The sequence below is a fragment of the Lepidochelys olivacea genome (genome assembly GCF_965140295.1).
Source record: "Lepidochelys olivacea isolate rLepOli2 genome assembly, chromosome: 3".
Lineage (NCBI taxonomy): Eukaryota > Metazoa > Chordata > Testudines > Cheloniidae > Lepidochelys > Lepidochelys olivacea.
This window is the reverse complement of record NC_140413.1, coordinates 131,036,017-131,108,105: the sequence shown is the minus strand read 5'-3', so window position 1 is coordinate 131,108,105 and position 72,089 is coordinate 131,036,017. Positions and strand designations below refer to the sequence as shown.

The 72,089-nt window shown below is 41.5% G+C and overlaps 2 protein-coding genes across 3 annotated transcripts in view; one reads left to right on the top strand and one right to left on the bottom strand.

Annotated features, from left to right (window-relative positions):
- Positions 1-12,157: 12,157 nt before the first annotated feature.
- Positions 12,158-54,489, top strand: COG2 (component of oligomeric golgi complex 2). Its single transcript, XM_084623269.1, has 18 exons — positions 12,158-12,352; positions 18,609-18,770; positions 19,664-19,729; positions 21,969-22,049; positions 24,061-24,164; positions 25,558-25,666; positions 27,564-27,743; positions 32,779-32,903; positions 35,009-35,135; positions 38,899-39,038; positions 40,844-40,905; positions 42,295-42,446; positions 43,295-43,492; positions 44,361-44,433; positions 44,968-45,110; positions 48,707-48,846; positions 49,519-49,699; positions 54,080-54,489. The coding sequence occupies exons 1-18, from the start codon at positions 12,185-12,187 to the stop codon at positions 54,179-54,181; spliced, it is 2,313 nt and encodes a 770-aa protein (XP_084479395.1). The 5' UTR covers positions 12,158-12,184; the 3' UTR covers positions 54,182-54,489.
- Positions 54,490-64,357: 9,868 nt separating this feature from the next.
- Positions 64,358-72,089, bottom strand: part of AGT (angiotensinogen) — a 17,724-nt gene continuing 9,992 nt past the window's right edge. For both annotated transcript variants that reach the window (XM_084623008.1, XM_084623007.1), the window contains exons 3-5: positions 67,596-67,863; positions 66,686-66,830; positions 64,358-64,949 (exon numbers count right to left, since the gene is read on the bottom strand). In XM_084623008.1, coding sequence (XP_084479134.1) covers positions 64,761-64,949; positions 66,686-66,830; positions 67,596-67,863 — 602 coding nt within the window. In that variant the 3' untranslated portion in view covers positions 64,358-64,760. The remainder of the gene's footprint in view (positions 64,950-66,685; positions 66,831-67,595; positions 67,864-72,089) is intronic.

The window sequence follows — 72,089 nt, the reverse complement described above, 5'->3', positions numbered from 1 at the left end:
GGAATAGTTTGATGAGTACATTGCCCTTTTATGCTACAACCCTTGTTAAAAGCCCAAAGTGTGCACTTCTCCTTTGAACCAGTTTAGACAATGATGGCACATTTGAGTCATTTCCATAACTTCCTTATGTGCTGGTGGTATGGATATAAATTTATGTGATGTATATATTATGCATACAACTCAACTAGTGGTTATTGTTATCAAACACATTCATTTATTCACACCCTACACACTATTGTAATAATCTTTGTACAAAATATGTTTTGTGAGGTATCATTGGATAACTAATCACTCATTGATCAATATCACGATACCGTGTGTGTAGCAACATTATCTGTAAAGTTATGAACATAAGCTGAAATCATGACTGAAGTGTGTTTGCAAGATAAGTATGGGGAATGGGTCAACCTGTTTCTCAAAGACAAATCACAAGCTGACATCTTTAGCCAAGTGTCATCAAAGTTGATGGGCAATCACCTATTAAGAGGCCATTTTTGGCAAAGAGGGAGGCAGGAACAAAAAGATTGACATCTTAGCAAACAATAGCATGAAACCTCTTTCACCATGAAACTGCATGACTCCTTCCTCACAGAGAGGATCAACTTTATCCAGGGGTAACCCTCAGGAAAAGGCATTTCAAAGGGGGACTGGACTATAAAGTGAGGGGCAAAACCACCCCAAGCTCTCTCTCCCTATCCATCTCTCTCTTTCACCTAAGAAGACTGAAGAAACAGCCCTTGGACTTTGGGAACAGATCCCGGCCTCAGAGTTTGGTCAACAATATTACTGAAAACATGTGATAAGGGACTTCACCTTGAACCAAGTCTAGTTTGTTAAGTTTTAGTACTAGGAAGTGTGTTATCTTTATTTAATTTCTGACTTTAATGCCTCATTACTTCTATTCACTTAAAACGTATCTCCTTGTAGTTAAATACATTTGTTTTATTCTTTAGCCAAAACTAACCCAGTGTTGTGAACTGTGTGGGTATCTCCATTTAGGGTAGCAAGCTGTTGATCCCCTTACGGGGGGACAATGGACCTATTATATCTGGGCTGTCTAGGAGAAGGCTGGACTTTGCAGAACTCATGTTTTGAGGGGAAATCTGGGGCTTGGCATGTGTTGGGGACACCCTGAAAATGGTAACCAAAGGTTGGTGAAAACCAGAGTGTGACTGATGTGTGGCTGGCATGCTGCAGCTATACACAGACACTCTGGGTGTTACCTGCTTGCTGGCAGGCTGTTTGTGAACGTCCCAGGTGGGATCTACAGCAGCAATACATTGTGAGGCACCCAAGGTTGCAGGCCAGGGGTGGCACAACCCCTCACTGGTCTGGATTGCACTCTGGAATGGGATAGTTATTGAATCCCATAAGAAGTTTATCTTTCAGCTTGGTTATGTACATGCCTTGTGACCTTCTGAAATTCCACAAGGGATAATTGCAGGCTTAGCACTAGGAAGAGCCCCCCTGACCTGTTTAATGGAGTACCTGTTCTCCTCTCCTCGTGTATCAGAATTCAATACAAGTCATTGGTCCCAATTTGATCCATGTTTACATTGCTTTAACCTGCTCCTCTTGGAGTCATACTAAACACATAACTACTTCTCTTTTAGACTTCTTGTTCTTGAGTCACATTATTTACAGCCACAAAAATGAGCATGCTTCTCTGTTTCTGTGAAGCATCGGTGACATCCAGTGGCTAGTTATGCAGATGTAAATATTTGTGTATTCACTTCCAGTATGTTTACTAGAAGATATATTTACTCCTTCCTTCTGTTTTCTAAAGATGGAAGCCAGCAATCTTTTGGGTAGCCTTGTTCCTGTACTACACAGTATATTAAAGCACACAGGGCTAGTTTCTCAGCCACGGTTCTGTCCACTTTGTGCTGTCTGAGGATATAGTTTGGACAAAATTGGCCAGCTAAGTTGTTCCCCAACAGAGGGGAATTCTCAACTGGCATAAAGCTAGCAGAGGTAGTTCTTATGCACACCTCTCCCACTCTGTCATCGGGAGCAGCTCCTTGTCTGCTCTGATTTCTGTCAGGGATAGGACTAGGGTAGCTTGAGAATCAATGTGCTACAACCTGACGCCCCCCCTCTTCACTCCTGCCTGCACTGTTTCTGGCACTGAAGAGAATCTCGCACATGAATTACCCTTGATGAAAAGAAGCCCAATTTTGCAACATTTTAATGTGTTTTACACATAAAACATGTTTTAAAAGTTGCAAAACTTTTACATAAATCAAATATGTAATAAATTATTTAAAAAAAAAACAAAACAAAAAACCCACCACCACCAAAACCACCCCCAAAACAACAGACCAAACCAATGTCAGTGCAATTCTATGGTCCAGATTTAAATTGCACATCAGTTGGGGAATTCAGCAACCTTAATTCTTCATCTGGCTCATATGGGCCCTGATTCATCAAGATGCTAAAGCACATATTAACTTTAAGCATGAGTGGAATCTCACTGGCCCCAGTGGAACTACTCATGTGTCTAAAGTTAGGTACGGATGCTTAAGATCTTGCTGAACCAGGGTCTTGGGCCTTATCCTGCTGTGACTGAAGTAAGTGGAAAAATCCCCATTGATCTCAATGTGCAGGCTTGGACCCACAGAACTAACTCCTGCTCACTTTACTCACATGAGTAGTCCCACTGCCATGTGCTTTGCAGTCAACAGAAAACAATGGATGCAAGTGACATATTAGTCAGAAACATCTTCCTTTGCTTTGAACTTAAGTTTCTTAATTAGAGTTCAGTCTGAAACATCTACAGGAAGTAGCCAAAATAGAATTTGCCTTTAACAATGTGGGCAGACAGCCAAGCATTGCAGTGGCAGAAATGCCCTTGTATTAAGGGAATGCACTCAAAGCAATGCATCAGCACCAAGTACATCATTTTGTTTAATGTTATCTACATTTCCTGGAGGTTCTTGGTAGCCTGCGCATCTCCCATGAATTAATTTTAGTATCTCTATCTCTGCATGCAGCATGCTCTTGTACTTCTACCCTTTATCCTAAATTGTATGCTATGTCTCTGGCAAGCAGTGCTTTTTAATAAAAATAACACCCAAAGAAACCTTAAGACTGAGACAGGAGGTTACATGGTTTCTTTACTTCCTCATTTAACTAATGTACACTAGAATGGAACCATTTCCAAGATAGTAGATTAGTCATTGGCAGCCCTCAGGAAAGTGATGATTCAATTATACTAAACATTATTTATAATATCAATGTGCATCCCTTTAAGTGTCCTCTGCTCAGGGATGTGAAGTGACACTGGGATCTTTAAAAGCTATTAGCCTCCATGCAGTCTGTAAATACCTCTTCCCCCCCCCCCCCAATCTTCCTACTTTGGCAACTGTGTTACCTGCACAAAATTCTCTGTTACTCTCACACTCTAGAGGCATTCCTAGGGCTCAGGCATAACCCTACAGGTTTGCAGGACCTTTTACCAGTGAAAGTGCCTTACACAGTAATATCCTTATCCTCTATTTATTAACAATTACCAAAAACAGAGTGCACACATTACACATACAGTGCTTACCACTCCCAATAAAACAGACTAACTTTTCCCTGCTGGCCAGTCAGGATCAGGTCCACCTGGGGGACTCCAGTTTCTACATGGTGTCATTGACAGATTGTTGAGGTCTGGCAGCTCTGATCTTTGGGGCTGTGTCCTGGAATTGGTTCCCAAAGAACTTCCTTTTGGACTCCAGTTTATATAGTGAAATTTGAGTCCTTTTTAGCTCTATCTTAACCAATCATTATACTAAAATTTTACTAACCAATCCTAACACATTGTAACAAAATTCTCTAACCAATCCTATCCCACCACCTTAATTTGCACCTTGCAAAATTAATTATGTAACAGATGGAAACAATTAAAGAACCAGAGACCATACAGATAAACAATAGGGAAGTGGGGACCATAATGACAAAACAATAAAGAAATGAGGATTTCACAACTACAACTATTGATAAGTGATTTCTTGACAGAATGCTATTAAATTAAGTTTTCTTTAACCATATTAAGATCTTTTTCTTTATCTGGTGGTAGAGTGGGTGCCATTAGGACAGGGTCTCCTTCTAAACAGCCTGATATTACATTGTTTTAATGTTACTTAAATGGAATGTGAAGATGTGACTTCCTGCTTCTCAGCTAATGGCGACTGTTCAGCTGCTCTTTTAATCTGGCTGCAGAAGAAGGCCTTAGGCTTTACAATATGGCTGCAGACAAAGGGCTTATCGTTGCAACTGTGCTGATTCTGAAGTGTTATTTAAATGACTTTCAGATGCCTCATCTTCAGTCTCTCCAAGGCTCCCGTGAAAGAGAGGCATATGTTAATCCTTTGTCACCGAGGCCTGCAGATTAAACACAGTTGGAAGGTTTCCACAAGAGTTTATTAAAAGCACCATTTCCCTACTATTTGGAATGGATGGTGTGAAATGGCATTTTAAAAAAAGCCCAGCATACCTGCAGACGATTGAAAATCAAAGAATGAGAACAGCAACATGAGTAAAGCCAAGGTAAAAGGAAGAGAGATGGACCAGAGGCTTATAACAGAAATGTACTGTAGTCATGGTAAAAAAGTACTGGCAGAAAAGATACCTTCAGACAACTCATTGTAATGTCTGATTCATCCACCTCTATGGTAAGACTGTCTATCCTCACCATTCTTCTACATTTTTGTAATATCTCCACTCCATCGCACCACTCCCATTGACTAGCACCACTTTGGGTGTCTATTGTCTAGTTTAGTGGACTAGGGCAGAATCAATATCAGTACTTATGAGTTCTGAAATCAGCTCACTAAGCCCTGGTCTACACTAGGACTTTAGGTCGAATTTAGCAGCGTTAAATCGATGTAAACCTGCACCCGTCCACACAATGAAGCCCTTTATTTCGACTTAAAGGGCTCTTAAAATCGATTTCCTTACTCCACCCCTGACAAGTGGATTAGCGCTTAAATCGACATTGCCGGCTCGAATTTGGGGTACTGTGGACACAATTCGATGGTATTGGCCTCCGGGAGCTATCCCAGAGCGCTCCATTATGACCGCTCTGGACAGCACTCTCAACTCAGATGCACTGGCCAGGTAGACAGGAAAAGAACCGCACACTTTTGAATCTCATTTCCTGTTTGGCCAGCGTGGCAAGCTGCAGGTGACCATGCAGAGCTCATCAGCACAGGTGACCATGATGGAGTCCCAGAATCGCAAAAGAGCTCCAGCATGGACCGAACGGGAGGTACGGGATCTGATCGCTGTTTGGGGAGAGGAATCCGTGCTATCAGAACTCCGTTCCAGTTTTCGAAATGCCAAAACCTTTGTCAAAATCTCCCAGGGCATGAAGGACAGAGGCCATAACAGGGACCCGAAGCAGTGCCGCGTGAAACCGAAGGAGCTGAGGCAAGCCTACCAGAAAACCAGAGAGGCGAACAGCCGCTCTGGGTCAGAGCCCCAAACACGCCGCTTCTATGATGAGCTGCATGCCATTTTAGGGGATTCAGCCACCACTACCCCAGCCGTGTTGTTTGACTCCTTCAATGGAGATGGAGGAAATACGGAAGCAGGTTTTGGGGACGAAGAAGATGATGGTGATGAGGAGGTTGTAGATAGCTCACAGCAAGCAAGCGGAGAAACCGGTTTTCCCGACAGCCAGGAACTGTTTCTCACCCTAGACCTGGAGCCAGTACCCCCCGAACCCACCCAAGGCTGCCTCCTGGACCCAGCAGGCGGAGAAGGGACCTCTGGTGAGTGTACCTTTTAAAATACTATACATGGTTTAAAAGCAAGCATGTGAAAGGATTACTTTGCCCTGGCATTTGCGGTTCTCCTAGATGTAGTCCTAAAGCCTTTGCAAAAGGTTTCTGGGGAGGGCAGCCTTATTGCGTCCTTCATGGTAGGACACTTTACCACTCCAGGCCAGTAACACGTACTCGGGAATCATTGTAGAACAAAGCATTGCAGTGTATGTTTGCTGGCATTCAAACAACATCCGTTCTTTATCTCTCTGTGTTATCCTCAGGAGAGTGAGATATAATTCATGGTCACCTGGTTGAAATAGAGTGCTTTTCTTCAGGGGACACTCAGAGGAGCCCATTCCTGCTGGGCTGTTTGCCTGTGGCTAAACAGAAATGTTCCCCGCTGTTAGCCACAGGGAGGGGGGAAGGTTGAGGGGGTAGTCACGCGGTGGGGGGAGGCAAAATGCGACCTTGTAACGAAAGCACATGTGCTATGTATGTAATGTTAACAGCAAGGTTTACCCTGAAAGAGTGTAGCCACTGTTTTATAAAATGTGTCTTTTTAAATACCGCTGTCCCTTTTTTTTTCTCCACCAGCTGCATGTGTTTCAATGATCACAGGATCTTCTCCTTCCCAGAGGCTAGTGAAGCTTAGAAAGAAAAAAAAACGCACTCGCGATGAAATGTTCTCCAAGCTCATGCTGTCCACCCACACTGACAGAGCACAGACGAATGCGTGGAGGCAAATAATGTCAGAGTGCAGGAAAGCACAAAATGACCGGGAGGAGAGGTGGCGGGCTGAAGAGAGTAAGTGGCGGGCTGAAGAGAGTAAGTGGCGGGCTGAAGACAGGGCTGAAGCTCAAATGTGGCGGCAGCGTGATGAGAGGAGGCAGGATTCAATGCTGAGGCTGCTGCAGGACCAAACCAGTATGCTCCAGTGTATGGCTGAGCTGCAGCAAAGGCAGCTGGAGCACAGACTGCCACTGCAGCCCCTCTGTAACCAACCGCCCTCCTCCCCAAGTTCCATAGCCTCCACACCCAGACGCCCAAGAACGCGGTGGGGGGGCCTCCGGCCAACCAGCCACTCCACCACAGAGGATTGCCCAAAAAAAAGAAGGCTGTCATTCAATAAATTTTAAAGTTGTAAACTTTTAAAGTGCTGTGCTTAAAGTGCTGTGTGGCATTTTCCTTCCCTCCTCCACCACCCCTCCTGGGCTACCTTGGTAGTCATCCCCCTATTTGTGTGATGAATGAATAAAGAATGCATGAATGTGAAGCAACAATGACTTTATTGCCTCTGCAAGCGGTGATTGAAGGGAGGAGGGGCGGGTGGTTAGCTTACAGGGAAGTAGAGTGAACCAAGGGGTGGGGGGTTTCATCAAGGAGAAACAAACAGAACTTTCACACCGTAGCCTGGCCAGTCATGAAACTGGTTTTCAAAGCTTCTCTGATGCGTACCGCACCCTCCTGTGCTCTTCTAACCGCCCTGGTGTCTGGCTGCGCGTAACCAGCAGCCAGGCGATTTGCCTCAACCTCCCACCCCGCCATAAACGTCTCCCCCTTACTCTCACAGATATTGTGGAGCACACAGCAAGCAGTAATAACAGTGGGAATATTGGTTTCGCTGAGGTCTAAGCGAGTCAGTAAACTGCGCCAGCGCGCCTTTAAACATCCAAATGCACATTCTACCACCATTCTGCACTTGCTCATCCTGTAGTTGAACAGCTCCTGACTACTGTCCAGGCTGCTTGTGTACGGCTTCATGAGCCATGGCATTAAGGGGTAGGCTGGGTCCCCAAGGATACATATAGGCATTTCAACATCCCCAACAGTTATTTTCTGGTCTGGGAATAAAGTCCCTTCCTGCAGCTTTTGAAACAGACCAGAGTTCCTGAAGATGCGAGCATCATGCACCTTTCCCGGCCATCCCACGTTGATGTTGGTGAAACGTCCCTTGTGATCCACCAGAGCTTGCAGCACTATCGAAAAGTACCCCTTGCGGTTTATGTACTCGGCGGCTTGGTGCTCCGGTGCCAAGATAGGGATATGGGTTCCGTCTATAGCCCCACCACAGTTAGGGAATCCCATTGCAGCAAAGCCATCCACTATGACCTGCACATTTCCCAGGGTCACTACCCTTGATATCAGCAGATCTTTGATTGCGTGAGCTACTTGCATCACAGCAGCCCCCACAGTAGATTTGCCCACTCCAAATTGATTCCCAACTGACCGGTAGCTGTCTGGCATTGCAAGCTTCCACAGGGAAGTCGTACGATACACTGTATCAAGTGGAGTGCCCCAAGGGTCGGTCCTGGGGCCAGTTTTGTTCAATGTCTTCATAAATGATCTGGAGGATGGTGTGGATTGCACTCTCAGCAAATTTGCGGATGATACTAAACTGGGAGGAGTGGTAGATACGCTGGAGGGGAGGGATAGGATACAGAAGGACCTAGACAAATTGGAGGATTGGGCCAAAAGAAATCTGATGAGGTTCAATAAGGATAAGTGCAGGGTCCTGCACTTAGGACGGAAGAACCCAATGCACAGCTACAGACTAGGGACCGAATGGCTAGGCAGCAGTTCTGCAGAAAAGGACCTAGGGGTGACAGTGGACGAGAAGCTGGATATGAGTCAGCAGTGTGCCCTTGTTGCCAAGAAGGCCAATGGCATTTTGGGATGTATAAGTAGGGGCATAGCGAGCAGATCGAGGGACGTGATCGTTCCCCTCTATTCGACATTGGTGAGGCCTCATCTGGAGTACTGTGTCCAGTTTTGGACCCCACACTTCAAGAAGGATGTGGATAAATTGGAGAGAGTCCAGCGAAGGGCAACAAAAATGATTAGGGGACTGGAACACATGACTTATGAGGAGAGGCTGAGGGAGCTGGGATTGTTTAGCCTGCAGAAGAGAAGAATGAGGGGGGATTTGATAGCTGCTTTCAACTACCTGAAAGGGGGTTCCAAAGAGGATGGCTCTAGACTGTTCTCAATGGTAGCAGATGACAGAACGAGGAGTAATGGTCTCAAGTTGCAGTGGGGGAGGTTTAGATTGGATATTAGGAAAAACTTTTTCACTAAGAGGGTGGTGAAACACTGGAATGCGTTACCTAGGGAGGTGGTAGAATCTCCTTCCTTAGAGGTTTTTAAGGTCAGGCTTGACAAAGCCCTGGCTGGGATGATTTAACTGGGAATTGGTCCTGCTTTGAGCAGAGGGTTGGACTAGATGACCTTCTGGCGTCCCTTCCAACCCTGATATTCTATGATTCTATGATTCTAGGGCTATCGCCACTCACTTCTCAACTGTGAGGGCTGTTCTCATCTTGGTATTCATGCGCCTCAGGGCAGGGGAAAGCAAGTCACAAAGTTCCATGAAAGTGCCCTTACGCATGCGAAAGTTTCGCAGCCACTGGGAATCGTCCCAGACCTGCAACACTATGTGGTCCCACCAGTCTGTGCTTGTTTCCCGAGCCCAGAATTGGCGTTCCACAGCATGAACCTGCCCCATTAGCACCATGATGCATGCATTGGCAGGGCCCATGCTTTCAGAGAAATCTGTGTCCATGTCCTGATCACTCACGTGACCGCGCTGACGTCGCCTCCTCGCCCGGTATCGCTTTGCCAGGTTCTGGTGCTGCATATACTGCTGGATAATGCGTGTGGTGTTTAATGTGCTCCTAATTGCCAAAGTGAGCTGAGTGGCCTCCATGCTTGCCTTGGTATGGCGTCCGCACAGAAAAAAGGCGCGGAACGATTGTCTGTCGTTGCTCTGACGGAGGGAGGGGCGACTGACGACACGGCTTACAGGGTTGGCTTCAGGGAGCTAAAATCAACAAAGGGGGTGCCTGTACATCAAGGAGTATTTCAGGCAGGACTTCACAGAGGGTTCCAATAAGAAATGGTGCACCTAAGTTATCGTTCTTATTGGAACAAGGAGGTTAGCCTGGCCTCTGATTGATACATGGCTAGATTTACCTCGCTGCACCTTCTCTGTGAGTGACTGCAGTGTGACCTAGAGGAATGAGTCCCCTAGACAGGGGAGGAGGCAAATGAGTACAAAACAAATCTGGTCTATTTCTTGTTTTGACCCACTCCATCTATCTTTTACATCTTTGGCTGGCAGCAGACGGTGCAGAAAGACTGCATGCCATCCACATCTCATGGCTGCTCGGCAGAAGATGGTACAGTACGACTGCTAGCAGTCCGTATCGCCTGCCCGCTCACCATAAGACGGTTCAATAGGACTGACTGCAGGACTAAAGAGAATGACCTGGTCAAGTCACTCCAAATTTAGTCCCTGCGCCCATGTCTGCCCAGGCGCTCCCAGCCGACGTGGCCAGGAGCACCTCGGACATGACGATGACGGCTACCAGTCGTACTGTACCGTCTGCTTCCACAAGGCAAGGGGTTGCTGCTACTGTGTAGCAATGCCGTACGGCGTCTGCCAGCACCCAGGAGACATAGGGTGACGGTTACCTGAGCAGGCTCCATGTTTGCAGTGGTATGGCGTCTGCACAGGTAACTCAGGAAAAAAGACGCGAAATGATTGTCTGCCCTTGCTTTCACAGAGGGAGGGAGGGAACGGGGGCCTGACGATATGTACCCAGAACCACCCGCGACAATGTTTTAGCCCCATCAGGCATTGGGATCTCAACCCAGAATTCCAATGGGCAGCGGAGACTGCGGGAACTGTGGGATAGCTACCCACAGTGCAACGCTCCGGAAGTCGACTCTAGCCTCGGTACTGTGGAAGCGCTCCGCCGAGTTAATGCACTTAATGCACTTAGAGCATTTTCTGTGGGGACACACACACTCGAATATATAAAACCGATTTCTAAAAAACCGACTTCTATAAATTCAACCTTATTCCGTAGTGTAGACATACCCTATGACTCTCAACTATTTTACCTCAGTTCTCATTGGTAAATTGTGAGGTTCCCATGGAGTGTTTATTATTGTATATTTATATTATACTAGCACCCAGAGACCTCAGTCAGGACCAAGGCCCTCACCAATGTACAAACGCACACAAAAAAATACATTCCTTACCCACATAGCATTTTAATGACAAAGGGGGATGCAAATACAGAACACATCTTTTGATTTGGATTCCAATCTGGTAAAACCACTGTATAATTGGACTGTGCCTTGAGTATGTTACACAAGAGTCTGGAATTATACTCAATTTTTATGGGAGATAGGTACCCAGAGTCATATGTTAAAGGCTAAATAGATGGCTCCTATAATGAGGAGCAGGTTCTAGTGAACTTGGACTAATTATCTGCTGTCCAATTGGTCTTGAGGGAAGGCACCTGTGTTTTATAAAGGAACAAGCATCAGCCAACAACCAGCTGCAGTGGTCTCCCTCTTTATAAGGCTCAGGTGCCTTCCCTAAAGGCAGTTGGGCAGTGAACCTGCTCTCTCTTAAAGGGGCCAAACACCAACCTTAGAGCCCTTTATATAACAGAAATGCACATATACCTTTAATATATGACTCTAGATACCCATCTCCTATGAAAGTTGGGTCTAACTGGGATGCATGGAAACTTTATGCCTCTTAAAGGGGCCAGTCACCCTCTGACACTTAGAAAATCTTGTCACATTCAGAAGCTGAGGCAAAGCCTGTCTATCTTTGCCGTAGTAGAATATGGTCAAAATCACTGCCCTAAATTGTCTAGGACCAGAAACCTCATGTACGTTAGAGAACTGACCCCGAGTCAGGGCACCAGGCTAAATACCAGGGGTGGGCAGTGCTTAATTTGTGCCAGGGCTGAGCCCTGGCACCTCTAGGCTTGGCAGTCCATAGCCCTGGCACCTCTGGGCTTGCTGCATCAGTTATTAAAGTAAAAAAAAATTATTGAGCCCCAGTCACCTCTTTCATTAGCTCTTAAGCACGGAAGGGGAGTGGGGGAGAGGGGGAAGGGGGATGTTCACACCAGCCATGCTACTCTGAGTTCAGATCTGTTGCAGTTTCGCTCCCTCATGTCGGCACTAGCGCTGCCCTCACACCTCTCATTAGTATCTGCCCCGCCGCGCTCACTGCAGCTCCCTGAGGCAGTCGCTCCTGTGGGGAGCGTTTGAACGGCACAGCAGCCACCCCAGCACCGCCGCGGAGGAGACGGGTGCGGGGCAGGGCCGCAGGGTGGTTAATCCGCCGTGGGTGGAGGAAGCCTGGCTGCAACATCCCAGCTCGGGGGCTCCTCCTAGGGCCTCTTGACTCAGACCCGTCGCGTCCCGCGCCGATCTGGACTTTCAGGGAACGGTGCAGGGTCCTCCTCGGTTTCCTCAAGTTTCGCCGAATTCGGATTACGAACGTGTGGACGGGGCGGTGGGGGCGGTGCAGTGACGCCTGGCGCCGCTAGGGGCCGCGTTCGCCGGTGGCGGCTTCTCCCAGCTCGGAGGCGGCGACTCGTCCGTGTCGCGCCCGCCGCGTTGCCATGTTGGCGGAAGAGCCGCCGCGGCCGCCCGCAGCTCGGGGGGCCGGGAGCCGGGGCGGAGAGGAGGGGCCCGGGGCCGGCCCGCGCGCGGGGATGGAGGCGAGGGGGGGGATGTGCCTGCCCCGCGGGCCCGGAAACCTCTGCTTCGACAAGGACGAGTTCATGAAGGTGGGGGGAGCTGGACGGGGGGAGGGGTCACCGCGGGGCCAGTGGACGAGGCGGTGCCCGTGGGGCGGCGCGGGGGTGCCCGTCCCTGCGCTGGCTGCCGGGGAGCAGGGCTGGGCGGCGGCGGCGGCGGGGGGAGCGTGTTCCGGGCTTGAGCGGGGGCTGCCCGACTCCCCAGCGGAGCAGTGACGGGTCCCCTGCCGCTGGCCGGGCTGCGCAGGGCGATGTGTGGGGCGGGCTCATCTCGGCTGGGGCCCTTGGGGCGGTTGGCAGAGGGGGCAGGTCCACACTCCTTTCCTAGGGCTGAGCGGGGGACGCTTGTTATTCGTGAGCGGATTTCCGTCCCTTTGGGCTATGCACTAGTTCACCAGGCTCGGACTGTAGCCTGGCTTCGGTGTCATTGCCTTGGGTGCCCTTCTGTAACCCGCCATGGGGCAAGGCCTGCTTCAAACCCTAATCACCCTAGCAGCCCAAACTCCGTGGTGGCTTTGAGCGCCCACAACTGAGCGATAAGCTGGGTGTATGGTGATGGCTCAGTTAGGTAGACAGTGGAAGCCTGGAGCACTAGCCTCAAAAGCTGAAGTCTGAGTACTGAGATAGGCGTCAGCTGTCCTCCTCCTATTCTGATTAGGTTTTTGTACCATCACCTGAGTGCTTTTCATTAGTGCCTTGAGCAGCATGACTAATGTTTGTCACATGTTTGTTCTCTCATCCTCTCCCCTGGGGCGGAAATGTGTGTTCTGAAATTCATGTTTACATATATATACACACACCGACAACACCCATGTTGCTATATGTTTATATTAGAGAAGGCACGATAAAATAAGTACACTTTGCACATGAAGCAGAAGCTGGAAATGGGTGACAGGGGAGGGATCTTTTGATGATTACTTGTTCTGTTCAGTTTTCAGAGTAGCAGCCGTGTTAGTTTGTATTCACAAAAAGAAAAGGAGTACTTGTGGCACCTTAGAGACTAACCAATTTATTTGAGCATAAGCTTTCGTGAGCTACAGTTCACTTCATCGGATGCATAAAGTGGAAAATGTAGTGAGGATTTTTTAGACACACAGACCATGAAAAAATGGGTGTTTATCACTTCAAAAGGTTTTCTCTCCCCCACACCCCACTCTCCTGCTGGTAATAGTTTATCTAAAGTGATCACTCTCCTTACAATGTGTATGATAATCAAGGTGGGCCATTTCTAGCACAAATCCAGGGTTTAATAAGAAAGTCTGAGGAACGGGGGGGGGGGGGTAGGAAAAAACAAGGGGAAATAGGTTACCTTGCATAATGACTTAGCCACTCCCAGTCTCTATTCAAGCCTAAGTTAATTGTATCCAATTTGCAAATGAATTCCAATTCAGCAGTCTCTCCCTGGAGTCTGGTTTTGAAGTTTTTCTGTTGTAATATCGCAACTTTCATGTCTGTAATCGTGTGACCAGAGAGATTGAAGTGTTCTCTGACTGGTTTATGAATGTTATAATTCTTGACATCTGATTTGTGTCCATTTATTTTTTTACGTAGAGATGTCCAGTTTGACCAATGTACATGTACATTTAGATAAGCTATTACCAGCAGGAGAGTGGGGTGTGGGGAGAGAAAACCTTTTGAAGTGATAAACACCCATTTTTTCATGGCCTGTGTGTGTCTAAAAAATCCTCACTGCATTTTCCACTTTATGCATCTGATGAAGTGAGCTGTAGCTCATGAAAGCTTATGCTCAAATAAATTGGTTAGTCTCTAAGGTGCCACAAGTACTCCTTTTCTTTTTGTTCTTTTCATTCCCTCTGGGGCACCTGGCATTGGCCACTGTTCGAAGACAGGATACTGGGCTAGAGAGACCATTGGTATGACTCAGTACGGACATTTTTATGTTATGTTAAGGTGGTGAGATTTATGGTGATCCTTAGTTCCTGTGGGAGTTCATGCCACAGTCTTGGGCTGGCCCCTAGGAAAGCTTTTTCTCCCGGACACAAACTTCCCCTTTATCGTAGAAGGTTTCACTGTGCAGAGGAGCGAAATTGTTGACCACGATCTTGTTGATAGTGGACAAAGCCCATTGGGTGTTTTGAAGATAAAAATTGAGCCCTTGATTTTGTATTATGTGGGAGGTTAGAAACTATTGTTTTTCTCAATAGTTGCTGCTTGTTTTTCTTTGGGACAACTTATTCTTCACCTTTTCTGTGGCGATGTGGGGGGGGCAGTGTTGAGAGGTGATAGGCAGCAGAACTTTTGAAAATCTTGAAATTTGTTTTCAGGATAACTTGGATAACTGAGGTGCCCTCTTTGGGTTTTGCTCTCTGAATACAGGCCCCTGGAATCACCCATGAGGATAGCTGAAGCACTTTTTGTTGTGGGGGCTTGTTTGCTGTGTTGCCAATGTTTGCAATTGTATTTCCAGTCTTGCAGTGTTTGATGGTTTTTATAAAACTCCAGCTCTGGGGGGTACATGATTATGTGAGAATCTCAGCTTCCATTTTAAAAAATGAAAGGAAGTTTCTAGCCCTAATTTTTGCAGCGACAAACTTGAAAATGTGAACTTGGGTGTACCTTAATGACACAGAAGACAAATTAAAAGAACCAAAAATTTATAATTTATTTTCACATCTTATATTTTTAAGCCAATCAAATGATTTTTGAATCCTTGAGGTTAGCAGTACTGTTAAGCTTTAAAAAAAAGCTATCTGTATTAATTATAGTATAGATCACTGGTGATTCTCTGTTTCTGTGTAGACTAAAGGCTTTGGGTAGTCCAAAAATATTATGTTGAGAACCCAAGAAATGAATGGTCAATGAGGTCGGTGTGTGTAGGGCTCTTCTATGAAGTGGTGTGCAGAATGAAAAAGCTGGTAAACCACTAGAACAGGTAGATTTGAAATATATAAATTATTGACAATTTTTGTCTAACCTGTTTTAAAATGAGTGCGTCAAAGAAAGACTAAGCTGAATCTACTACTTTGTTTGGTAAGCTTTGACTATATTAGGGACTTTTACAACAAAACTTCAACCACCATTTCAGCTCTGTTTGTTTTAGAGTGACAGTAACAGGGAAGAGGGAGTTTTGGTTGGCTTTTCTATCAGATTTGGTGATGGAACTTTACTGCTATTGAAAAATTAATGAAAAGAGAGGAAATTGAGTTTCTAGGGGTTAAATGAAAGTGATTGTGATTGTTACAACGGATGGCTTAGTCTTGTCAAAAGAAGCAAAACATGAGTTTAACAGCCTACTGTCTCAGGTGATTGATTAATTATTTTATTGTAATAATTAGGAGAGAGTAAAGCACCAGTCTGCTTAGTGTATATTGACTTTTGTCCTGAAAGACACTTCTAGCATAGCTCTGTTCAGATCTGAAGTCTCTAGATTAGATGCAATTTTTTTTCCTTTGATTTCTATTTATGTATTGTTTTCTGTTTCCAATTGTGCCTATCAGTTGTCTAGGAGTGGCTGAAAGACTTTGCAGTAAAAACACAGGCACAGCACTTAATTGCTTAGGGTGGAAGGGAGGGAGGATTGTGCAGTATATGATTGTTGGAAAATATGCAAAAATTTAATAGGGCTAATCTCTGAGCAGATTTTTCAGTTTCTGTGACTGAGGTAGGCCTGTGTATTAGAGTCATGGCTCTTTACAGTTTCTTATATCCATCTCAGATGGGTATATCAGCCAGAGTATTTGCTGCTGTCAGAAAATCCTTTTACTGTGATGGTTTGGAATATGTGCACTACTCCGGACTACTTGCATTTGGTTATTCTTTGGATAAAGATATGTAAGGTATTAAAATCCTTCTTAGGATGACTGCAAAATGACACTTAGGAATATACTTCTAGGAGAAATACACGGGAAGCTGAGAAGAAATCACAGATTTTCAGGTAGATGTTAGATTTGGGGGTGTAACTGTAAATAAATAGTGTAGCATAAGAAATATAAACTAGGTTTTAAGAAAAAGCTTTAATTTTTCATCTGTAATAGGGGAAACTTGAAACATAAATCTGTTTTAATGATTTTCCTTTTCTTGTCCATCTGATTGTTGTCTGTTTTTGATGTTTGTGCTTGTAACTGCTTCCAAATGACATTCCTGCAGTGCTGCTTCTCAATTTCCTCATACATTATTCTTATCAACTTCAGTACCTCTCTTTCTTTCAGGGTGGATTGACTAAATAATTGATTTTAGTCATGTTTTGCATTTTTACTTTTTAGTGATTTTCCCAAAGAAAGATTGATTCTCATTGGTTGATAAACATTAAAACATGTTGATTCGCAGTTAAATATAGTTTTTACACTACATTTGGTGCTTCTTTTTGCTAACCAGGAGAATACGCTATCTCTGTACACATTTATTTAAGCAATTATATAGTTTAACTTTTTACTACATGATTAATTTTTTATTTGTGCCTTGGGCCAAGCTTTATCTGAATGGAAATCCAAATTCAATTAATGCACAAAAATAGCATTTTATTTTTTATTAAATAAGACTACCTTAAATGTGCTCAATATATAATCAAAAGGAGTTTATCAAAACGTCTTTTGTATTTAGAACTGATTGCTTTATTAAACCAAGGAAATAATATCGGTACTAATGAACTGACTTGATGATTTCTGGTCACCATTATTTCAGGATTTTAGAACTAAAAGATGTCAGTCTCTTGCGTGCAGTTTTTATTCATAGATTGGAAGAAGAAAACAAGTTCTCCTGTTCTTGCAACTCCCAGTTGGTTTCTGAACTTTGAAATAGTCATTCAATTGAACTACAGTAGTTGAATAAATTGAAATGAAGAAAATATTCTCTCTTCAGCTGCAGAAGAGGCTACTGCTTTCAAAAGCTGGTTGAGCACTTCCACAAACTCTGGTTCCAGGTGCTTAGCCAATGATTTCCACCAGTTCAGTGGTCTGACTTCCTTTAAAACTTGGCAGCAAACATATGGGCTGCTTAATATTATGTTTTGTCTTTTAATTTAAATAAGTTTAGGCATTAACACAGAGTCTCAGTTTCAAATTTAATTTAAATACAGGTTTATTTATTGTAAACAAACCTATTTAAAATTAAAGTGTAATTTAAATTTTAAAAATCCAATTTCAATAGAATATGTTTGCAGTGTTAGGTTGACCTAACTATGTTACTCAGGATACAAAATTTTTCACAGCCCTAAGTGATGTAGTTAGGTCAGTCTAATTTTTAGGCTTAGATTAGGCCTATATGTTGAATCACTACATTCTTCAGAGTAGCAGCCATGTTAGTCTGTATTCACAAAAAGAAAAGGAGTATTTTTGGCACCTTAGAGACTAACCAATTTATTTGAGCATAAGCTTTCGTGAGTGAGCTGTAGCTCACGAAAGCTTATGCTCAAATAAATTGGTTAGTTTCTAAGGTGCCACAAGTACTCCTTTTCACTACATTCTTGTTGATTCTATAAGAATCAAGAAGTCTGAAGAGAACACAATCAATATCAGTAATTAACATTTTGTAGAATGTTTATTTGTGTCCTCTTTTGTCTGTCTGTGTGCACAGGTTTTTGTGTCCATTTTAATCATTTGTTTTTTCTAGACTGTGAGTGAGAATACATTTGACTCTGGATGGAATGAACCTGAAAGGCAGACTCCTATTTCCATGACACTTCCCTAGAGATTTCATAATTTACTGTGAAAAAGCAGCTTCAGCTTCTTTTCCATTGTCCTCTCTCACCTTCCACTGAAACATCTTAATTTGATATTGATTTTTTTTTTTCCTGGTCATCAATCTGATTTCTCAGTGTTGTCTAGTAGTCTTGAAAATTGTCATCTGTTGGTTGATCTACATAGCTTTGTTTTTCCTTTCCACCTCCTGCAATCTTAACAGAAGCTTTGAACTTCTCCACTGCAGCATGACTAAAATCAAACATTTAACAATGCCTGCTGAATGCTTAGCTACAAAGTGCAATGGGGCTTTATAAAAAAAGCTTCAGTGTTGAGCTCATACTTGTAACATATTTTCAGATAAATCCATGGGCAGTTTAAAGCAGCAATAAAGGGGTTTGGTAAATACAGTACTGCAATACACATTAGAAGACAGTATCGTCTGTCCCAATGAGTCTAGGATCCCAGAAAGCTAAAATCTGTCTCTAGAGTATGGTTTGTCAATTTTCTGCAAACCATTTTTTTTTTCCCCCCTTCAGGTAGGCTCAACAGTTTAGTTTCATGTAGAATGCTCTATTGCAGGAAAGATCCATTTCTTTTGTATGTTTTTTATTTACATCCCTGTATCTTTTTGCTCGTTTCATTTTCAGCCAGACTTTGATGTCGATCACTTTGTGTCTGACTGCAGAAAGCGTGTCCAGTTGGAAGAGCTCAGAGATGATCTGGAGCTCTATTACAAACTCCTTAAAACTTCTATGGTAGAACTCATAAACAAGGACTATGCAGATTTTGTTAATCTTTCAACAAATCTGGTAAGTCTTCAGGTTTAATTTTATGTATGTGTGTTTTAGTGTGATATTTAGTTACACCACAAAATAGTGAATGTCTTTCTTTCCTGGCATGTTAGGTAAAGAAGCCTTGAATTGTTGCCCTTCAAATTGAGAGATACTGGAAAACACTTACGTACTGTACTTGTACTTTCTATATAACTGCTGTTTGTCTGCAGTAAGATGAAAAGCAATAATTGCGATTTCTTATAGATAATGGATTTAGTATGAAGGTAGTAAATAAATGTTGAGAATTCCCCAACCCCCTTAAAATGTGAAAAGCCCCTAATACATGTAAAGCTCCAGATATCTGAATTATTAAAACTGAGTGACACAGATCTGAGATTCCCGTAAGAATCCTTCAGAAATGGCCATGCTTATAAGCATGCAGACTATGTAACAAGTCAGTATTGTTCAGTCCAGTTGACCAAGCTCCACACTTCATTTTTTCAAATGGAAATGTCTCTAATGCTACCCTTCTACACCAATTTACATGATTTTGCTGATTGAAAAATAAATTACATTTATGTGTAATTATGCACATTTTTGGTCATTGCATTTCTGTATGGTGTGCATTGGAATGCATAGTACAAATATCTATCTTACATAGTTTTTCATTTTTCTTCCTGTTCTGCACCACTAAGACAAATAGTAGTGCTGATTTTTTTGTGCCTTCCTTGTAGTATTAAATGACCATACTGGCACATCACTAATAAGTATGAATCAAGATGAGATGACTTTTTTGTGAGGATTGTATAGGTCTATAAAACAGTGCTGTATCTAATGGATACAGTCAATAATTAATTCACATGTTAAGTGAAACAAACATTATTATAATCAAATAGCTTCCCAACTGTATGTTTTGATCATTTCTGTAGGTTGGCATGGATAAGGCCCTCAATCAGCTTTCAGTGCCTTTGGGACAGCTACGAGAAGAAGTCATGGTATGTTTGAAATAATCCATATATACGTCAAAATAGCTCGGTAAACTTAGATCTCCTACTATATCTTATGAAAATGAATTACCTTTTAAATTCCTCGAATTGATAATGGTTTATCAGAGTCTTCTCTTTGAAAATGAGAAATGTAAGACATCATTTCCTGTTCATTGTTTCAGAGGACAGTGTGATATTACTTCTGCTACTACATAACTCTTATTTTGCATTTTCTGAAATGCCTTCCATCCAAGGACCTCAAGTGATGTAAGGACATAAATGAATAAGCCTCATGAAACCACTGTGTAGTGAAGAATTAGCACTATTTTACACCCGAAATTGAGGCACAGAGCCCTTAAGGATGTCTACAGCAGAACCAGAAATAGAGGATGCATCTCCTCCCTCCCAGTTGTATTCATTATTCACAAAGACATCTTTCCTCCCCTTCTCCTTTGACACCTTTGTTACAGTAGTTCACCTAGCATGAATTGCATTTAGCAGCTGAAATACATTGGTAAAAATCTTCTTCACAGATGTTCCTAGAGGATTTTTGTTGAAAACTTGACTTATAACCTCATCTCTTTGAGGTGGAAAATGCCCATGTGCTAGTACCTTATCTTTCCTCCATGGTGGAAAAATGTTTAAATCCACATATTATCTTCAGTTCCAAAAAACAAAATCATATTAGGGTACCTGTGTACTGCTTGCAAGTTAGTACATTTAACTCATTTTCTTTTTTAAATAAAGCATAAGTTAAAGAGACACAGTCAACTTAAAAAAATCACACTCCTGTCTGAAAACTTACTGTTTGTTTCAAGTAACACTTAGGTAAATTTTAAGAGAGGTAAGCAAAGATCTGTACTGGGATCTGTGCTGTTCACTGTTTGCTCCCTTTTCCAGACCATTAATGAATATGTTGAAGTGGCAAAGTTTGCAGATGACAAAAAATTATTCAAGATAGTTAAGTCCAAAGCTGACTTCATGAGGTACAAAGGAATCTCTCAGAACTGGGCAACAAAATAGCAGATGAAATTCAGTGTTAAGTGTAAAATAATGCACTTTGGGAAAAATAATCGCAACTACACATGTATAATGATGGGATCTAAATTAGCTGTTACCACTCAAGAAAGATCTTGGAGTCACCCTGGATAGTTCTCTGAAAACTTCCACTCAGTGCACAGTAGCAGTCAAAAAGGCAAACAGAATGTAAGGAACTATTAGGAAACAGATAGAAAATAAGACAGAAAATATCCTATCACTATATTAAATCCATGGTGCACCCACATCTTGAATACTGTATTCAGTTCTGGTTGCCCCATCTCAAAAAGATATAATATAACTGGAAAAGGTTCAGAGAAGGGCAACAGAGATGATCAAGGGTATGGGACAGCTTCCATGTGAAGAGAGACTAAAAAGGGTAGGGTTGTTCAGCTTAGGGAAGAGACCGCTAAGGGGGGGGAGGGAGGGAGATCTAATAGGTCTGTAAAATCGTGACTGGTGTGGAAAAAGTGACTAGAGAAGTGTGATTTACCCTTTCCTGCAGAGGTCACCTAGTGAAATTAACAGGCAGCAGATTAAATACAAACAAGAGGAAGTATATTTTCACACGTCACATAATTAGCCTGTGGAATGTTGTGAGGGCCAAAACTATAACTGGGTTAAAAAAAAGAATTAGATAAGTTCATGGAGAATAGGCCCATCAATGGCTATGAGCCAAGATGGTCAGGGATGCACCCCTATGCTCAGGATGACCCTAAACCTCTGATTGCCATATGTTGGGTAGGAAAGACAGGGTGGATCACTCTAGCTGCCTTGTTCTGTACACTCCCCGTGAAGCTCTGGTACTGGCTACTGTTGTAGACCAAATACTGGGCTAAATGGACAATTGGCCTGACCCAGCATGGCAGTTCTTAAGTTCTTAAATATAATTGAAAATATTATTCCTCTATTTTCAGTTTTATTTACTTTGTGCATTTGACAGCAGTTCATGTACTGTATATTTCAACTTGTTTCCTCTGTATATCAGTTAATCAGTTTTCCCTATTGTTTGTTTTCTCTCTCCTGTTATGATGTAAGAGACAGTGTTTTTTTTAAATACGAAAATTATTGCAATCCCATAAAAATTAACAGTTCTTAAGGACAGCCAAACCCTTCTTTTTTTTAATTGACACAAGTTGGTGTGTTCTTAGGCTTAAATTTTTCCATATCACTAAGCCAAATTTTCCAAATTAATTCATCTCTCTTTCAGAGCCTTAAGTCGTGCGTGAGTGAAGGAATTCGGGCAGTAGATGAACGTATGTCTAAACAAGAGGATATCAGAAGAAAAAAGGTACAACAGACAAATAGCTGGGGGAAGAAAATACACTAATTAGAGTTATGTATCTCTCCCCACCCCTCTCAAATAACTGTGTTAAAACAAGAAATTTAGAGAGATGGCTGTGTCTGTCCATATCATACTGTGCACTGCTTTTATACATGTAAAGGTTAGACATCCATTGTTTGGAGACTACTGGTAGTATAAGGTGAGTGATGGTCAATCAATCATAATCCCAAATTTCCTTTTATCATTAGGTCAAGCCATTTTTACTATTAACACTTACTTTACTTTTCACTCTATAAAAAAGACTGCACTACTATTTCCATTTCATACTGGTGTGTAAAGTTCCACATAATTTAAATGTAGTATAATAAACGTGGAGAGAAAAATGTTTAATTTTTGACTTACACAAAAAACATCTAATTTATTTTGAGGTGGAAGAACAAGAATTATTTGGACATGTACTAAAATGTAATGTAGTTCCTACTGTGCTTAACACCATTATATCTAATTAGAATCATAGAAATGAAAGGCTGGAAGGGACCTCAAAATGATCAAGTCCAGCCCCTCAACTGGGGCAGGACTAATAAGCCTAGAGTCCTAGACCATCCCTGACAGGTGTTTTTCTAACTTGTTCTTAAAAACTCCAGTGATGGGTATTCCACAATCTCCCTTGGAATCCTATTCCAGATCTTTTCTATCCTTTAAGTTAAAGTTTTTCCTAATATCTAAACTAAATCTCCCTTGCTGCAGAGTAATCCCATAACTTCTTGTCCTACCTTCAGTGGACATGGAAAACAATTGATCATGGTCCTCTTTATGACAGCTGTTAACATATCTCAAGACTGTTCTCATGTCCCCCTTCAGTCGTCTTTTCTCAAGACTAAACGTGCCCATTTTTTTTTAACCTTGCTCATAGATGGGGTTTTCTAAACCATTTATAATTTTTGTTGCTTTCCCGTGGACTCTTTCCAATTTGTCCAAGTCTGTCTTAAAGTGTGGCACTCAGAACTGGACAAAGTACTCCAGCTGAGGCCTCACCAGTGCCAAGCAGAGCGGGAAAATTACCTTCTGTGTCTTACGTACAACACTCCTGTTAATACACCCCAGAATGATATTAGCCTTTTTTGCCACTGCATCACATTAACAATGTATTCAGTTTGTGATCCACTGTCCGCCCCAATCTTTTGCAGTAGTACTGCTACCTAGCCAGTTATTCCCCATTTTGTAGTTGTGCATTTGATTTTTCCTTCTTAAGTATAGTACTTTGCTGTCTTTATTGAATAGCATCTTGTTGATTTCAGACCAATACTTGAGTATGTCAAGGTTCTTTTGAATTTTAATCCTGTCCTCCAAAGTGCTTGCACCCCTTCCCAGCTTGGTGTCATCTACAGATTTTTATGAGCATGCTGTCCACTCCATTATCCAAGTAATTAATATAAATATTAAGTAGTACCAGAAATAGCATTGACCCTGGCAGGACCAAATTAGATAGGCCCTCCTAGGTTGTCAGCGAACCATTAATAGGTACGCTTTGAGTATGGTCTTTCAACCAGTTTTGATCCACTTTATAGTAATTTCATTTTTACCACATTTCCCTGGTTTGCTTATGAGACTGTCATCTGGGACTGCATGAAAAGCTTACTAAAATCAAGATATATCCAGTCTGTTGCTTCCCCTCTATCCACTAGGACAATCAGAGAAGGAAATTTGGTTGGTTTGGCATGTTTTGTTCTTGACAAATGCTTGGTGGCTATTCCGTGTCACCTTAGTATCCTCTAGGTACTTACAAATTGATTATTTAATAATTTGATCCAGTATCTTTCAAAGTATCAAAGTTAGGCTGAACTGGTATATAATTTCCTGGGTCGTCTGTTTTTTCTCCTAAACCAATTCAGATTCTTAAGAAACTTTCAAACAAAAATGTGAAGAGTGGCCCCAGTACCATTCTCAGAGTTGTTAATTAGAAAATGGAGACTGAAACAGGAGATGAAGATGATGATAAATAATGCTTTATTTACAGATGTGTGTCTTGAGACTTATTCAGGTTATTCAATCAGTTGAAAAAATTGAGAAAATTCTACACTCCCAAAGCTCTAAAGAATTGTCCTTATTAGAAGCAAACAGGTAAGGAATGTGCAAACATTCAAGATATAGTCCTAACCAACAAGTGCGGTTTCATTGTTGTACTGTACCAGAATTTACAGATACCCTTATTACATGTTTAGAATTTTAAATACAGTGGAATGACAGCAAGGCCACAGTTAAGATAATGCCATAGTTCTAAATTTTACAGGATTCTTAAAATCTCAGTTATTGTTCTGCAAAGTGGCAGTAAATTAAATATAGAACTTAACATTTTCATAAACGCTGAATTTTTGAAAGTGTTTTTTTGAGTAAAAGAAGATTGTTGCATGCTCATTAATCAATTTTTAAAAAGGTACATTTCAAAAATTTTGTAGTGTTGTTTTTTTCAGAATCCATTTGCCAATAATCTGTAACACCTTTGGCTCTGAAATCCCTCCTATGTTTCTGCAAATATACCATTAACTCCAGTACTGTTGGGAGTAAAACAAAAAGTAGCTTCTCCTGTTTCCTCAACCTTTTCATATAATTGAAAAGAAAATTGCCAACAGCAAGATGATGTGTATGTGATGATGTCGTATCTGTGGTGGAGGGAGCTTCATGAAGAGCCAGACTGGTACTTAGACTTCTCAGATAACTTCAGGGACAAGTTCCCTTCTCTCTTCCTCTAAGGAAAGATGCGGGGGGACTTCTCTCTCCATCTGCCTTGAAGCTGAAGTACCAGATGTGATCCTCACATACCTCATCTTGCCTACAAACTAGCTGTAGTTCATAGGCAGGGGAAATGCTAGTCTTTTGCGCCTCTTGGTGCAGGAGATCAGCTCCGTTGCTCTTCAGTCGTGGTACAGGGGGGCATGTCTGGGGGACACAGTCAGTATGGGAAGGTTAGGAGGGAGAATGGATGTAGGAGCCCTGGATACACCCTCTCCTACTGTTTAGAGGGGACACAGTGAAAACTGAGACTGGGTGCAGGGGTAGCAGTTCAATTGTAGGGAATGGGGAAGTTTAGTGGAGCCATGCTAGGATCAAGAAGGCATGGCTATTTCCTCAGAGATGGCCTTCATTAGTGCTGCCATGCCACAGGGGATTGGCAAAGAGCGGGTTTCCTTCATCAGTCAGATTTGTTCCTTTCCAGAGCTGTTGAGTTCTGTAAAACTGGCTTCCCCTGTGACAACAAGCAGAATCGTCATTGCATGGACCAATGTTCTGGGCCGCTGAGGCAGGATCTTGTGCCCAGTATGCCTGCCTCTTACCATTATTCACAGGGAAAACGTTGTAACTCTGACCTCATACCCTCCCTCCCCCATGTTAGAGCTGAGAGTTGGGCAGGGAGCAGTGTGCCTCTGACCATTAGGTGGACATGATTTTGTTTGTGGAGACCTTATTATGTATTGAACTGCTAGTTCTAACCTAACAAACACACATTCTTTTTCAGCCCACTTTTGACTGGACAGATTTTAGAGAGAATTGCCACAGAATTTAACCAATTACAATTTCATGCAGTACAAAGCAAAGGAATGCCTCTTTTGGACAAAGTCAGACCAGTAAGTACCACTGTTACCCTGCTTAACCTCCATGAAATCTAACATATGCAGTAGGTACAGAACATTACATCAACAGTAATGTTTTAATTAGTTTGGTCTGAGCAAAACAGGTTCCTAGTTTAAAACCATCCTTTACCAATGGTATCTTCTGTGGGTGTTCATGCTGTTATTTTCCAACATCTTTTAGATGAACAGCTGAGAATAGGAATAGAAAATAAGAAATTATATTAAATGTTTGTCAGCATAACATCTTATCCTTAGTCTAAATCTAGGCCTTGGTACTCAGGGGATTTAATAACTCTGATTATCTTATACAGACTGAAGAATAAACAATTGAGTGTGTCCAGAGTAACTACCCTGAATTGATTAAAGGTTTGCCTTTGTGTCCACAGCAATGCTTCCTTAAACTAATTGAGGTGTAGTGGCTATTATCTTTGATGGCTTCCTCAGCCAGTGAACCACCTCTTAGGGTATGTCTGCATTGCAGTTAGGCAACCTGTGGCCTCCTGCAGATGGTCAATGTAAACAAACTGTCTCGCGGCCCTCCAGCGGATTACCCTGACGGGCCGCAGGTTGCCCAACACTGAGTTAGACTCTTAGAGCTGGCCCGTGGTAGCTGGCTTGGGCTGTGGTGCTGTTTGATTGAGGTGTAGATGTTCAGGCTCAGTCTGCAGTTCGAGCTCTGAGACCCTCCCACCTCACAGGGTCCCACATCTCGGGCTTGGGCTCGAGCTTAGATGTGTACATGCTGTTAAACAGACCCATGCCCCATGAGCCCGAGTCAGCTGATGTGGGCCAGCCACTGGTCTTTAATTGCTGTGTAGACAACTGCAGTATAAGCCCAGGGTTCGAACTCAGCCTCAAGCTTAGCGCCCTGGCATCTACACACAAATTGCACTAACCCAGAGCTCAGACCCAGGACCCCATGAGCTTGAGTCAAACCAGGACCCAGGGTTCAAACTCCAGTTCATTGCAGTGTAGACACAGTTCCCCCTGGACCAGTGACCCAGTTGTGTGTTTTCAAATGATTACTTGCAGCTGGTGACCTACATTTGATTGCCATTTTAGGATGTTCAGGATGGATTCTGAGAGCATTTCCAAGGAGATTATTTTTTAGGGGGATACTTTAAGAGGGGGCATAAAAGGGACTAGACTGGGGGTCAACAGTTGAATCATCAGCTTCATATTGGGAGACATTAGCTGTACAGTGGGACGCTTACTGGGGGAATCTCCTGGAAAGGCATGGCCAAGGGGGTATTTCTGGGGAGAGTGTTGGGAATGAGTGGGGCTTACGTGGAGGAGATGTTGCCAAGGGGAGACCCTCCTCCAACAAACTTAAAGGAAGTTTGCTGGCTGAAGCAGCTGCTAGCCCTGGCAGCTGCCTACCATGACAGTCCTTCGTTTGTGCTAATAGGATGCAGTCATATTGGCTCTCAGTTCTTTGACCTGAAATGTTTGGGACTCAGTCACTGCTTTTCTCAAAAAATCCAGGGGGTAAATGTTGCAATTGATTCAAATGGGTTTGCGTGTTGACACAAGGTGTAGGTTAGTTAATTGGGGAGGAACAATTGTTGACTTATCATTTCTCCCATGTCAATCAGATCCTAGACTGTTTACCAGATTGATTTTTCAATATATGAAAGAAAATAGTTGACTTTTTCTCTAGTTTAACATTGTTAAATTGAGTAATTTCATGATATGGAGTTAAATATACAGTGATAATACATAGGTTTATTTTAATCATTGGATTTTAATGTTAAATGGATACAGTTACTACAATTCTGAATGTACACATTTTAATTTTAAAAGTGTGTGTTGAAGTTGGTAAATCTTCTTGCACATAAGTCCTGTAAAGAGGGCAGTGCTCTGTTTTTATTATCTCTCTTCTTTTTTGTAGCGTATAGCTGGAATAACAGCTATGTTGCAGCAGTCTCTGGAAGGGCTGCTCTTGGAAGGCCTTCAAACATCCAATGTTGACATAGTACGTCATTGCTTACGGACCTATGCAACAATAGACAAAACACGAGATGCAGAGGCATTAGTTGGTCAGGTTCTTGTAAAACCATACGTAGATGAGGTAAGATAAGAGCCAGAGAAAAGTAACTTGCTTGGGAAAATAATTTGTTTACTTGTGAACATGCCTAGCTTCCCTCATGCTCCCTCTGAGTGTAGTTAGCACCTTCAAAGCTCCTATTTCCAGCTGCTCGATAGTATCCCCTAATATCAGTATCCATTTTCAGTTGTCTTAAATATATTTGGCATGAGCAATAGAAAATCAAAATAAAACAGAAGCGAAGCAAAATATAATCATCACTAATGTTAGACTACAATACAATACTGTAATTAGTAAGGCCAGACCTCTTAATTACAGAACATTGGTTAAACAAGTTGAATATCTCAAATTTCAGAAATTCTCCTCTTGACAATGCATTCTGTTTCAATCTCACAGTCTTTCTCCAGGGTCAGGAAGTATCTGATCTCTCTGGTCTTACCTGTACTGTCAGTTCTGGTGGAAGGCTTCCACCATTGCACGAGTGTTGATGCAGCTCTACTGGCAATGGTGGAAGTAGTGTTAGTGTAAACCAGCGGTGCCAGGATTTTTTCCACAGTGTCGAGACATGCTCTGGCCTGGATTATTTAATTTGGGAGTTAAAAGTGCTGGTGAATAATCTGCACTGCTGTTCCCACTGTTTCTAGCACTGGTGCTGCTGCACTGTTGGTTACGTAGTGGTGGAAGGCTTCCCTAAAATTGCCAGTGTGGACAAAGCCTTTGTTAGCTGCCCAGATGTGTTTGTAGGCCTTTTCTACACTGGAAACTTCCCCTCCCCCCCCACAAAAAAAAATCTGTATTAGTAATAGCAATAGTCAAAATACTAATGTATACTTGGCATCAGCTGGTCACTGGCACTTCTACCAGCTTATCAACACTAGCATTCCCACCATCACTACGGCTGCTTCAATTTAAGGGCAAATTTAGTTGGTCATGGTAAACAAGGCCTCAAGCTCTCCCTGGGGCATCATGCTAAGAGATGTGTAATAGTTTCAGGGTAACTGAACCTGTATTCATCCCTTCATAGTCTACTCCAGGAGTTCCCAGTCAGGTCTTAGGTCTCTCCTGGTCAGAAGAAATTGGGACAAGTGACAGTCAAAGTTCTAAGACTGCACATTTTCCTGCCATGCACTGTGATATTCCCAGCAAGCTAGTCTGCCTAATGGCCAGTGCTTGTGCTTTTCTTTCTCTCTGAGGGCTATGAACAGTGTCATGCCAGCAGTTACTACACCACCCTTTATAAGCAAGCCCAGTTATTCCTAAAGTAAAAGGATTCCAGAAAAAACATAAAAAACAACAAAAGGTCCTAGACACATGCTAAAAGCTTGTCTGAGATCACCCATCAGTCTTAGGGGCCCTGGTAGGCCAAAGTCTTTCCAACCCTCCTGCAGGGATTGAGGACCCCTTTGACAGAAGGTCCTGTTTGTTGCTGGAACAGAAAAAAGGCCTGCAATCAGTTTAAATGCAGCCTTTCTATACCAAACCCACCTTTTTTTGTCTTCCTAGTCTCTGGAAACCCAGTTTGAACCAGAATGCAAGAACCTTCTCAGGGGGTACTCCTTCTCTGGAGGTGTGACTGATTCATCTTAATCATACCCCACTCCTCTAGTTCCTGAAGGATCTGTGGTGGTAACCCTCCCAAGTGGAGTAGACCACAGTCATGAATCCAATACCGGGTCCACAGTGATACATAAACTTAATCCAATGTGTTTCCCCCAGAGATACTGCATGCGGTTTCAATATCTGTCATGGTAATAAAAACCCATTGTTGGCATATCTGGCATTGGGTCATTCCTCATTTTCAAATAGACATAGAAAATAAGTTTACAGTAGTGTTAATAAAGTTCCTGATCCTCAAACTGTTGTAACTTCCTCTCAGTTTGCATTGGGGATATATCAAGTGAAATTGGCATATCACTCAGGTTTGAGTTATGTTTCTCTTCTTGGCTTTTAAAAATATTATAAGTATAATTATCTGTTAATTATTATTCTGAGATTCTGCACATTGTTCTAGCGTGTGTGTGTGTGTCTGTCAGTTTTTCCTGTCACTTCCACAGATTAGTCTGATTTATATGCACTCAAGCAGTTGTTACTGTCAGTGAATCATGTACATAAATACATATATATATTACACACACCCCTCTACCCCGATATAATGCAACCCGATATAACACGAATTCGGATATAACGCGGTAAAGCAGTGCTCTGGGGGGGCGGGGCTGTGTGCTCCAGTAGATCAAAGCAAGCTCGATATAACGTGGTTCCACCTATAACACGGTAAGATTTTTTTGGCTCCCAAGGACAGCGTTATATCGGGGTAGAAGTATATATAAATCATTTACCAAGTTGTTAGGAAGTGCTATTCTACATGTTCTCATATTTAAAATAGTTTTTTTTCTATTGAAACTTGAAGAGCTAAACCCCCTATATTAAGTTTTATACACTTTTCTTCACAGCCAATTAGGAATTCTTTCTAGGAACAGGTAACACCTCCATATTGTTTCGGAGGACACCCACTCCCTGCTGGGATTTGAGTAAACCCCTAGTTTAGATTATATTCAGTAAGGCTGTTAATTGACTGTCTTGCTTTGGGTGTTTTCCTTGTTTTTTGATTGAATTACTAATTTTGGTATAGCAATTTTATATCTTAAAGCTTTCAACGCTGCTAATGGTTCTGAAAGATCTGGCCAATTCATACAATGTCTGCTTGGGGGCAAAGCCTATATAATACCAGAGTCATCTCAATAATACCTGATGACACACATGTAAATTTTTCTATTAAAGAACAAAATATTCATAATGTATGCTCCTCCTGTGTGTTGTTGTGAACAGTAAGGAATCTCTCCTACCCTCACATGTTGGTCTCTGTATTGCATAATATTTTTCCTCCTTATCTGGTGGCTTTGGGTTGTGGGTCAATTTAATTGTTCATTCTCACGCTACTTTACCCTTAAGAGACACTGTTATGGCCACCATTCTCTCAGTTGAGAGAGACTTAATAAAGCTCTTCTCAGTTGAAGGGGCTGCTATTGAGCAGTGTGAGGTGCTGAGTGGTACTGCATTTTCTCTCTCTACTCCTAGGATGGAGCAGACTGTTCTTGTAACAGTCCTATTTATGCTCTGCTGTGACTGGTTTATTGATAAAAATGACAAATATTTAAGGTGCAGAACAACATCTCTTTATCAAAATCAGTAACAAAGGGATTTTATTTCTCAGATACTTGAGCACATTCCCATATTGTGCTCTCTTGTTCCTGGGGCTGTACAGTAGCCTTTCCTCAGCCTAGCCTGTCTCCCTGAAGATCCAGGCAGATGTGTCCTTAAACTACTACTTCAGGTTGTTCTGCTTCAGTTCCTTTTAGCTGATGATTTCCACACCTGTGATTCTTTACGTTAGTCCCAGGGGCTGATCTGTGTAGCAGTTGTTTACAGGGTGGCTGACTCTATGAATCATATTAGGGAGATGTCTTCATTATGTAATGAGAGATGCCTTTCCATCTGGAGGCTGATAGCTGGCTTCGTTTCCCCTTTAAGCTATGGTTCTTTCACTCTTGTTGCTGAAGAGTAGTTTCCTCTTCTGATGTGCAATGTGGCCACAGCTCCACTGACAACAGTGAACGTGTTCTTTTTTTCTGCTCAGAGAGAGGGACAGAACCTGCAAAGTTTTGGAATAAATGAGAGAAAACTGTTATGAACCATTCTGACTCACCTCTCACCCATGTATGCAAAAATTCACAGGGAAGAACCACTAAAAATTAAGGAACAACCTTTGCGTCTTGAAAGAGGAAAAGAATAGAGCCCTCACCCTGTTCATTAGGAGTACTGCTCTCAGATCCTTAGTTAAACCAAAACAACCACAGGAAAGGCAAGAAATTCTGTCCGTTATTATGTTAGGTTCCCAAGATCCCTTCTTTCTCTCACCTACTATCCTAAAGGACTAAAAGGGGAAATATACAATATCCTGATGGATGGATGGGGAATACAAGGAATCAGTGGGACAACATTGAAAACAGATAGTATTGCATCTATCTGTTTTGTATTGTTTTGTACTTAGTCCTTGCCCTAAAGAGCTTACAATCTATCTTTTAGTTCTGTGTTTGTACAGTGCGGTTCTGGTCCATGACTAGGGCTCCTATGTGCTACGCTAATACAAGTAATTAATAGTAATTCACTTAAAAGGGTAAAATACCCTGTAACAAAAGCTCACTGTTGCTTGGGTTGATTTTGAAAACTAACAATAAAAAGCTATTTGAAAGGGACTGTGGACCCAATCCTATGTCCATTAAAGTCAGTGGAAAGACTCCAGCTGACTTCAGTAGTCTTTTGATCAGGCCCAACAAAGTCCAAATTGTAGGTTTTGGAAAGTTTGTTCTTACAAAAACTAAAACCAGTAGAAAATTTTCTGTGATTTTTTTTTTTTTTTTTATTTTAAGTCCAAGGAAAAGTTTATAAGAAATAATCCACTGTGGTGTTTGCAGTCCAGCTGTTGTGGCAGTGTATGCACACCTGAAAGTACAGTTGATTAGAAACTGACTGTTTAACAATGTTGAGAGCTGCAAAAAAGTTATAGAAAGTAGAAAACTAAATTCAGTTTTAAAGTTCTTAGATTTTAATAATCTCAGATGTTTTTGGTAAATTGCTTTTCATAAATGTCTTTTAACATCATTTTTAATCTAACATTGTCCCTTAGAATAACTCCATTCCTATGCATCTTATGGGGGACAAATTGCTACAATAAATAAGTAAGAGTAGGTTGATAGACTAGGACTCCTGAAACATGAGCTTTCTGTGTATTGCTACATTCCTATTCTAGTCCACTTATTAAAGTTTTGTTATTGAAGCACCTAAATACCATTATGCTAATCACATTTGAATGATTCCAGAGGCTGGTTAAGCCAACCAGAGTGCTACATAAGATAAAGAAAATATATAACTCAAAATGGGCATTACATTGTAGCAGTTGTAATATTTATTGAATTCAGCATGTGTATGTTTTACATCTGATTGTTTTTTCGTTGCATGTTCTCCTGTCTGATGTTTCATATTAAAATCTTCCTGGCAGGTGATTGTGGAACAGTATGTTCAATCTCATCCCAATGGCCTGCAGGCCATGTACAATAAACTGCTGGAGTTTGTTCCTCACCATTGCCGTCTCTTGCGTGAAGTAACAGGGGGAGCTATGTCAAGGTAACTGGTTGTCAGCTATAGTTGTGCCAGTTGTTGATTATCCAATACTTCTGAATGACCTGTATGATATTTAACTACAATACACAAAGGATTTGCCAGTCCTTTCCTAAAGATTAAAATCGATACTGTTTCTCTTTTAGATCTGCACGTGTAAAAAAAAAAAAAAATGTGAACAAGTTTTCCTGATGCTGTAGCACTGGGCCTGAGAAGGGGGAGAAACTGTATACTACAATAATGAAACTGAGTACCATTACAATAGTCCATCAGCTTGGCCTGACCCTGCAGCAGCCCTGGCCTTCTGCAGCCAGTCTGTCTGGGACCTTCCCTACTGTTATCAATTGGGCCCAGCCACCTTGAAGAGTAGAGGGAAAGCCCTCAGAGCAGGGCACTAGGCCTCCGGGAAGCCAGGGGCTAGAGTCACCAAGAAGCCCAGTTGTGTTGAAAAGTGACATTGTTCAGAGAAGCCAGTGAGAGGTTTTGATTGCTCTTTGCTCCCATTATACAGGCAATGGATCTGGGTCAGGGTTCTGAAGCACCCTGACCCTAGGGTGTCTTCCATCAGTCTGTAGGGTGCCTGGAAATGGCACCTTATACATTTAAGGAGAAGAAGGAAGAGCAGGTCATCAGCTTGGAACCTCAGGTTGCTGAAGGTGTCCGTCATATCTTCATTTCATTCAATGACACTTTTGTCCATGTGACTGATATCTCTGGCAAGGAAACAATCTGCTGAATGCCTGATATGATGAGTCCTTTCCCTGTGCTGCTGTGTTGGAAGTCTAGTAGGTTGTCCAGAGGTGCAAGTAGCTGGGCAATCGCTGCCTTTCACATCAAGCTACAAACAGGTGGAAATATGACCAAAACTCCTGGATCTAGTGCCCAGTCAGCCCTTGGAGCATTGGTTCATTACAAAATGAAGACTGGGCCTACTGAGGATTTAACCCCCATCCCCCTCTGATAGTACTCCCAGAAGGAGTGGTTGCCACAGTCATTATCTGTAAACCAATGGTTGGGTTAGATTTTTCTTTGATGCGAGGGAACTTGACTGTGTCCTCCATCCAAGGAGAGGGGCACAAGGAAGTTATTAGAAAATTCAGTTTTCAAAGTTACTAGATTGTCTGCATAACAAAAAAGAAAAAAATTATTCGTTTTCCCCCATAGTTTTGACTAATTCATTATATGTTCTGGAATTACAGATTTGATTGATCTGTATACCTCTTTTTGCTGTCTACTCAAAAACGCTTAATTCCTGTTGTAATTAAACTGCCTGTTTTGAAGCCTACAGAATTCAAGTCTACTAAACTTTATCCATTTATTTATCTATTCAGAGGCTGGTTAATGTAGTAGACTGCTACAATTAGCAGTGCTTAGAATTTAGTCTCTAGAGATTGCAGAATTACTTTTCTATTTAGCCATCTGTTGTTGTGCTTTTTACATGTCTTTAGATTTTACTAACATCTCAATTCTGTTACTCCCTCAGCATTTTTAATCCTTATTTTTATAGGAGGATGTTTTTAGTATTTACTCTGATGTGCCCTACTAGAATTATAAATGCTTCTTTCTTTTTCTGCTCTGTCAGCTTTTGAATTTGGAAATTCAAGATAAACTTTTAATCTTCCACTTGGAAGCATAACACCAATTGCTGCATGTAGAAATGAGACTCAGAGGAAGCAAAGAGAGGAATTCCCTTTCTTCCCAACATCCTATTTCCATTTGGCATCTGATTGATGAGGGACCTGTTGAAACTTTAAAACATACATGTTAGAGTAGGAATTTTTTTTACTGATAAATATTTGTGTTTTTTTCAGAATTTACTAAAAATGTGCTTCTACATAAAACTATTGTTTTTCTAAAAAATGTATTAAATTGGAACAAATTTGGTTGTCTCAAATATGGTGCTCCAATGTAGACATAATAAATATGAAAATTGTGAAGAACACAGAAAGAAAGAACTGGTTTAGCTGAGTAAACATGCCTATATAACATGCCTATGTAATGCAGTGCCTGAGTTTTGGTTAACATTATTTCCAAATTTGAACTTTCATGAGTTAAACTTACCTTTTTATGAAATTTTTTTTGCAATAAATGAAATATTTATCCTCTTGCAGTGAAAAAGCAAATATTGTTCCTGGATATGATTTTTTAGTGAATTCAGTGTGGCCAGAAATAGTACATGGCTTAGAAGAAAAATTACAATCACTTTTTAACCCTGGAAACCCCGATGTATTTCATGAGGTAATTTTACATGTTTTTACATTTGCTATAACTCTGATGTGGGGAAGAACTTGTGTGTCATGTTCTCTAGCTTGTTTTTTCAGATTCTATTGTGAAAATTCATGTTGCTGCATGCCTCCAAATAAGATAGTGTGGTAGAGATCATGTGATAGTTTAAATTCTATTTTAACTTTTTTAGGAGCAAATTCTGCCTTCAGCATGCATTCTGCCCATGCATTTGATGTTAGTGGGACTTGTACGGTCATGTGAATTTGGTCTTAACCTTTGCAAGACAGCAGATATCTCTAGTTTATAGAAAAACACAATGTAAATAAAGGAGGGAAAGGGAGAACTGAATGTTTAAGGCTGGAACTGCTAGAAATAGACCGCTGTTGTGTTAGTTAAACATCTGGGAAGCAACTTGGCATTTGAATGTGACTTGCCCTTTACTGTGGAAAGGTTAAAAAAAACAAAAAAAACCCACCTTCTTTGACATCCCATCTTTCTCTCTCAACCTTTAGCCTTTTTCATCGCTAACAATGCTGTGACTAAAGGTGTTTCAGAGGGCAGCTTGAATAATTCAAGTATTTTGAGGGAATGTGGATGTAAATAAGACTTTGGAGAAATGGACTCTTGAAAGAACTGCTTTATAATGTCATAAATATTTACTATGTGTGTTCAAAAATGGATTATGAAGTGTATGGAAATACTTGTCACTACAGTTTTTTCATAATTGTGAACAATGTTACTGTATATCTGTGAGAGATGACATTTTACTGATACTTGTCAGCTGGAAGCTCAGTCTGATGTAGAGTAGGGCATAGAGACTGCAGCTTGCCATCTGAACAGATGACAAACTAGGAAATGGTAAGCCTTCCGCTTTTGTCATGCGTTCAGATGGTGAGATGCCTGTGTCCTTATCTAAACCAGAATGTCAAAATAGCTTTCTTGTGGTTTATTTTTCTTACTTGTACTCTCTTAATTGATAGAATCCTCTTTGTAACTAGCTCTATTGAAAAGGATTCTTACATTACTCCTTTTAAGATGGTGAAGTGACTATTTGTAACAAACGATCTCAAGGTGGGAGAGGGAGGAGGCATACCAGGTACATCAGTGCAAATGGACTGTTTAAGAAAATGTTGAACTCTTTGCATATGTAGGTGTATCTGTCAAGTGGTTCTCCCTATTTTCATGCAAAACTATCTGTAATAAAAACAGATCAATTTCTCTTAGAATTTAAGGTCTCCTTCCTGTAAACACACAATGTAATTACTCACATGCCTAAAGTTAAGTACATGTGCTTGCGGGTTCGGGGCTTAAATAAGGGACAAGCATCATAAGGAGGTTAAAAAAAGAGATCCTGTTTTCATGCAGCTGTCTTGGATAAGGAAATACAGCAAATGTGTATGTGTGTGTTTGTTTCTAAAGAGAATGCTTTTCAGTTTTCCATAAAGCATCAGCTGCTCTTCAATGTTCCATTGAATGCCCTGTGTATGACAGTGTATCAGTTGCATAGTGCTTTTGTTCTTCATGCTGCTCAGGTTAAATTGGAATCTTTGTATCTTTATTGAAAGCTTATCTCCATGTTAAAAAAAAAAAAAAAACTTTTAAAAGCTTGCCTTTTAAAATTAATCTGATATTGATCCATAATCCAGATTAAAAGAATTTGACCTTCAGTTACACCATGCAATCAAAATAGAGTACTTCTCCAACTGACTACTTAAATGAGAATTTAGCAATTCTGAATCTGAGTCATTAAAATATTTTAACCTAAAATCAATAAGAAATTAAAATTTCAAGTGTCAAAATGACTTATGGGTTAAGAATTTTGCTGATCTTCTCCACATGCCAAAATGGAACTGTGCTTTAACCATCTCAGGGGCAAACCATACTGTAAGTTGCCATTGAAGACTAGTTCTAATAGTTTCTTCAGTTTCAAGGCTGCCCAGGAGCTTAATATCCTCGTTGTAGGTCCTAAGACCGATGAGAATTTAAAAAAGCAAGCTACCTAACAGTAGCTTTAGGCCTTCTTTTTGTAGATGTTTTAGTGCTTCATAAGAGATTTTTGCACACCACTGCACACAACTCTGCAGTATGTGGTAAAGGTCCTACCATTACAAACGCACTGCAGCAGAGATGCTCTGTTCAAATCAGAAATGTGGTGTGATTCATTGATGCTTATTCCAAAAAGCCAACGACTACTTATTAGACAGATCTGGATAAATGGCCAGCCCCAGGGATTGGTTAAGGCAGAGGTTGGCAGCCTTTCAGAAGTGGTGTGCCGAGTCTTCATTTATTCACTTTAAGGTTTCATGTGTCAGTAATACATTTTCATGTTTTTAGAAGGTCTCTATAAGTCTGTATATTATATAACTAAACTATTGTCGTATGTAAAGTAAACAAGGTTTTCAAAATGTTTAAGAAGCTTCATTTAAAATTAAATTAAATTGCTGATCTTATGCCACTGGCCCGCTCAGTCGGCTGCGAGCCTGGGGTTCCGTTCACCTAGGCCGGCAGCAGGCTGAGCAGGGCCTGCGGCCGGGACCCTGGCTGGCAAGGGGCTGGCAGCCAGAACCCCAGACCGGCAGCGGGCTGAGCGGGGCCGGCAGCTGGGACCCCAGACTGGCAGTGGGCTGAGCAGCTCAGTCTGCTGCCACTTAGCCCGCTGCCCGTCTGGGGTTCAGTCCGCCGGCTCCTGTCAGCCAGAGTTCCGGCTGCCAGCCCCGCTCAGCCCGCTGCCGGTGTGGGATCCCAGCCCTGCCCACACAGAGTGGGTACCTACCTTCTCCTTGGTTCTAGCCCATTCTCTTCCTCTCTCTCTCTCTCTCTCTGCACTGAGCTGAGGGTGGGAGTGCACTGAGCACAGGGCTGGGGATGAAGGAGCAAGCTCGGGGTTGGTGTGTAGGGTCCTGCTAGGAGCTAGAATGAGGGAGGGGGCTCAGGGTTGGGGTTTGAGTGTGGGGTGCTTACCTGGGCAGCTCCCATTTGGTGCAGGCGGTGCAGGAGCTCCCGTTTGGTGCTCGGGGTGGGGGTGGGAATGTGGGGGGTGCGAGAGTCAGGACATGGGGTGTGAGTGGGCTGGGTATCTGTGGGGGCACTGGAGTCAGGGCTGGGGCCGTGGGGGGGTGCAGGGGTCAGGGCAGGAGGCTGGGGGTGTGTGGGGGGGGGGGGTGCAGGGGTCAGGGCAGGAGGCTGGGGGTGTGAGAGGGTGGAGCAGGGGTCAGGGCAGAGGCCTGGGGTTGTGGGGTTGCTCCCAGCCCCCTGCTCAGAGCGGCTCACAGCAGGGGGCTGGAGGGGATATGCCCTGATTCCACCCCCCTTCCCCACTTCTTTTCCACCTCCTCCCGGGAGCAGCAAGCTTGCAAGGGCCATCAGCTGATTGGTGGCAGGGAGGGAGAGGAGGAGGGGCAGGAACCCAGCATGCTGGGGGAAGAGGTGGGGGAGGGGGGAGCTTGCCTGCTCTGCAGCAGGAGCCACCATGGCGGGGTGGGACGGGACAGAGAAGAGTGGGACAGGGTGGGCAGGATTTTTAATGGCACGCTGCTGCCTGCCAGCGTCCCAGCCTGGGTTCGGCAGTGGGCTCTGAGATCACTGCCATGAGTGGTGTTTTTGCAGTGTAGACATACCTATGGAGATTAGAAAGTTGGGGTAGTGTCAACTGACTTTGAGAAATTAGTACAACTATAATCTTTATAGACCACATAATAGAATCAGCATACAGTCTTGACTATTTAATAGGAAAAACTAAATTATAGTAGTCAGAATGTGTTTTTTCTTCATACAGAGATACACTATAAGCATGGATTTTATACAGAGATTTGAACGTCAGTGTGGATCGCAGGCCAGCGTGAAAAGATTAAGATTACATCCTGCCTACCTCAGCTTTAACAATAAGTGGAATTTGCCTGTTTATTTCCAAATAAGGTCAGTATTGGATTTATTTACTTGGAAGGAAGGAAGCAAAAGCGAAGTTTAGCCATGGCAAAAGAATGTAGCCCACAACCAAAGCTCCTCTGTCCCTGGGAGCTGTACTTGTCACATAAAAGCAGCTTTCTTAAAATGGAGAAGCCAAAATGTAAATAAATCTGAAGAAAAAGCATGGATACTGCAACTGGTTACCAGGGCATGTAATTAATTTTATACAACTTTCACTGAGTTAGACAAGCCAGAAAACCAGTTAGAGTTATGGTGAAGTTGGTACAGAGTGTCACTGCTGATAAGACTGCCAGGGACTGGTCTAGACTAGTTTTCAAACCTTCTGCATCTTCTATAGCTCAGTCTCTGCTTATCTTCTTTCTGGAATTAGAAAGAATGTAGATTTAATAGAGTTTTTGCAAGGCTGGTGGAATGCTTAATAAACTTGCTATCATGGTAGAGTTCTGTTTTTTAAAAGCTCTAAAATAAAGGGTTGAATATCATATCAATTAATCTGCCATGGTCCTGGGTTAGCTGTACCTCTAATCCCTTCTCTCATTTTACTGGGTGTACCTCCATAGGTGTTAGGTCTCATGACTTTACCTTTTCTGGGATGGAATCCTGCAATTCTCCACTCTTAGACCAGGTCATGGGCTAAAGTAGCCTGTGTACCAGCTATGGTTATTCAGCTGATCCAGTTGGACTCAGTATGTGTAGTTTTCCCTTCTGGAGCTTATGATCAGAGGTGTAAACAGTGGATCAAAACAGCCTTTAAAAAAATAGTTGTGTAATCTTAACAGTAAGAATGAAGTATAGCATAAGAGATAAGGAATTCGTAAAATAAAGGTCTACACACATCTGTCTTACCTAGAGGCTTGTCATCCCTTGGCAGAGAACCTGGGCAGGTCTCTCTTACTGTCTCCCAACAAACAGTGTCCCCTCCCTGAGAGTGTCAGTTTCATCCCACCAGAAGCTCTTTGTCTCAGATTGTCTCCTATATTTACAACTTGGTATCTCCCCCCACCCCCCCTCTCTCACTCACACTCACACACCCTCCCCCCCCCCCCAGCTCAGATGGTAAGAGGTGTGAATTGCCCTTGCATAATCTCTTAAATATCCGTCTATGGGTGCCTGTCCAAAGCCTTTGTTGTATGCAGTGTTGTGGTAGCTATTGAACAGATACGTATCTTTAGGCTGTGTACACTGTTTAGGTAATGTATGTTGAAATGAGAATTGAAAGTTTTCAGTACTAACCCCCAAAGTTTTTTGTAGTTTAAAAAAAAAAAAAAAAAAAGAGGTCAGGGCATCCAAATCAAGGGAGGAACTATTGATTTTTATCAGGTACAGAACTGTTTGCAGGACCTTGTGCCACTCACTGTTCATTAGCAAACATGCAGAAAGCTACAGGCACCATGATCATGTGACCTACCTGAAGGTTAACTAAAGCAAATGTAAGAAGTGAGATAATGTGTTGACTTTTTCAGTGTGAAAGCAATAAAGTAAACAAGTTAGTGTTTCTTACTAAAAGTATAGACACTGAATCATCCTCAAACTTGCTGCTTTTTACAGGATGTTTAAGATTATAACTTGAATCTCTTTCCCACTTGTCCCACTTCATTTCTGCTTGGAAAATTCCATCATTTCTCTTTTAAATGCTTTCCAGTTAGGGATCAAACTAAGTAAAAAACAAAAAAAAATCTCCCCAAACAAAATCCACACCTTCTTTATATAGCTGATAGTATAAGGCATGTTTAGACGCCAGTTTAAATAATCATAACTTGTAATACTGAACAATATTTGTTTCTTTCTGTCAGATTTAGAGAGGTAGCAGGAGCCTTAGAAGCTGCACTTTCAGATAGCCTAGAAGAGGCACCAGGTAAACTTCCTTTACTAAAACTTGTAGTTTTTATTGTGTAAATAAAACTGTTTCCAGGTAGTGACGGTGATTGTTAGAGTAATCAGTCACACAAAGCTTTAGATCTTAAAATCATGTCAGTCTTTTTTTACTGGTAAGTCAATTAAATGGGCTAGATCAACTCATTAATACAAATAGTGGTACCTGGTTTACACAAATGAGATGAGGGATCTAAATTAATGTAGGTCTCCTAGAAGATGCAATTAAAAAATTATGCCATGCTATTGGCGCGAACATCTTTCCTATTCAGAACACTACAGTTATGAAAGTGAGGAAGAAATGACCATTTCTAAGCAGCAAATGCACTTATTAATCTCAGCAGTATAGGCATCAACTCTAGGAGTCATTTGTCTGCTACATTGGCCAGAAATTAGAAAGGAGCAATGAATTCATATCTATTTAGTGTATTAGGAGACTGGAAAAGTGAATTTATAATCTATTGAGTGAATTAGGAGGCAGAACATATTAAATGGGAATGGAGGAAAAGGACTGGTGCTGTGGGAAGAGCCAGGAGAGAAACGTACAGGGCCTTTTAAAAGAAACATTAAAGGCAGTGAAAGTGTTTGGTTTTTTTAATGGAATTAGTCTCTCTAATCTGTATAAAACAAATTTTCTAAGCATAGGACTAAAGATTATGAGAAAACAGGACAGCAGAGTTGGAGATATGGGACACGTTGCCTTTGTTTCTAGGATTTATGCATTAATCTTAGAAACTAAATGAAAAGCATTTACAGACTGAGAGCTAAGTACTATTCATTTGCAAACTGTATAACTCGATTGCCAAAACTGCTTTAAAAGTATTCATGTAATTGTAGCTTTTACTTATTGAACTTAACACTCCTTTGGTACCGAACAGTGATAACAGCTGCTGTTTATTGCATTGTGTTGTCAGGACACAGAACAGTTGCTGCTCTGATTGGCAACTTTCATGCACTCAGTCAACTTAGTAACTTTTTTAATGTACCTTGTGAAACCTGATAAGATAACATTTTCAGAACTAGTTTTAGTTATCCTATTAGGTGAATAGTCAGTAAATATAGAGACAATGTAGTTGAACGAAGGGCAAGATTCTTATGTCACCTTTGTGTTGCACATTTATGCAATGTTAATGGACACTTGATCCAGGGGAAAGTAGGTCTGATATTAAAAATTTGGCTTTAAACAATTTCAGTAAATTATCTTGGTGATGTTGAAAACCATTTTGAAGTCATTTTTAAAGTTCAAAGTATTTTGATTTAAAAAAATTAACAGTAAAAGTACAGTTCCATAAGCTTTGAAAAATAAATTTTCAAAACAAGATCTTAAATCATGATTAGTAATATAACCATTATCCCCTAATTATTTTTTTAGCTGGAAGCTCATATTGCCTTTTGGCCACTCACCTGGTATGGGTGAGTCTTCTGAAGTGTTGGTCAGATCAGATGTTTTTACCATTATTAGCACACCGCCTATGGAAATTTACACTGCAGATTTTAGCACGCTACTCTGTGTTTATTAATGAGGTAAGAGAATGACATGCTTATGCCATTGATACTTATTGATGGCCTATACGTACCAAATGAAATGTGTTCAGTTTAAATCTATAATTTCTAATATATTAGTACCTTTTAGACTAAGAAATGTGTATCAAGTACAGTTTAAATAGAGCCTTAAAACTAAAAAAGATATTGCAAAAGAATGTTAATGGTCACTGTTGGGAACTATCTTGAATCATTACTTATATGAAAAAGTGCCATGGAGAGACAACCCATTCACAGAGTTGTCTCCTCTCAAGTCATTATAATGGGACTGATACTCATGCTTCAGTTCTTCTATGTTGCAACTGAAAAATGGCAGTATTGTTTACAGTGTCACTATACTGCTGGGGAAATCAGCCAGTGGAACCCCTAAAGTTCACAGGGGTAACATTTTTAGGAGTGTGAAAATTGCAACATCCTTTGTGAAATGAAAAAGCATAGTCAAGTTCTCAATTTCCATCCTTCTCCCAGTCTCTGCAATCTAAACCAATGACAGTGGTTTGACTGTCATCACCTCGTTTTATGGACTTTGGCCCAAAGAACAGATTCAGATACAGAATACATTGATTTTTACACACCAGGGTCTTGAGATGATGCTGTACAATGTTAGATATTCTGCGGCCTTTTGTTAATATTAAAAAAAAAAAAAAAAAGAACAACCCTATGTAAACCAAGTACAACGAGGCAGAATAGAAACTTAGATGCTTATAACTTCTGCAAATGTTGTACTGTGTTGGGAAAAATTTGCAGAAGACTTTATACACTGCAATTTTGAGCTCAGCTGTAACTATCTTCTCAAAGACTGAAGTTCATTTCTCACTTGGCTACTACAGCTTTTGCTCAGGCCCATCTCCAATGAAAGTACAAAGGACAACAAAAAATCGGTGGCAACCAGTAGCAAGGAATCCTCTGTAAACCCAAATCCCAGTGAGGACCAGGGAAATGGCGCTCCAGAAACACAGCGTTTACCTTCTATATCCAATACTCAGTTGGTATATATTGCTGCAGATTTGGATAGACTTAAGGAGCAGGTTAGTACATGCTACTATATGTACAAGAACATTTTCACTGATCACATGTCAATACTGTTTGGCATATTGCTCACAACATCTTAAATATTTACTAGTGCTGAAACTAGCATAGTCGAAGTAGGGAGGTATCACAAGCAGCAAAGCTTTAGGGAGGCGCTGTTGTTTTTATTCAGATCTGGTTGGTTACAGAGCTACCAGTCCAGGTACAGGTAATTAAGGAGTCTAGTTTTTCAGTATAATGAATTTTTCAGCAGCTGTTGCACTGGCTGCTGAAACCAGATTTTTCCGTTCACTTTTGGCACCAGTTAGCACTGCCCCAGTCTTGCACCTCTCCTTGTGTGAATGATGAACAGCAAGGACCTGGTGTCCAGGGGCACAGTGCAAAATCAGGCTTCATGTTTTGAGCTATTTCTGGTCTAAACAAATATTTACTATTTTAACCTTTGAGCCTCAGCAAGATTTTACTGTTAACAATGAGTTTAAAGCAAAATTCTAAATCTCACAGATGGTTGGGTTGTACAGATCTGCTTGGAGGGTTTCCTGTGCTTTTGATTAAACTGAACTTCCTAAAACCTTTGAAGGAGCCAGCTTGTTACAATAATATGAGTAATATGGTGTTTCGTTAATTCTAATGTTTTGCCTTGAAGGGCCATGGTGGGGGGAGGGCACCAAATGCTTAATGCCATTTTCTCGGATATGTCCTGTATTTTGGTCTTGTTGATTCCCATTTAATAGTCAGTAAAAATATACCCAGTATTTAAACATAACACAGTCTCTCCTTTTAATGCATGGGAGATTTTCAGACCTTGAGAGAACAAACCCATATGTGTTCATAATAATGGTTGTATGCATATCTGGTTTTGTTCAGCTTCCTGAACTCTTGGAAATTATCAAACCAAAACTTGAAATGATTGGCTTCAAGAATATATCCTGCATCACAGGTAAAACTGGGAGTTTGATTTTAGTCATTTGGGGAAACAAAGGGAAAACATTATGTGTATGTATATTCTTGTAATATTTACAAGTAAGAGTTTTTTAAAAAAACTATACCATTTGATAGTTCTTTAAAATCTAATTTGGACTAGAACAGTTAATTAGAAATAGTCTGAAATGGGAGCTTCAGAGCTGGAAAAAATTCTACTGAACTTTGGGAGAGTTTGTATCTGATTCTGAACTTCCTGAGTGTGCCTCATCTCTACTATTACCAACACTAGAAAGCAATTAATCTGATGATCTCCCCCATCCCCCCCCTTTTTTTTCTGGCTGTGACATGGACTTTTAGTAACTATTTCCTAAGCTGAGTAATGTTAAATATAGGATTTGATTGCAGAAATAATATCAGAAATGTCTTTGTTACATATCCTAGAACAAGATGTATTGTATGGAGTGGGGATGGAAAGGGTTGCACAAGTTTGCTTATGTCTGGGGCTTGGCAGTGTAGCTTAGTTTCAGCTTCCACATTTGTAATTCAACAGGAGCCTTGGAAGACTCTCAGGCATCTTTATCAGCCTCCATGCCTACCTTGAATAATAAGATTATTCAGGATTTGAGTGAATCCTGCTTCAGTTATCTGAAAAGCGCACTAGAAGTACCAAGACACTATAGAAGAACCAATAAGGTCAGTGCTGATCTCATGTGAAAAGAAGTGCTCTCATGAAAGGCTGTGAATACAACCAGCTGATGTATTCAGGGTTTCTACCACACCTATCTATAGCTGCTTGCAAATATCCCTACTTTGTGACTGTTTAATTCCTGCCACCATTTCATTCTTGCCACGCTCAAGAGAACTTTAATATGGTCTTTAAGAAAAATATCATACTTGGCTCTTAAAGTGTGACAGTAGTTGCTAAAACCTGCTGTCACCCTTAGGTGTCCTAGAGAACAGTTGGTTTCAAGTAGCAAGTGCCCTTGAGGCAAAACTGTTGTTGGCACCGTTGTCAGGGCAGATTAGAAACAATATGGAAATTGATCTGTCCTCTCATCCTTAGATTTGGTCCTGTTCTCCACAGACCCCTCATCTGTCTTGTCCTAAGTCCGAGTTGTAAGCACAATGGCTAAGTATGATCGTACCTGTTTTGTGGACAAATAGAGAGTGTTAGTCTGTTAGTCACTGATGCTGTCAAGGCTGTTCATTTCATGAATTTATTTTCTTTTGGGTGGGGGGAAGCCTTGATTTAAATAATCAGTTTTAATCAGTTTTTCCATTTGTACTTCAGTTATTTTCTAAAGAATTCTCAATGGTTGATATAACCATTAAAACATAAGAATGGCCATACTGGGTTAGACCAAAGGTCCATCTAGCCCAGTATCCTGTCTTCTGACTGTGGCCAATGGCAGGTGTTTCAGAGGGAATGAACAGATAATCAAGTGATCCATCCCCTGTTGCCATTCCCAATTTCTGTCAAACAGAGGCTAGGGACACCATCCCTGTCCAGCATGGCTAATAGCCATTGATGGACCTATCTTCCATGAAAGTATTTAGTTCTTTTTGGATCCCTGTTAGTGTCTTGGTCTTCATAACATCCTCTGTTGATTTACTACTGAATAGAGCCTTCACTATATTTGGTACATCTTTTTGCTACCTAGGATGGTACTCTATAACTATGTACATTTATTTAAGCATTTATGTAGCTTATTATTTTCAGATTTTTTTAATTGTACATTTTTAGTATGTTAGAAAATGGTGAATCATATATTGCTTATTTTCCAGATAATTCAGTTTTTGCTCATGATTTCTGTCAAGCTGCATTAGGATGGTAACTGGAATTTAATTAAACATAAAACAGCATATACAATGTATTTTTATTAAAACATTTATGTAAAATGTTTTGGATACATAAACTTCTTAACAAAACATTTCACGTACAAGTAAATAATTTATTACATAGAGGGGTTAACTATAATCAGTGAATTACATTGATTATTTCAGGTCAGCCTGGGAAAATTTTTGAATATGCCTAAATGAAAATGAATGGAGCATAAGTTCCTACTCACTCTTGAAAATGAGACAGTCTCCTAAGTTACTTAATTGTCCTTCAGACTTTTAAAACTAGTAGATTTCATCCCCTCCCTCCTCATTTTTATTCATAGACTGAAAGGAAGAGACAAGTTTTCCTGCTTTTTCAACTCCCAATTGATTTTTCAACTTTGAATGAATTTGCACAAATGAAGAAAATATTCTGTGTGCGCCTTCAGAAGCAGCTACTCTTGTCAATAGCTGGTTGAGCATTTCCAGGTTCCAGGTGCTTAGCTAGTGACTTCCCCCAGTTCAGTGATGTGATTTTCTTTAAAATGAGAACTGAGCCACTCAGAGCTCAGGTAAGGAGAAGCTATAAAACATGCCTACGAGACCTCGGGTGGGCTCGGTGAATGATCCTAATGATTTTTGTTGGTGTCTCCTGGAGTCAGAGGCCTGGTCTCAATGCCGGTGATTATCTTGGCCAGTCTTTTGCATCCAGAAGCATAACCCCTTGGTCCCCAACAGGATCAAGCCTTTAAAACAGTACATGGCCTGTGGTGTCCTTTTTTAACGCTTGACTTCAAAAGTTAGATATTTTCCCCCCGATACTGTCTTTATATAGAAAAGCAGCCTTTAACTTAAAGCTGTTGCTAGAGGCACATGGATTCAGCGTACCTATTTTTTATTTCAGTGTTTTAAGAGGTGATGATAATTTTAGGCCTTAACAGATTTTGTATTAAACCTGTTTAAAATGAAATCTGACATTTTTTTATTTTGATGTTTAAATTATAATAAGGTTTTCTTTTTAAAAATCTGATTTCAATAAATCCGATTTTTTAAAAAAAATCAATTATTTTTATCCACCTTGCTAGTGGGAGACTCAGGAGACATGGTTTTATTTCCTGTGTGACCTTGGGCAAAACATTTAGTCTGTCTCAGTTGCCGCTCTGAAAAATGGGGCTTTGCCAGAGGTGGTGTAAGGATAAATGCACTAAAAAATGTCAGGGACTCAGATGCTATGGTAGTGGGGCGATATACGTATCTAAGACTAGGGCTGGCTGGTCAACGAGGGTCGGACTGGGATGAGGAGCCAGGGGTAGGGAAGAGACAAGACTGGGACAAGTTGGGGGCATGGGGCAGAAGGGGTCAAGCCTCGGGAAACTCCCAAACTTTTGTGCCCATTAGAGTACATTCCCCTCCAGAGCCTGGAATGGAACCAAAATTCCTGAGTCTCACCATTACTGTGCTCTCAGGAAATATCTCTGAAATTCCCTGGCATCGTCTCTCCTCCCCCTCTAGTCTGATCCAGATAGCGGATGACTATCTACTACAGCTACCTGTCACTCCATTAGCTCAAATGGCAGAGGTCTGTGGTCAAGCACAGTAGATCCATGTACATGTCGGTATGATACCACATGAGAGAATTTATTAAATGGCTACTTCCTGATCTCGGGGCAGATTAATGTGGTGTTTCCAAAGACACATAGTGGAACAGATACCTTCGCCAATGAGGGAAAAGAAGTATTCTGTTAAATGTGTGGCAGTTTCTGGACAATTCCTGAGTCACAAGATTGCAGAAGTTGCACGGAGTACACCATCATGTGGGGATTGCTGACAACAGGCTGATTTGCCTCAATACGCAAATTGCGGGATATACATACAACTGCCTAGGTGACTACTGACTCCTGCCAGTTACATCTTTTCCTGTTCTCAAAACTAGGAGATTCAATGGCAAAAACTCTAAGGCAAAGTGAGGCTTGCTTGGTGATATGTCGTCCCCTTGCAGAACACTGAGTTGAGCAAAATTCAAACTTCTGAAAACCAGGAAATGCTGAGTTATTTGCAGTCCGAGCTCTGCCTCTTTCAGCAATGCCCCAGTACTCCCCATTAACAGACACGTTTATTCTACCACCCCACAGTTGCTGAAATGAACACACACTTCACCTCCCTTTACCAGCTATTCACTCTCACCCACAGGATTCTGTCTAATGCTATTAAAGGACAAATAGGGGAAGGGAGGGAAAGGTTACCTATGCCACTTTTCCCTCTGTTCTCCTAGAGCTGATTTTCAGTTTGAGTTTGGCTCAACTCCACATCCTGCAAGGAGATGACATATGCCCAAGCAGCATTAACATCCTTTTTGCCATTGACTATGCTTTGCGTTTCACGTGTATGGTATATTTGACATGGCATTCTTAAATAACAAGATATTTATCTGCTCTGTTCTCCACCTTGCTTCCTACATGATTTACCAGGAGGTGCCAACTAAAGCATCACCTTACGTCGACAGTGCTCTTAAACCTTTCTACCGACTGCAGAATGAGTACAAGGATATGTTGACGCAACCCAGGATTCATCAATGGTTGGAAAGTGCCCTATCTGAAAGCACACAAAAGTAAGTGAAAAGATGATAGAACCATACAGAACAATCTCAGTGTTTGCCAAAACTGTAACCTTAACTCACCGGTCAGTTTTTTTTATTTCAAAAACAAAGCAGGCATATTCCGTTGTTAGCAAGGTATGTTCATAGGGAGGTGGTGTGGTCTTGTGTATACCACATGCAGGACTGGGAGTCAGGAGACCCAAGTTCTGTTCACAGCTCTGCTACTGTCGGACTGTGTGACCTAGGGTGAAGCACTTAACCTCTGCTGCACTTTTCCCCTCTTTAAAATGCATGTAATAGGTTACCCATTTTTTTAAAAAGCTTTTGAGATCTATGAATCAGGTGCTCTGTATAGGAGTTAAGTATCTTTATTGTTTCAGTAATTACTCATAGTTGAAAATAAAAAGGCATTTAAATATTGGACACCTCAAAGTGTTTGAAATCTAGAAATTACACTTATTCTGTGGGTGGGTAGAAAGACTGCTGGATAGTAAAGAGACATGACTTGTCTTTAACACTGAGCTCTCTTCTCCAAACCTGCCCCTATAAATATCCTGATGAGAGAGTGTCTCATTCTTCAGAAGAATACCATATTATTTTGCCTTTTTCTTGGATCAAATGGCATATTGCCTGAAATCCTTACTTACGTAGGAACTTAAATTCCATTAACCTCTCTTTACTCAGGTATTATGAAACTGTATCAGATGTTTTGAGCTCTGTAAAAAAAATGGAAGAGAGCCTGAAAAGACTCAAACAGGCCAGAAAAACTGTAATTCCAAACCATGTTAGTTCAAACGGGGGCATGAGTGATGATAACAAAATCAGACTACAGTTGGCCCTGGATGTTGAGTACTTTGGAGACCAGGTAAGTTGGAAGAGAAAAGTCTGCTTATTAAAGGGTTATCACTAGCTATTTCTTGTGGACCTGTCTTAGTTGTTTACAGTTTTGTTCAGGTCTGCTAGAAAAGGTTGTATGCAAATGCCTGTATAAGTCTGACTTCCATTAAAGCCTATCTCCTAAGCATAAAGCAATTCTCAATTACCACAAATAAAAACTAAAATAATATATTACACTTTTCCGCTTTATTCATTTAATTATATGGGTTGGGAAGAAGTCTTGCATTTCTTTGTTCAAATTCAATTCAATGATCTTCAGAACTTTCTGTTGTGAGAATGAAGCATAAGAAGAGATATAAGCCTCTTCTATGGTCGGAGTCTAGAGCCAGAGCAAGCATTTCCTTAATTCTAATTTTGGCTCTGACCCAGCAACTCCTGTGGCCCTGAGAACATTTAACACCCTCTGCCTTGATTTCCTCATGTGTTGGCATTCTTACCTGAGTTACTACGTGAGGAGTAGTTAATCTTTTTGAAGGGCTGTGAAAATGCCAGCAAAGCAATAAGTATTACAATGCTTAAACTTGATTCACTTTTGAAATATCATAATGTCATATATAAAACAAAACCTTAACAAACACATACAAATAGAAAAAATGCACAAGACATGCAGTATCACTAAGCTTTTTCATGTTTTTGTATTTGTAACCCTCTTCCCCCCATCCTCTTGTCTGTCTTCTCTTAACTTGTCACTTCCCTGCAGTGATTGTCTCTTTAATGTGTGATGTTATTTACTTGTATTATCTAGCATGCTTTAGGGTGCTCAAAGAATAAATGAGGTTTCCTCAAGGTAGGGTGTGTGTACACTCCTCACTTCAAATTACGCAAACTGAACGTTCATGCTGAACTATGGACATACTTGGTATATTTTTCAGAAGCAAAGCATAAATATTACTAGCTAAGTGCAGCTTCGTAATATTAGTTACCAAATAATGTCGCTTTTTCCCTTGGTTATGGTTGTGGAAAAGCATTTAAGTGTGATGATAAATAAATAGATCCTCTAGTCCATCAAACTTCCTGTAAACACATGCTTCCCTGGTACTGGGGTTTAGCACAGGGGTTAAGGGAGAAGACTTTGTGGGAACCCCTTGTTAAAATAAAAGTAGCAAATATTGTTACTGCTAGGGCTGTCAAGCGATTAAAAAAATTAATTGCAATTAATTGTGCTGTTGAACAATAATAGAACACCATTTATTTAAATATTTGTGGATGTTTTCTACATTTTTCAAATATATTGATTTCAATTACAACACAGAATATAAAGTGTACAGTGCTCACTTTATATTTTTATTACAAATATTTGCACTGGAAAAAATAGAAATAGTATTTTTCAGTTCACCTAATACAAGTGTAACTTTAGCATCCTCATGGCCAAGATGGAGTCTGCTTTGCAGGCAGCTCTGGCCAAGAGAAGGCGTGCGCAGGAATGCAGCAGGAAAAATCCCTTCCACCCCAGGGGCACCTGTTCCAAACCCCCCAGAGTGAATGAACACACACACACGCACCCCCCACCACCCACCCCAGGAAAAGTACAATGGATATAACAAAGGGAGATATTTATTTACAGAGGGATGAGAAGAGAAAAACAACAAGGGGAAATATAAGGGGAGCAGTAAAACAGGGTTGCATCCAAACCAAGGCCCCACAGGCCTAGTGGTAGCACAGTCTGAAAGGGCAGACACCAAGCAAATGTGTCTGCACACAGAGTTCAGGAGGCCTGAGCAAAGTTCCAGTTCAGTGCTGAGTCTTGGGTGCTCCTGGTCGTCTTCAGCGCCAGTAAAATTCCCCGAACAAACCCCGCCGGTGCCCTCTTCTGCTGCTCTCTGCAAAGCCACACAGAGCGACCACCTCCCCACTTAACTAGTTACAGCCTCCCTCCTCATTCCCAATGCAGAGTCACAAGCCCCAGTACTCACAGCCCCATGCAGCACTGGGCAGCAGTGATACTGGGTCCAGCTCCGGCCTGTCCTTCTCGGGCAATTCCTCCCTTGCACACTGCTCCTCCTGGCTACTGTCCTTTCCACGCTTCAGGCAGGTTCCCTGCTGCTTCACTTTGCGAGGGCCTGTGGGCTGCAGCCCTTCTCTCTCTTGCTCTTGTTCCAGAGCCCCACCTGGATTTTCCCTCCTTTCACCCTCGCCCTCCCCTCCTGAGGAAAAAGATTTAAAGGGGCCATGTTCTCTAAACCCCAAGGGGTTACACAAGTACTGTAGTGCAATCTCTTTATCATGAAAGTTGAACTTACAAATGTAGAATTATGAACAAAAAATAACTGCATTCAAAAATAAAACAATGTAAAACTTTAGAGCCTACAAGTCCACTCAGTCTTACTTCTTCAGCTAATTGCTCAGACAAACAAGTTTGGTTACAATTTGCAGGAGATAATGCTGCCCTCTTCAGTGTCACCTGAAAGCGAAAACAGGTGTTCACATGGCACTGTTGTAGCCAGGGTCTCAAGATATTTATGTGCCAGATGCACTAAAGATTCATATACCCCTTCATGCTTCAGCCACCATTCCAGAGGACTTACATCCATGCTGATGACAGGTTCTGCTCGATAACAATCCAAAGCAGAGGGGACCGACGCATTTTCATTTTCATCATCTGAATCAGATGTCACAAGCAGAAGGTTGATTTCCTTTTTTGGTGGTTCGGGTTCTGTAGTTTCTGCATCAGTGTTTCTCTTTTAAGACTTCTGAAAGCATGCTCCACACCTTGTCCCTCTCAGAGTTTGGGTGGCACTTCAGATTCTTAAACCTTGGGTCGAGTGCTGTAGCTATTTTTAGAAATTTCACATCGGTACCTTCTTTGCGTTTTGTCAAATCTGCAGTGAAAGCATTCTTAAAACGAACATGTGCTGGGCCATCCTCCGAGACTGCTATAACATGAAATATATGGTAAAATGTGGGTAAAACAGAGCAGGAGACACACAATTCTCCCCCAAGGAGTTCAGTCACAAACTAAATTAATGCATTATTTTTTTAACAAGCATCAGCATGGAAGCATGTCCTCTGGAATGGTGGCCAAATCATGAAGGAGCATACGAATGTTTAGCATATCTGACATATAAATACCTTGCAGTGCCGGCTACAAAAGTGCCATGCAAACACTTGTTCTCACTTTCAGGTGACATTGTAAATAAGAAGCAGGCAACAGTATCTCCCGTAAATGTAAACTAACTTGTTTGTCTTAGCGATTGGCTGAACAAGAAGTAGGACTGAGTGGACTTGTAGGCTCTAAAGCAGTGGTGGTCAACCTGCGGCCCATGGGCCGCATGCAGCCTGTCAGGGTAGTCCTCTGGTGGGCCGCAAGACAGTGAATGGTGAACCACGGCCACTGGGAGCTGAGGGTGGCTGTGCCTGTGGATGGTCAGTGTACACAAACTGTCTCGCGGCCCGCCAGAGGATTACCCTGATGGGCTGCAGGTTGCCCACCACTGCTCTAAAGTTTTACATTGTTTTTTGAGTACAGTTATGTAACAAAACAAAAAATGTATGTTTGTAAGTTACACTTTCATGATAAAGAGAATGTACTACAGTACTTGTATGAGGTGAATTGAAAAATATTATTTCTTTTGTTTATCATTTTACAGTGCAAATATTTGTAATAAAGATAATATAAAGTGAGCTCTATACACTTTGTATACTGTGTTGCAATAGAAATCAATATATTTGAAAATGTAGAACAACATTTAAAATATTTAATAAATTTCAGTTGGTATTCTGTTTAAAAGTGATTAATCGCAATTAATTTTTTTGAGTTAATTGCGTAAGTTAACTATGATTAATCAACAGCCCTAGTTACTGCATTATTATCAGTTTTAACTCTGTCAGCACAAGCTGACTTCAGTTAGGAGTGTTCAGTTCATGCACACATAGCATGTTTTAGATCAGATCCTCTATAATTGCTGAGAAGATAAATTTGAAAATTATCCATTGTTACAGTAGAACAAAATAAACACCTTAAAATTATTGCAGTAGTTTATTTAAGCAATAGTTTCTTGTCACACAAGGCACACTTGTCAAAAATATGTCCTCAGAGAGCTAATTCTCATAAGTGGTAAGTTTGCTGGATAAACTTTATAGGGATCATTAGCAACAGGCACCCTGGAAAACTGCTAAATATTTGCCTGCAAAACGTATTAAATGAAAATTCTTAAAAGTTGGATAGTTCTCTCTTTACAGAGATGAACACGTATAATAATGGACTTTGCTTTGTCAGCACACAACAAAACATGATATGCTTCTTTTCTAGATTTTTACAATAGAATAATGCAGACAAATAAGGTGTCTACCTTATCCTACAAAAAATGTCAGACAACAATTTAACCCTGTCTTCCGTGGGTTTTTTTAGATGCAAAAGATGGGATTGCAGACAAGCAACATAAAAAGCTTTTCAGCTCTTCTAGAGCTTGTTCTCGCTGCCAAGGATCAGACTACAGTGGAACAATCTTAAATATATTTGAAAACGTGTGATGAGGATGAACCAGGTCTCCAAAAACGGGAGGGAATTATTTCCCTCTTCTTTCTTTTACCAAACTATGTAGCAATGAAGTGCTTCCTAATGCGTCTCCAGCAACAAGTCAATGCATCTTCTGTCAAGATACCCAAAGACTTGTTTCAACAATAAATTACAAGAGAGCATTCAATGTAGTTTTCCATTGTATGGAAGGCAGTTTAAAGCATTCTAAACTTTCTACTTTAGATTAAAAGCAAAGCAAATGTTTTTATTTTTATTGTAAATCTTAATGTGGAAGAACTGACTTAACGATTAAAATAAATATATAATAAATTGTCTTCCTAACTGTGTCATTGAGTGGGGGACGGAATCGTGCAGTGGAGTCCATGGGTTTAGGGGTTTTTCATCAAAATGTTTAAATCCTGAGTCATCTTTAAACTTAATTTTCAAATGGTGATCCTATGTGCTGACATCTAGTGTATAAATGTGCAACTCGTGGCTACTTTCAGACTTCTAGAACTAATGAATACATATACAACGGGAAAACTCTCCTAGAATATAGTGCTCACTGGAATGAGAACACTTTATTTCTTGTTGTTGCAAAATTATCACAACTGTGTATTTTCCCCTCCGAGTTGGATCTTGTGGAGTCCTGTGAAAGAACTGAAAGCTTTTATTGTCCCTTTAGCTGAATTTTTCTCAGAGTTTATTTTATGACACTTCTTACCCGGAAGGATCCTGAAGCACTTCACATGCTATGAATCATTTTATCCACCAATGAAATGTAACCACATCTGGGGTGAAACGCAAATAGTGTTAACAGTGCTTAGCCAACACTCCACTGCAAAATTTTAAAATAGGAGGTGAAGACTGGTTAGTTGCACAGATAGACTCTAAGTAGGCTGAAAGTAACTTACCCAGTCTGGAATTTAATCAGGCCACCAGAACGAGTGGTACTCACTGATTGTGAGTGAGTAGTAGATCTTTAATTCTAAGCAGCAGCATTGGCTTTAGTGTATTCAGTATGCAGATGGTGTTCTGCTCTATAATCCCAGCACATGAGACCTAGCTTCATCAGTGGAGCAAATATTACTGTACTTCTGTGAAATCAGGCTTAACATTGATGAGTTGGATGAAGGAACTAGGAGAATTGCTGAGCATGGTTTGAGTGGCGCTCAAGGCGCTGGCTTTGACCTATGAAGACCTGAATAGTATGGGGCCTGGTTATATGAGGGACTGCATCTAATCAGGCTGTGCTGCCATAGTTGAGATCAACAGTGACACTCAAGTTAGAGCTCTCTCAATATAAATGAGGGGAAGATGGTTTCCCATTAGCGTCTTGACACTGGGATTCTCCCTGGTCCAGAGCCTGCATTTATTAACCTTCCAGGAGCACTGCACAGCCCACCTCTTTTCAGACATCGAGGAAGGCTGAAGACTTGCAGTGAAGGAGTTGGAGATGGTAGAATGTGTATGTGGTGTTTCATGCCATGTCTGGGTAGAGCGTCTAGTTTTTGTCAGAGGCTATTACTTGGAGATGGTATTGTATTAAAAATATACTATGAAAAGCTTTCATTTTCTCAGGGTTTCTCAGGCTTTGGGTGTTTCCTGAAGCCCTAGCTAGGTCCAGTTGTTTTACATGTAAAAGGCGATAAGAGAATGGGACTTTGTATAGTAGTAGCAGCAGTGGCTTGTTTTGCAAAGATGTGATATGCTGAACGTTGTCAAAAGTGATAGCACTGTGTGGAACCCACGATGTGCTTGTCCTCACAAGCAGACTGATAACTTAAGTCAGTACCTTTACTGCCCTGGATTGAGGACTTGTAATGCCTTGGACTGAACTAACATTGGATTTTGTGTGTAAGGTGGGCTGTGCATGACTGGTTGCTAGGCTTGTCACTTTTCTCAAATATAATTGAGTCCTCTTCCTATCTTTTTAATAAAATGCAGTTTGAAGTTTGCTATTCTCAAGCTATTACTGTCAGCTTCCCACTGAGTTTCAAATACAGCATGTAACATCCTGACTGAACAAAAGAATACACTGAAGCTTATTTTGGCAGTGTGTTCAGTATACAGTTTACAGTAAGAATTGTTCACCTGTTAAGAATCCATCTTTTAATTTAAATTTAATAGAATCTGGCCTCCATTTTCTAGATTTACAATATTACTGTCTCAATTTCTGTAAAATAGTGGGAAATCATGTCTGACTGGTAGCCATTGATTGTAATTTAAATTGCAGTCAGCATCTCTTCCTGAAAGCCAGGAATCATGCCTTTGTTAGTGCTGTGGAAGATGGACACACTTTTTTTAAGATTCGTGGAACCACTTTTTACTTCGTGGAATGTGCATGGATTTAAATTCAACTGTATTCCTGACATAATAGTGAATTCCAAAGCCTGCATGGGCCACTAGGTGCAGATGGAATATTTTATGTTTCATTTGCCAAACCTTTTTCTCTAAACCACAAGGTTCTTTCCTCTTTTCAGGACCCCCATGCCCTTTTGTGTATATAGTTCAATTTATTTTCTGCTGAAGACCAGCTTTAAATTGAGAAGAGGAAGCAACCACCATATAGCAAACAAGTGAAGACTTAAAGGGTCTTTTGGCTGTTATACAAATGTATATTTACGTCTTAGTTTTCTACATCAGTGTCCCTAGTCTGTGCTATTTTTGATTTAAAAAAAGGAGAGTAGTATTTCAGTACCTTTTGGTGAGATTTGTAATAACCTCTTACAAGATACCAGATGAGAGGTGAAGTGGTCCCCTCCTTGAAAGCTGTTTAACAAGGCACACTTTCCAAATAGTGTAGGGGAACTGGAACAGGAGAATCTATCTTGTCTCTGCAGTAAATATTTTGATGATGGAGTGTTTACCTCCTTCCTTCAAAAACTCATTGGATTTTTCAGGGAACATCTAGTTTTGAAAGATCCAGATTTTGCACCCTACCTTTAGTCCTCTTCTACATAGATTTTTACACAACTGGCTATTCCTAGTAACTGATCATTTTCTGTATAAAGTAGATTCGTGGTCTCAAAGGCCTTAATGGACTTCTTGAAGAGTCTGGCTTTTCTCCCTTTTTAGTTTACAGAAAGGTCTTGAAGTAGGGTTTGTTTTGGTGCGAGGGTGGTTGCTATCAATATCATGGATTATGACTGAAAAGCTTTATTAAAGAAGCTTTTGTAGTATTTTTCTAAAGGTTGATTGAAGTCTGGATTCTTCTGACCTCCAGAAGTTCATTCCACAGCCAGATCCTCTCAGCTGAGTGTACAGTTTTCTCATTCTCGTCTTTCATCAATCACCACAGTTCCACACTTTCTTCAGGTAGGAAGAAAGATGGTCTTGTTTTAAATAGAAAATAGCTTACATCAACATTAATATATTAAGTTAATCAATTAGCTCAGTGTTTAACTACTTCATTCTATGGACCATTGTTAGGGGATATGGCAGAGAAGGGAGAAGACTTCTCTATCATTGTTCACTGAATATTTCATTTTGTGGACTATTGGTGAGCCACAGATTTTCAGTTGAGAAGCCTGGAATCCCCACAGAGTAGGGCATTATTCTACTAATCAAAAGGCTTTGAGGAATTTAATAAAAAAAAACCAGTACTATCAAAAGGTATTAAATGTGAGATAAGTAATGTGGCAGTATCCTGAGTCTTGACACGTGAATGGGAAATTATAGATAAAGAATGTACTTGTGAGTAATAGAAAAGCTTAATACCCCAGCCTTCTTTTTAAATAAAATGTTTGTTTTGTTGAGAAATGGCAGACTTAAATGGGATGTTTTTGTTTGTGGTGTGCCTAAATAAAATTTATAGTGCAGCTGTACACTGTAAAATAAGATTAACATAAGAACGGCCATACTGGGTCAGACCAAAGGTCCATCTAGCCCAATATCCTGTCTTTCGACAGTGGCCAATGCTAGGTGCCTCAGAGGGAATAAACAGAACAGGTAATCATCAGGTGATCCATCCCCTGTCGCCCATTCCCAGCTTCTGGAAAACAGAGGCTTGGGACACCATCCCTGCCCATCCTGGCTAATAGCCATTGATGGACCTGTCCTCCATGAATTTATCTAGTTCTTTTTTGAATCCTGTTATAATCTTGGCCTTCACAACATCCTCTGGCAAGGAGTTCCACAGGTTGACTGTGTGTTGTGTGAATAAATACTTCCTGTTTGTTTTAAACTTGCTGCCTATTAATTTCATTTGGTGACCCCTAGTTCATATGTTATGAGAAGGAGTAAATAACACTTCCTTATTTACTTTCTCCACACCAGTTATGATTTTATAGACCTCTATCAGATTCCCCCTTAGTCATCTCTTTTCCAAGCTGAAAAGTCCCAGTCTTATTAATCTCGCCTCATACGACAGCTGTTCCATCCCCCTCATTATTTTTCTTGCCCTTTTCTGAACCTTTTCCAATTCCAATAAATCTCTTTTGAGATGGGGCGACCACCTCTCCATGCAGTATTCAAGATGTGGGCATGCCATGGATTTAATAGAAGAAATATATTTTCTGTCTTATTATCTATCCCTTTCTTAATGATTCCCAACATTCTGTTCTCTTTTTTTGACTGCCACTGCACATTGAGTGGATGTTTTCAGAGAAATATCCACAATGACTCCATATTCATTCTGTCCATAAATCCTGCACAAATATTTTCAGTTTAGAGAGCTTTTCTAAATGCCAGCTTTGCAGATTCACCCTTGGGCATGAAAATCAAAATCTGAGTTTTTTCTGGCTTATGAATCATCCCCAGTATGAAAGATTGTGCAGCTTTAACAATTCTGGTGGTGAGCCAGAGAGGAGGTGATCTTTCTCTCATGTGGCTTTATTGAGGCTGTAGGGCAAAGGAGAGCAAAAAGTAGTAAACTTTTAAAACCCATAACCGACAATGGGAACAAATCGAAGTACAGTGCATTTTTATATAATCACTGAGTCTTTAAATGCCATGTAAGCTTGCATCTCATCCTCACAATGCTGCAGTGCTTGAGCCAGCATTTACCACGTCCTAGTCTTCACTATTACTCATAATCTACTCATCCTTGTCCATAGCAGTGTATCCCTTTCCTGCCCTCCATGTGCTCTCCTTTCCTACTCACTAAGCATCCACCGCATGGGACCACTGCTACATGCATCTCCCATTCTGCTAAGTGCTCTCACCCTTTTTTTTATTTTATCATAATAAAATTGTTACTTGGGCAGAGCAGGGAAGTCAGACAATATGGAATTCCTTGTCTGTAGACAGTGCTATCTTGTTACGGAACTCCCTAGCAGCACGGCTGGGAGAGCTCTCTGTTTGCTGAATGAGTCATGCATGTGGGATAATACAATCTTCACCAGGAAAATAAAACCTCTTGTGCTTTGATGATGAGAAGGGACATTTTAAAATCAATAACAGATTTCTGAAAGTTTGGCAGTTGCCTATATTACACTGGCAGCTATGACCGTGTGCATGGTGCGCTAAATTGCAGCTTAACTTCTGTTGTAAAATGTGAATCTATGGGTATGTCTACACTATGAAATTAGGTTGAATGTATAAAAGTCGGTTTGTAGAAAGCGTTTTTATACAGTCGATTGTGTGTGTCCCCACATAAATGCTCTAAGTGCATGTAGTCAGCAGAATGTATCCACAGTACCAAGGCAACCGTCAACTTCCGGAGCGTTGCGCTGTGGGTAGCTATCCCACAGTCTCTGCCGCCCATTTGAATTCTGGGTAGAAATCCCAGTGCCTGATGGGGCTAAAACATTGTCGCGGGTGGTTCTGGGTACATATCGTCAGGCCCCCCTTCCCTCCCTCCTTCTGTGAAAGCAAGGGCAGACAATCGGTTTGCGCCTTTTACTTGAGTTACCTGTGCAGACACCATACCATGGCAAGCATGGAGCCCGCTCAGCTAACCATCACCGTAAGTCTCCTGGGTGCTGGCAGACGTAGTGCTGCATTGCTACACAGCAGCAGTTTATTGCCTTTTGGCAGCAAACAGTGCAGTATGACTGGTAGCCATCGTCAACGTAGTCCAGGGTGCTCTTGTAACCGACCTCTGTTGTTATGGCATTTTGGGATGTATAAGTAGGGACGAGCAGATCGAGGGACGGGATCGTCCCCCTCTATTCGACATTGGTGAGGCCTCATCTGGAGTACTGTGTCCAGTTTTGGGCCCCACACTACAAGAAGGATGTGGATAAATTGGAGAGAGTCCAGCGAAGGGCAACAAAAATGATTAGGGGTCTGGAACACATGACTTATGAGGAGAGGCTGAGGGAACTGGGATTGTTTAGTCTGCAGAAGAGAAGAATGAGGGGGGATTTGATAGCTGCTTTCAACTACCTGAGAGGTGGTTCCAGAGAAGATGGTTCTAGACTATTCTCAGTGGTAGAAGATGACAGGACAAGGAGTAATGGTCTCAAGTTGCAGTGGGGGAGGTTTAGGTTGGATATTAGGAAAAACTTTTTCACTAGGAGGGTGGTGAAACACTGGAATGCGTTGCCTAGGGAGGTGGTAGAATCTCCTTCCTTAGAAGTTTTTAAGGTCAGGCTTGACAAAGCCCTGACTGGGATGATTTAATTGGGGATTGATCCTGCTTTTGAGCAGGGGGTTGGACTAGATGACCTCCTGAGGTCCCTTCCAACCCTGATATTCTATGATTCTATGATACAGGCTGAGCAAGTGCAGAATCGTGGTAGAATGTGCATTTGGACGTTTAAAGGCGCGCTGGCGCAGTTTACTGACTGGGTTAGACCTCAGCAAAACCAATATTCCCACTGTTATTACTGCTTGCTGTGCACTCCACAATATCTATGAGAGTAAGGGGGAGACGTTTATGGCGGGGTGGGAGGTTGAGGCAAATCGCCTGGCCACTGGTTAAGCGCAGCCAGACACCATGGCGGTTAGAAGAGCACAGGAGGGCGTGGTGCGCATCAGAGAAGTTTTGAAAACCAGTTTCATACTGGCCAGGCTACGGTGTGAAAGTTCTGTTTGTTTCTCATTGATGAACCCTCCCTCCCCCCGCCCCTTGGTTCACTCTACTTCCCTGTAAGCTAACCACCCTCTCCTCCCTTCGATCACCACTTGCAGAGGCAATAAAGTCATTGTTGCTTCACATTCATGCATTCTTTATTAATTCATCACATAAATAGGGGGATAACTGCCAAGGTAACCAGGGAGGGGTGGTAGAGGAGAGAAGCACCAGGAGAGGTGGTGGAGGAGGGAAGGAAAATGGCACACAGCCTTTAGAAGTTTAAAACTTATTGAATGCCAGCCTTCTGTTGCTTGGGCAATCCTCTGGGGTGGAGTGGCTAGGTGGTCGGAGGCCCCCCCACCGCATTCTTGGACGTTTGGGTGAGGAGGCCATGGAACTTGGGGAGGAGGGCGGTTGGTTACACAAGGGCTGTAGCGGCAGTCTGTGCTCCTGCTGCCTTTCCTGCAGCTCAACCATACGCTGGAGCATATTAGTTTGATCCTCCAGCAGCCTCAGCATTGAATCTTGCCTCCTCTCATCATGCTGCCACCACCTTTCAGCTTCAGCCCTCTCCTCAGCCCGCCACCTCTCCTCCCTGTTGTTTTGTGCTTTCCTGCACTCTGAGATTGTCTGCCTCCATGTATTCGTCTGTGCTCTATCAGTGTGGGATGACAGCATGAGCTCAGAGAACATTTCATTGCAAGTGCGTTTTTTTCGCCTTCTAATCTTCGCTAGCCTCTGGGAAGGAGAAGATCCTGTGATCCTTGAAACACATGCAACTGGTGGAGAAAAAAAAGGGACAGTGGTATTTAAAAAGACACATTTTATAGAACAATGGGTACACTCTTTCACAGTAAACCTTGTTGTTAACATTACAAACATAGTACATGTGCTTTTGTTCCAAGTTCGCATTTTGCCTCCCCCCTCCCTGTGGCTAACGGGGGAACATTTCTGTTCAGCCACAGTCAAACAGCCCAGCAGGAACGGGCACCTCTGAATGTCCCCTTAAGAAAAGCACCCTATTTCAACCAGATGACCATGAATGATATCACTCTCCTGAGGATAACACAGAGAGATAAAGAACGGATGTTGTTTGAACGCCAGCAAACGTACACTGCACTGCTTTGTTCTACAATGATTCCCGAGTACGTGCTACTGGCCTGGAGTGGTAAAGTGTCCTACCATGGTGGATGGAATAAGGCTGCCCTCCCCAGAAACCTTTTGCATAGGCATTGGGAGTACATCCAGCAGAGCCACGAATGCCAGGGCAAATTAATCATTAAACTTGCTTACTTTTAAACCATGTATAGTATTTTAAAAGGTACACTCACCAGCGGTCCCTTCTCCGCCTGGCAGGTCCGGGAGGCAGCCTTGGGTGGGTTTGGGGGCTACTGGCTCCAGGTCCAGGGTGAGAAACTGTTCCTGGCTGTCGGGAAAACCAGTTTCTCCGCTTGCTTGCTGTGAGCAATCTACAACCTCATCATCATCATCTTCCTCATCCCCAAAACCTGCTTCCGTGTTGCCTCCATCTCCATTGAAGGAGTCAAACACCAGGGCTGGGTAGTGGTGGTTGAACCCCCTAAAATAGCATGCAGCTCATCATCGAAGTGGCATGTTTTGGGCTGTGACCCGGAGCGGCCGTTCACCTCTCTGGTTTTCTGGTAGGCTTGTCAGCTCCTTAAGTTTCACGTGGCACTGCTTTGGGTCCCTGTGATGGCCTCTGTCCTTCATGCCCTGGGAGATTTTGACAAACGTTTTGGCATTTCGAAAACTGGAACGTAGTTCTGATAGCACAGATTCCTCTCCCCATACAGCGATCAGATCCCGCACCTCCCGTTCGGTCCATGCTGGAGCTCTTTTGCGATTCTGGGACTCCATCATGGTCACCTGTGCTGATGAGCTCTGCATGGTCACCTGCAGCTTGCCACTCTGGCCAAACAGGAAATTGAAATTCAAAAGTTTGCAGGCCTTTTCCTGTCTATCTGGCCAGTGCATCTGAGTTGAGAGCGCTGTCCAGAGCGGTCACAATAGAGCACTCTGGGATAGCTCCCGGAGGCCAATACTGTCTAATTGTGTCCATGGTACCCCAAATTCGACCTGGCAAGGCCGATTTCAGCGCTAATCCCCTTGTTGGGGGTGGAGTAAGGAAATCCATTTTAAGAGCCCTTTAAGTCGGAAAAAAGGCTTCGTTGTGTGGACGGGTGCAGCGTTAGGTCGAATTTAGCAGCGTTAAATCGATTTAACTCCTAGTGTAGACCAGGGCTAAGAGTTACAGCAAATCTCAAAAGTGGGAATGAATTGAGGGGATCCAGTTATAAACTGTACGATAACTATAGTACTGACAAAGCCATTTGTAAATGTTTTATTTGTGAATTTTTCCTGTTCTGAATATTTAACATAAAAGTTGCTTGTGTGTACAATGCAAGCACAATATTTAGATGTTATAGTGCCTTCTGGAATACATACAGCAAATCAAATAAATGTATAGATACTGCATTTGACATCATAGTCTTCCCAGGTTTGGCCGTATTAGTTACTCTTATCCATGACAATCTGTAAAAGGTTGCATTCTGGAGCATTTTAGCACTATTTGTAGAGTGCCAGCAGTGTGTTGTGTGCTTTACATACAGGTCGCCAGACAAGGAGTGAAATCCGGGCTCCTTTGACGTCAATGGTAAAACTGCCATTCGCTTCAGTAGGTCCAGGATTTCATCCACAGCCCCTACCTCCACAAGTTTACGATCTAAACTCCCATCAGAGTCAACAGGGAATCTATTGACTTCAGTGACTTGACTGATTTGGCCCTAGGAACTTGGTTCTGCAACCTTGCCTCGTATGTAGTGGCACTTACTCATGTCACAAGTCCAAATTACTTCCAATGGGACTATGTGCTTGAGCTAGAACTACTCTGAGAGTTAAGAATTACAGAACTGGGCCCTAAATAGTAGTAGTCTCTTTCTTTAAGGTCATAAATGTGTATAATAAATGGCTCTCAGTGTAGATGTCTAAATAATTTGTGGTTTTAAAAATAATCTGAACTTTTCTAGTGGAAAAATAAGGCTTTCCAAAGAGGTGTGTATAATAATATTGCTCTTTCAGCTCATCAGTGCAAACCAACCTTATTTTAGTTTCCCAATACAGTTAGGAAATACATATTATTTTCCATTCAGATGGGGGGTGGGGAGAAGAGAAACATCCCAAAAGCATGCTCACATGGTATTGTTTTAATACTACTTCTGTAATACAAGCTGTGCTGCTCCCACAAAACCACCCAACTTTTCAAATGTATAAAAGAGCTGAAGTTACCCCTTCTTTATATTTGTCTGCAATAAAACACCAGTTACGTTAAGCAGTCAAACTTCACACTGCAGCTTGTAATGTTGCTGTTCATGCCCTAAAGATTTCACACTGGAATCATCATGTTCCAAACAGACAGACAAAGGATTTTCCTCCTTCTCAGTGGATGACTAATGGGGGGGGGTGGGGGAATACACAATTATCACTAGCATATTATCTTTTAAAAGTTGTATTTGAAATACCATCTGCTTCATTTCAAAGCTGACTACAGCTGCTCATAGACGCTCCCCCCTCCCCACCCTGCAGCCCTTGGCTTTAAACACCGTTCAGTGGGTTTGTTACTCTGCCAATTAAAACCATTGCCTTTGAATTCTTCTCATAAACGGCTAGTAGGAATGGTTTGTTCAGTGTTACTTCCAGTGGCAGAGAGCCTCCATTTTCTTCTAAGAGATCTTCTGGTAGATCTACTCCGTTCTTCAGTTTGAAAAGGGCCTTATTTATAACCTGGAAAGCAAATATTTAAGTGAATCTGGAGTCACCAGAGCATGAAATTGAGGTGATAAATGAACGCCTATGAAGTATTTTCATTTACTTGTAATAACCAGTGACATGGAGATCAGCAGTAAACACATAAGATGCAGTTTATAGATAATTGAGGTGTGTGTTCCAATAAAGCGCGCCCACCAAAAAAAGAAAGCTAGACAACCAGGCAAACACTCAGCCTGATTCTATGGGTTAAATATAGAAATCCTATTCACTTCGATGGGGTGAGATTTCACCCTAGTCAGTCCATCTAGGTAGAAAAATCAGGAGTAAAGTCACACGCTGTCTCCAAGAAAGCTTTTCTCCTTTTCATGAATATAAAGACCATCTCCCTAGTCTTCCCCCTCAGGTCTGGATGTTAGTTCTCTGCCCCCAAATAGGTAATGTCTCTCACTTTTGACTACCTCATTGCACTGGTTTCCTGTACAGACTTTGACTTAAGTTCCAGGTGCTGCCTCCTTTCGGATGACTACCTGTTAACAGGGTGAGAGAGGGTTCTTGATAGGGGCAGTTATATAAAGTCAGGATGGCACTTTTGGAGCAACAAAAACCTACCCCAGCATTCAGAAGTTTTCCTTCCATTGCTCAGTGACCATCTCTCAACTTTGGAAATTTAGCTAGGCCTCAGAAGCTATCTACCTGGGTATTAACTTGCAAAGGATCATTCTTTTAAAGGTTTGAAAGAAGATTCATTAGTAACACATTAAATCAGCCATTGATTATATGGAAATTAGTTGATGTTGATGTTGTACCGTGCTTTGAATATGAATAGCGCTATATAAAAGCAGCGTGTGTCTGTAATAACCATACAAATGATGCCACTTGGAAAAATGAACACAAAAACAAGGTAAAATAAATAGACCATCCCAATTTGATGCACAGTTGTCATCTTAAAAGTCTAGTGTAATGTTGCTCAACGTGGGGGTCGTGGAATGGGTGGGTGGGGGGTTCGCAAGTGCAGGACTGGCATTAGGGGATGACAAGCAGGGCAATTGCCCCCACCACAGAGGGCCCTATGAAGCTAAGTTACATGCTTCAGTCCTGGACAGTGGGGCTCAGGCTTGGGGAGGGGAGGATCAAAAAAAAAATTTTTTTTTAAGTCCAAGGTGCACAGCAAGCACTAAAAAGGTTGAGAGAAACTGATCTAGCGTGTCCATGTTCCAGATGCAGGTTTCAGGTAAGGTAGCAGCTCCTGTGCCCCATGGGCTCTGGAATATTCAGGGCGGGCACTGAATAGCCGAATACCTACAGCCCTCCCTCAGCAACAGAGGTTACAGTTTGAGCTTGCCGAAATATTCATAGCAGAATACATTTGTCAAACCATGCTCCTGCTCATGGACACACTTGGAGCTCTATTACATTATTTATGATTGACAGGGACCATGTCTCCCTATATTTTTGTACAGCGCCTTGTGCAATGGGACCTCAAACCTGACTTTTTGATAGTGGTGCTATTTTAATGCATGTAGTAGTGATGATGTCTGAACTGTTTATGCAAACAAACTTCAGCCTGGGGGTTGTTCCCAGAGCAGTTCCTTTTGTTCTTCATGGCCACTCAGTATGGCCCTTCCCCCTCCCTCCCCAACAGCACTGTCCTTGCCTTTTGTTGTGTTATATTTTTAGCTGATTTATATACATTTGGTTGGACAAGATACATGGGTGAAGGTGTTTCTTAATACAGATGGCATGTACTGTACCTTTCCAACGGTAAGATTGGCATCACTTATTTTAGTAAGATTTGCTTTCTTCCCCAGCAGTGCAGACAAATTCATGTTTGTGAGCAGTTCCTGAAGGTCATATGCGCTTTGTATTGTTAACTCCGGCAAAGATAATTTAATATGTCTGTAGAAAATATATGTAAAAAAAGAAAGGTATGAATGATTATTGTTCCACCAATATCCATGGGGGGAAAGTGACCTTGGATTTTAAAACCAGTGGGAGGCTAAGCAGAAGTGTTGTGCATATAGGCACACAAGAATAATCATTTTTCAGTGTCACAGAACAATAGAAGCTGTGTGTGCTGTTTCTGAGGGGTAACTTGCCCATTATTATGGGTGGAGTGCTGATGAAATATGGCCCCGATCCAGTAAAGCATTTAGGTAAGTGTTTAACTTTAAGCATGAGTAGCCACATTGGTGGGCCCTGTATTACCAGTTCTAGCAAGGCTTTTGTTTGTTTTTTGCTTTTTTGGGAAGAGGCAAAATACCAGGGGTAAAATCTTGGCCCCGCTGAAGTCGAACTCCAATTGACTTCAGTGGAGCCAGGATGTAACTCCAGAATCCAGGTTATCAACACGTAAAAGGAGGGGACAAAATAAGGGTGAAAGGTTGTGACTTGGGAGCACACGTAGTTATACGAGCGAGGAGCAATACAAGGGCTAGCTTTCCTCATGCTTCTAGACAACTGATCATCCTCTGGAATCTCCTGGTGTAACAGTGTTGCACAACCAAATGCAGTGTTGTGTTTCAGAAGGGTTGGTATGCCTTCCTCGGAAGGATTTGGCCACTGTTAGAGAGAGGAAACTGGCCAGCTATGGGCCATTGGCTTGTTCTGGTTTAGTAATCCCTATATTCTTATGTGAGATTTTGTTTGTACATTTAAATATACCTGGGTGACAGATTTTGCAGCCAAGTCGAAGATGGATGCAAGGAAAGTTCCGACTCTATTGGGTTCAGGTCATTGCTGTTGACAGGCTGCACCAGCACAAGGAAAGCGTTCTCGCTGACAGGAACTTTGATTACTGAAAAATTCTTGCTGTCGTCCCTCTTGTACTGAAATGTTCCAGTTATGGACATCATAGGCACCAGGGTCTTTGTGCTTGAATCAGTCCAGAACTCCTGAAGCGCTTTCAGCTGGGAGGCTTTCTTCACATTGGCTGAAAACCAGAGTGAGAAAGGGAGAAGGTCCAATTTATTTATGTGTTATCGCTATTTAATCATTACCAAAGTCTCTCTTTCTTTTGAGAATACAAATGTGACATTGTGTAAGAGAATTACACGCCGAATGTTAACTATGTGAGTGTACATGCTGTGCTGCTGAGTGCACCCGGGGTGGCCTTAGGCAAAGGCTACAGTACCTACGGCACCGTATGTAAAAGAACCACCGGACTGTTATTGGGACTCCTGTGGTCATTCAACAGTTTGCTATTGTTGTCTTCAAATGCTTTGTATCTGGTGAATATTAAAAAGAAACTGATACGATACTGGTGGAAAGTAGGACTTGTCCTAACCTAAGAGCTAGTCTCCATGGACAAATAGATATATTTAGGCACGGCAGAATTTTATTTTAATTTTTTAAATAATTTAGATGAATAATAGCAATGTTTATTTTTAAGCAGTTTTTTTCTATTTTGATTTATGTAAATTTTCACAGTTGCACAAAATTATGGTTTTAAGCATTTTTAAAATTTTTTTATAAATTTAAGTTTTCATAGTTGCAGAAAATTATGTGGTGGTTAGACAATAATTTAATGACAGTAGATGTTGAGATTCAAAAAGTTTCAGCTTTATAACCATTAAAACATAAATTTTCAACATTGTGTCAAAATATACAAAGTAAATATCCTTAAATCAAATTCTACTAAGTTCTCAAGCAGCCTGTTTTTAATTTGCCTACCTGTAAATTTTTATAATCTATTATACAATTTTTTCATCAGTTTGTGAGTGCACGGTGAACTTGACATTTACCAATCTAGTCCTTCCAAGCCTAGATGTATCAATGTTTTTAGTGTCAAATGTGTTATGAATAATAAATATGGAAAATGAGGCTACTGTTAGCACATGAAATAAATGTACACACTCTGTACATTACAGTACAGAAATTCTTGCCTCTGAAACATGCTTGCATGAGAAGAGTATTATGCACAATATTACTTCACCTTAAAGAAGAAACGGGTAAGAAGATACATGAAAGAAGTGTACATAATAATGAAGGGTAGAGAAGGTATATTGGCCACAGCTATTCACCTCTTCTTATAATATAAGAATAAGGGGACATAAACTGAAATTAGAAGGAAGCAACTTTAAAATAAGGAAATATTTTTTTTCATACATGGTAAAAGCATAGCCTGTGGAACTCATTGCCACATGGTATTAGAGGCCAAGACTACAGCAGTATTCAAAAACAAATTGGATATTTATATGGAAAACAAGCATATCCAGCATTGTAAAAGTAAATATGTTTTTAAGGAGTTCTGGAACCCTCACACTTCAGGCCATACCATAAGCCAAACTCTAACTATTTTGGGTTAGGAGAAAATTTTCCCGGGTGGGGGCAGAGGGTGGCAGGTTATCCCATAGCTGCCTCTCGTGTGGATTCTTTTTCCTTCTTCCGAGGCAGCTAGTACTGCCCTTTGTCAGAGCCAGGACACTGGATAAGCTGGACATCGGGTCTGCTCCAGCACAGTTGTTACGATCCTATTAAATAAACATAACTCTCACTTTAGCTCTCTGATCAGAGTGAGGTGACTCAATCTCACTGGGATTATTAAACACAAACCTTGGTTGCTAAAAGCCTGCAATTTGAACCCTGAACACAGTTGAGGAACTTCACTTGCTGGTCATAGTTATTTTGCTAAATACTGCCAGTGAAAAGTCCTTGGTTTGGCAAACAAATCGGCATGACTATGACCGTGTGCTGTCTCTGCAATATCAGTACTAGTTGCTATAATGAATTTTGAGCCTGATTTTTGCATCACTGACCTCTCCAAGAGCTTGCCATGGACTTTGGGTGCAGGGTCAACCTCATTACCATTTGGTGGGCCAGATCTTCAGCAACTGTAAATCTGCACAGTTCCATTGACTACATGGATTTCCCCAGCTAAGGAAACAGTATCTGGCCAACTGTTTTGGAAATCATACTATGTTTCTATTAAGTCTTTTGTATAATATTAGTGTGTGAAGGGAGCTATCCCCATTTTCCTGGTAATGAAATACTCACCCTCCAAAAATATTGAAGGCAATCCCCAAGCTACTGAGACTCTGCCAGCCCATTTGTCGCATCATTGTTCAGAAGAAGTAAGTGGGAAAGAACCTTTAATTAAATACACACAGTATTCATAAATTCCAAGGCCAGAATGGACTACTGTGATCATCTAGTCTGACCTCCTGTAGAGCACTGGCCATAGAACTTCCCCAAAACAATTCCTCGAGCTTATCTTTTAGACAAACATCCCACTTGATTTAAAAATTGTTAGCGATGGAGAATCCAGCACAGCCCTTGGTAAGTTAATTATTCACTGTTCTAACTTATTCCTTATTTCCAGTCAGAATTTGGCTAGCTTCAACTTTCAGCCATTGAATGATGTTACCTTTCTCTGATGGATTGAAGAGCCCATTGTTAAATACTTGTTACCCACCTAGGTACTGTGACCGGGTTGGGCCAGATGACTACAGGAGAGTGATAGAAGGCAGCTATATTAGCCCCAGGTTAAGTAGGTCCCTTTCCCTGGGTAAGGTAACAGGGAAGGTTCCAGAACAATCAGGAACTTTCTAGAAACAATTAAGACAGGCTGATTAGAACACCTACAGCCAATCAAGAAGCTGCTAGAATCAATTAAGGGAGGCTAATCAGGGCACCTGGGTTTAAAAAGGACCTCACTTTGGTTTGTGGCGCATGTGAGGAGCTGGGAGCAAGAGGCACTAGGAGCTGAGAGTGAGAACTTGGACTATTGGAGGACTGAGGAGTACAAGCATTATCAGACACCAGGAGGAAGGTCCTATGGTGAGAATAAAGAAGGTGTTGGGAGGAGGCCATGGGGAAGTAGCCCAGGGCGTTGTAGCTGTTGCACAGCTGTTCCAGGAGGCACTCTAGACAGCTGCATTCCACAGGGCCATGGGCTGGAACCCCGAGTAGAGGGCGGGCTCAGATTCCCCCCAAACCTCCCAGCTCCTGGTCAGACACAGGAGGAGTTGACCTGGACTGTGGGTTCATGAAAACAGCCAAACTGAAGGCTAACGTGAATCTCCGAGGCGAGCAAATCTGCCAATAAGCGCAAGACCCACCAAGGTAGAGGAGGAACTTTGTCACAGTACTTAGAGTGTGATTAAGTCACCCGTTAACCTTCTTTGTTAAATTAAATAGAGCTCCTCGAGTCTATCACTATGTCAGGTATTCTAATCCTTTAATCATTCTTGTGGCTCTTCTCTGAACCCTATTCAATTTATCAACATCCTTCCTGAATTGTGGGTACCAGAAGTGGACACAGTATTCCAGCAGCAGTTGTACCAGTGCCAAATACAAAGATAAAATAATCTCTCTACTCCTATTCAAGATTCTTCTGTTTATGCATCCAAGGATCAAATTAGCGCTTTTGGCTAGAGCATCACACTGGGAGCTCATGTTCAGCTGATTGTCCACCATGACCCCCAAATCTTTTTCAGAGTCACGGCTTCTCAGGATAGAATCCCCCATCCTGTAAGTCTGGCCTACGTTTTTTGTTCCTCTATATATGTTTACATTTAGACATATTAAAGTGTGTTTTTCTTGTAATAGGAAATGAAAGAGAAAGAAAGGGAGTGCCTGTATAATAGGAAAAGATCATCTTAGCTGGACAACTGAAAGAAATGCTTTTTTACTGGGAGTCAACTAGTGTCAAGTCACTGGCTTTGTGTAACTTTTATACTGCTTTATACTGCTTTATCAAAGGAAAGAAGCCTATATCAAGCAGGACAAGAGAAGGGAGGGAGAAAGACATAGAGGCTAGCAGAAACATGCTGAAACTCTAGCCTGACAAGCTAGGAGAGGACTCTGGACACACACACACACACACCCCCACCGCACCACCACCAGGAGAGAATCGTTGTTCATCTATGCTTCAAGTAATATTTCGCATACTTAGTAACACACTTTTTGTACCCATCTAGTAGAGCTGGTCAGAAAATGGCTTTCTATTCTGTGGAAAACTTTGACCTTTTGTCAAAAAAACAAACATTTTCCATTGAAAACCAATGTTTTGGGGTTTACAATTAAGTGTCAGGTTTTTGCAGAAAATTTAAACTTTCTGTGGAAAATGTTCTACTGAAAAACAGTCTGGATGTGGAAAATTTTCACCCAGCACTACCATCTGACTGTGCTATTATAGGATCCAGCTTCTCGCATTGA

What these genes read in the sequence shown, in the direction of transcription:
- COG2 (XM_084623269.1), top strand. Translation starts at nt 12,185, where the DNA reads ATGTTGGCGGAAGAGCCGCCGCGGCCGCCCGCAGCTCGGGGGGCCGGG. An exon ending in TAAAACCATACGTAGATGAG is followed by an intron (nt 27,744 to 32,778) that starts GTAAGATAAGAG and finishes TCTTCCTGGCAG; the next exon opens with GTGATTGTGGAACAGTATGT. An exon ending in ACCCCGATGTATTTCATGAG is followed by an intron (nt 35,136 to 38,898) that starts GTAATTTTACAT and finishes TTCTTCATACAG; the next exon opens with AGATACACTATAAGCATGGA.